Source organism: Malus domestica, chromosome 09 (genome assembly GCF_042453785.1).
Source record: "Malus domestica chromosome 09, GDT2T_hap1".
NCBI classification, from domain to species: Eukaryota; Viridiplantae; Streptophyta; class Magnoliopsida; order Rosales; family Rosaceae; genus Malus; species Malus domestica.
This window is the reverse complement of record NC_091669.1, coordinates 12,441,085-12,512,378: the sequence shown is the minus strand read 5'-3', so window position 1 is coordinate 12,512,378 and position 71,294 is coordinate 12,441,085. Positions and strand designations below refer to the sequence as shown.

Sequence of the window (71,294 nt, the reverse complement as noted above, 5' to 3'; positions counted from 1 at the left end):
CTATTTTGTCTCTCTGCCAAAAAAAACAAAAAAAACAAAAAAAACATAAAAAACAAAAAAAACAACAAAAATAGAAATTGTATTATGAAGTTTGATTTTTCCTATCAGCATAAGAATATAATTTGTAATTGAATTATAGTTTTGTTCTTACCACTTGAACAACATGATCAAAGTATAGGTCTGTATTCCCATGTACCCTCGGTAGTTTGGAATTGTAGTGTGCATTTTTCCATTTTTAATGTCCCAAACTACCAAGCTGAAGTGAAAGTAATGCTTGATGAATATGAAGACCTTTCCTACTTTATCCACATTATCTTGTAAGACTGTCTTCAATGTTTTGTCAATGTGCTCCTGATCACTCTTGCTTTTATCAATCTCCATATCATTCTGAACCAAGAATACACATGTATTTATTAATCTTAATTAATGAGCAACACTAATTCTTAAACTGAACCAAAAAATACACTTTTTTTTTTCAATCTCCATATCATTCTGAACCAAGAATACACATTTAAAGTTTTAAAGCGAATCCAAGGCCTTTTGGAGGAGGCAAGTATACAAAGCAAACTGAACTAATATCAAAGTGAACTATTTAGCAAAGTGAACTAGAAAACCACACTTTGTTACCAAAGCAAACTGAACTACATATGAAAGTGAACTATTTAGCAAAGTGAACTAGAAAACCACGCTTTGTTACCAAAGCAAACTGAACTACATATTAAAGTGAACTAGAAAACCACATTTTTTTGTAAACAAAACTGTTTGGCACTTACAAATATGAATGAAGGAAGATACATATTTTTTTGTTGCCTCATTTTTTATTCGTTTTCTGCCATTGTGTAGAACGAAGCATCAATTATGTTGGCGTCGATTGCTCCATCCACAAACAATGATGTCAGATCTGATTTTAGGACAACAAGGTCAGTCGCCATGGACCCTTATCTTGGTTGCATCCAGAAGTAGTCCCTATATCAGAAAATAAAACGTATTATATATCTATGTATATGTGTGTGTGTGTGTGTGTACACATGTATTAAGTTATGATTAATAATGTAAACTTACATTTTCTCTTGTCTGTAATATTCCTTGAATTTTTCTTTTGTCTCATCTTCAAGTAACTTGTACGCCCTTGTTGATGCAGGTAGATGATACCGTTTGTGAAGCTTTTGCTTTACAGGTTTCTTTGCAGCCTTCTTTGCAGGTTTGTTTGCTATTTCTTTAGCAATTGGATTCAAGGGTGATTCAACCTTGGGCTCCTCCTTTCCTTTCTCAATTATTGGTTCCAATGGTTGGCTTTCTGATTGAAAAATTGAAGGGCTTTCATTGTCACTCACAGCATATATGTATTTTGCCTTCTTTTGTTTTCTCTGGATGGGGATATAATCATAATGTGGATCGACATTTGGTTTACGATCATCCCTCTTTCGAATATTTTTTACCAGTGTTCTCGTCTTCTTTTTGGCAGTCTCTTTTCCTTGCTTTTCACCATCCTTGATAGTTGGAGTCTGCATTTGAACATCTTGTTGAACTCTGGAGGTTCCTTTTTCAGTGGCAGTGTCTTTTCCTTCATGTTCTTGATCCTTCTCAGCTTGATCCTCCTCATTTTCATCTGGATCATGATCAATTGCATGCCTTTGTTTTGGATCCTCCATAGCCACATCATTTTCAGTTGCATTCTCTTGAACTAGATCCTCAGTAGCAGTATCCTTATCATGTGTATGCTCTTCAACTTGATCATCATTATCTGGATCTTCTTTAGGTGGTTCATCCTCCTCTGGATCTTTCTTGGTTGAAGCATTTAGATCTGGTACTATTGCTTGATTTTCCAGTAGCTTCTTCTTCAAACTTCCAATTTCATCCAGAAGTTTATTTACTTTCATAGAAGCTGCTGTGTTATTTAATTGCAACTGTATCATTTCTGTGTTCATTGAACTAATCTTCTGCTTGTCCTCAAGTCGTTCTTGCAGAAGCTTTTCAATGTTTCTATTAAGGGCTCCAGTTGTTTGATTCATTACAATTGAATCTGTGTGTAGGTTGTCGAGTGCATATATCATCATGTGACTGAGGACTAGATACCTCTTTTGATCCATGCTCGCACGTCTTTTAAACTTTTCAAAATCTTCCACACCTAATGTGTTATCAATCCCGATGAAGTCCTTTTGATAACTTGCATCAAATTTCATGAATTCTTCTTGGTACAGTTGATCAAACTGTGACTGAGCTTCAGTGATGGTGATGCTTTGATCTTCTTCAGCTCCAACTTCAGTTCTCTTCCTTTTCCTTCCCGTTGTCTTCTTTTCCTTGTTCTTGGAAGACTCATTATTTTGTTGAGGATAAGGAATGACATTACATTCTTTTTTGTTGATGTTGGAATGCTCCTTTGTTGGTTCTTCAGAACAAGGAATACCTCCACCAATCTGCACAGTGACACATTAAATAGTTGTTAAATTACATAATAATGTCATTGTTTCGTAAACATTGTTTATTAAACTTTAAAAAACGCAAACTATTTACTGAATGTACAAATTATTAAAAGAGAATCACACTAGTTTGCATAATAGAGTAATATATGTTACTATTTATTGAAATACACTTTTCTTTTTGACACTATTTCTGTTTTATATAAATGACACTATTGCTGGATCTGTTTTATATAAATGACACTTCTGAAACTTTAAACTGTAAAGATCACTATGTTATGAAACTGTAAAGTGCAAAAATATACTGTTTATTGAAATACTTTTATTATTTGTCCTTACCTTAATTTCTTCAACTTGAATGTCTCTGATTGCTTTGTGGATTTTCGTTAGGTCTCATCTTCCAATGGCAGGAATCATGTTTTCTCGCCCACTTATTGTCTCCACCAGATTGGTGTGAAGACAAATCCAATACTGCATGAAATAAGAACTTTGAATTACTTTCTTGTGTAATTTATAAGACATAATTCATGTTTTTTAAATATAGTTCTTATTTCTTACCAAAATAAGGGCAGTGCATCCGCTTGTTGTTGCTGATTCTTCTCCATTTTTCTTTTTTTTTCTTCGATTTGTTAATCCTCTTGAACAAGTAGTCCCTCACTCCTTTTGCCCAGTTGTATTTGCTGATTTGGTCCAAAGCTCCACAAATTGTTATGAAGCTCCACGCTATGTAAGTTCCAGATGTTGCAAATAACAGTGATTGTAGCAGATGCACACATATAATTGAAGCAGTAGCTTTTGCCCCTTCAGGAGTTTTGTCTTGGACTGATTTTTGGTATGCTTCAACAATGTCCTTTTTTTTCACTATTTTTTGCTTTGCAAAGTATGCTTTGACAAGGCTGTCTTTCATGTTCTTTGTGGATTTGTCTGTGTTTGGTAGTTCAACCCCTTGGTTGTTCAATCCAAATATTTCAACGACGTCTTCACTTGTTATTGCTTTTGGCTCATGATCTCCGAATTTGAACTGTTGTTGCTTGGAGTCATGGCATTGTATGATCTTGATCAGATCCATATCAGACTTCTTTTTTATGTTCGTTGAAACAATTTCATCATCCATGTAGAACTTGATTAGACTCCAAAATGGTGTCTCGGCCAAATGATTGATGACATCTTGGCGTTGTTGAAGCATTGGTCTGTACAATTGCATTGCATTTGCAAACCCGAAAACGTTGCATCTATATTGAACATAAGAAGTTGCAGGTCTTTTATTCTCTTTCTTACATGGACTCTTTACAGCGAAAGTCTTTATTCTTAGTTTCTTTGTTCCGTCCATCTGTAAGAATAAACATAGTTTAATTATTACAACTATTTTTTACCAAAGCAAACTGAACTATTTAGCAAACTGAACTATATATCAAAATGAACTATTTATTAAACTGAAGTAAAAAACCACACTTTTTTACCAAAACAAACTTAACTATTTATCAAAGTGACCTAGAAAACCACACTTTTTTTACCGAAGCAAACTGAACTATTTATCAAACTGAACTATTTATCAAACTAAACCATTTAGGAAACTGAACTATTTATCAAACTGAACTATTTAGCAAACTGAACTATTTATCAAACTGAAGTAGAAAACGACACTTTTTAACCAAAACAAACTTAACTATTTATCAAAGTGAACTAAAAAACCACATTTTTTTTACTAAAATAAACTGAACTATTTATCAAGGTACACTAGAAAACCACACTTTTTTACCAGAGCAAACTGAACTATTTAGCAAACTGAACCATTTAGCAAACTGAACTATTTATCAAAAATGAAGTAAAAAACCACATTTTTTTACCAAAACAAACTGAACTATTTATCAAAGTGAACTAGAAAACCACACTATTTTACCAAAATAAACTGAACTATTTATCAAAGTGAATTAGAAAACCACACTTTTTTACAAAAGCAAACTGAATTATTTATCAAACTGAACTATTTTACCAAAACAAACTGACCTATTTATAAAAAATGAAGTAGAAAACCACACCTTTTTACCAAAACATACTGAACTATTTATCAAAGTGAACTAGAAAACCACACTTTTTTAACAAAGCAAACTGAACTATTTATCAAAGTGAACTAGAAAACCACATTTTTTTACCAAAGCAAACTGAACTAATTAGCAAACTGAACTACAAAACCACACTATTTTACCAAAATAAACTGAACTATTTATCAAACTGAACTAGAAAACCACACTTTTTTACCAAAGCAAAGTGAACTATTTATCAAACCGAACTATTTATCAAACTGAACTAGAAAACCACACTTTTTACCAAAGCAAACTGAACTATTTATCAAACTGAACTATTTAGCAAACTGAACTATTTATCAAAGTGAACTAGAAAACCACACTTTTTTACCAAAGCAAACTAAACTATTTATCAAACTGAATTATTTATCAAACTGAACCATTTAGCAAACTGAACTATTTATCAAACTGAACTATTTAGCAAACTGAACTATGTATCAAACTGAACCACTTAGCAAATAGAACTATTTATTAAACTGAAGTAGAAAACCGCACTTTTTTACCAAAACAAACTGAACTATTTATCAAAGTGAACTAAAAAACCACACTTTTTTACCAAAGCAAACTGAACTTTTATCAAACTGAACTATTTAGCAAACTGAACCATTTAGCAAACTGAATCATTTAGCAAACTGAACTATTTATCAAAATTAAAGTAGAAAACCACACTTTTTTACCAAAGCAAACTGAATTATTTATCAAAGTGAACTAGAAAACCACACTTTTTTACCAAAGCAAACTGAACTATTTATCAAACTGAACTATTTAGCAAACTGAACTATTTATCAAACTGAACCATTTAGCAAACTGAACTATTTAGCAAACTGAACTACAAAACCACACTATTTTACCAAAATAAACTGAACTATTTATCAAAGTGAACTAGAAAACCACATTTTTTTACCAAAGCAAAGTGAACTATTTATCAAACTGAACTATTTTACCAAAACAAACTGAACTATTTATCAAAGTGAACTAGAAAACCACACTTTTTTAGGAAAGCAAACTGAACTATTTATCAAACTGAACTAGAAAACCACACTTTTTTACCAAAGCAAACTGAACTATTTATGAAACTGAAGTAGAAACCACACTTTTTTACCAAAACAAACTGAACTATTTATCAAAGTTAACTAGAAAACCACACTTTTGTATGAAAACAAACTGAACTATTTATCAAACTGAACTAGAAAACCACACTTTTTTTACAAAACAAACTGAACTATTTATCAAACTGAACTATTTAGCAAACTCAACTATTTATCAAACTGAACCATTTAGCAAACTGAACTATTTATCAAACTGAACTAGAAAACCACACTCGTTCGTGAAAGCATCCCAAATTTTACTATTTCCTTACATTTCAATTCTATTTACAAATGAAGAAAATTGTAAACTATTTCGTAAACACTGTTTATTAAACTTAAAAATCGTGAACTGTTTTGTAAACACTATATATTAAACTAAAACACCACCGAAATAGAATGTTGATTATATTTAAGTTATTTAAGCAAAGAAAACAACATATGAGGGCAAGAAAATACTATTTAAAGGTTATAAGAAAACGAGCAGTTATCAAAGTGAAGTAAAAATATACCATTTTGCAGAAACATTGCTATTCGAAGCATGCAAACTTACATATTACTGTAAAATCACCAAAAATATCAGAAATTTTGTGGTACGTACCTCTGTTTCTTCTCTGTTGCTTTTATTTCCCAAATTTTTTATGTGTTTTCGTCTGGATGCAAATCAGAACTGTGAACTGGAAACATAATTCATTTTTTAGAATCTCAAACATGCAAATGCACATATTTAGTAAATTAAAGTAAGAAATCATCAAGAATATTAGAAATTATAGGTTCGTACCTGTGTTTGTCCGATTTCGACTATGCAAACATACAGTTCGAATTGGAGTAATGGAGTGTAGATTATTGCTTGAAAACTTGAATCGAACTTGAAAACGCTTTGAGATCTTGACGTTTGGAGTAATGGAGGTTTCGATTTTTTGGTACGGTGTGAAGGGGTTGGTGAACATTAATGGCGTTGGGAGGGATGATGAATTTTAGTAACTTCGGCTAACGGGCCTGGGTTAGGCTCCGTTAGGGGCAATTTTGGAATATTAATTGTTATGCGGTTTGGGCTTTTTGGTGAGCCCGTGTGTTTTAGTTTTGTAGGGCCTAAGATAAAAGTTTTGTGTCCTTATGATTAAAATTTAAGCCCTTTTCATTAAATAATAGTTTAGGATGGTTTTTCATTAAATAAAAGTTAATTCAATCCCTTTTCATTAAAGCTCCCTATAATTTATCTTATTTTTTACCATATTAAAGCTAAACCCCCCCCCCCTTTTTGTTATAATTGGCCTTATGTTTTAACTATAAAAACCATATAGTTGAGAGCAATGTCTTAGTTTAAGTTATAACCTTAAATTTAGTTTGCATTTAATGTGTTAATTTTTTATATTAAAACTCGTAAAGAAATTTTGTTCTTATGATGTAATCATTTCAATACTAAGGTTTTCTTACAAAATTAAGGCTCCACCATTCTTGTTTGATTAAAATTTTCCATGCCAACACAAAAACAAAGACTTTAATTTTCCTCTCATTAGTTGTATTGTAATTAATTTTTCTAATTTTTTTTTGTAGGGCTTTAAAGGCCCCTCCTAGTTTGATTTTCTGGTTCCGCCACTGGATAGAGTCGTGGTTGATGCCACTAGTGAAAAGAGTTCAGAAGAAGGATTGAGTGTCTTCCTTCATAGTTTATTTTTCATGTGCACAATTTTATTTCCAACTAATTGATTTTTTTACTATACCTTGCATAGATTTTGAGAAAGCAATGACGATTTACAAGATAAGGGTTACACCCGCAAACTTTGTTTTTAAGTTGTTTCATGCTTGAGACATCCTCAAGAATTGTCCAAGGTAGCGAACCAATGCGGATCAATAATGGGCAAAATTATTTGCTAACGAAAGCTTAAGCGTGAATGTTGATGATGATGTTGATGTTGACGAACTGGTGACACATCTTCATCTATAACAAGGCCGCTAGGAATAGATAAGCAAAATGAAGCAAAAAAAAGAAGGGAAGATGCAAGATCTGACTGGTGCCAAGCTTTGTTCCAGAGTTGAAAAATTATTGAAAGGTGTGAGGTAATGAACGCGGACCTCAAAAAATATACTCCAAGTTGGAAGAAGTTCTTTCATGATAAGCAAACCGAAATTATAAGACGCCATGCCATAAGAAATGTCTTCTTCGATTCATCTAACGATCCATCTAGTGTCTATTGCCCAAGTCCACCACCAAGTCAACCAAATCCCTACGAATATTAGTATTAGTAATTGTTGTAATTTTTATTTTCTAATGTCTATAGTATTAATTATCGTGTTTTAATTTTTAAGAAAGTGTTTTAATTATCGTTCGTATTTGTAACGACCCAAAATATTCGGAAGCAAATCATGTGATAGGCCAAAACAAAGGCAAATCACATGATAGGCCAAAACAAAGGTATGGTTAATCTCTACTCTATTAACCACAATAAAAATTATTTTGGTTACTTTATGGCTGCATCTAACCTTTTTGCTAGACTGTCTACATACCCTCAAACGGAATCAATCCATTCATAGTTCACCGTCATATTTAAGCCATTTACTAATAATATTCAAGTGGCAGATATGTTCAATGCTAGATTCAAACAACGGAATCACATCAAATGAATCAAATATGAATTCAGAATATTGAAATTAACTTTAAAAAAAAAAAAAAGTCGGCCCACTGGCCACGAGTGCTGTGGCGGCGGTTTCTGGCGAACGGAAACCCAATTTTTTGACTAAACTTAAAAAATTACCAAATTTCACAAGATTACAGAACACACCACGGGGAATAAGTTTCATACTTGGGCCAAAGTCCAATTTGGCCGGAAAATACCTGAAATTGTCCTTGATCCGTTGAAAACCCTAAAGTATGTGTTCTTCGATTCGTCGAATCCGCTGCTTCGCTGCCTCCATACTTGTTTGGGCTTTGTTCCTGGCCTCAAAATGAGGCTAAAGGTGGTGGTGGACGAAGGTAATACCTTTAGAAATGGCGGATCGCCGCCATGGAACCCTCAAAGCCACAAATTTCGTTCTTCATAAAATAGGATCAATTTAACTCGAGTTTTTGATGTAAATGGAAGAGAAGAGGTCGGGGATGAGTTTTCATGGCTGTTATCGGGTCAGGTCGCTCAGGGAAACGGGTCGAGGGTGGATCTGGTCCCTTCCTTCTCTCTTCCCTCATTTCCCTTCATTCATCATCTTCCTATTGGGTAGCCTAGTCCCTCATTTCCTTCTTTTCTCTTCTCCTCTCTCCATCACATCCACACACGTGGTACCCCAAATGGTTGTTCCAGTAAAGCTGGAGCCTTCTAGATTAATGGTTAAATGACCATTTTGCCCTTATATTTGCTCGTTTATATCTCATTCGTTATAACTCTGTTTGGCGAACGGTTTTCGCCTATGCGCTCGTAGGATCAACCTCTATCCCAATATGTCAAGAAATATGGCAAAACGTATAAGGATAAAATACATCCTCATATAATTCTGTTTAGCAAACTAGGGGTGTTTGATCCCACATTGCCCAGGGAAGTGGATCTTCTATGCCTTATATGTACATACCCACCTCCAATTAGCACGAGGCATTTCTGGGAACTCACACGAGCAGAACTTCCAAGTGGGTCATCCATCATGGGAATGCTCTGGCCCATTTCTCGCTTAACTTTGGATTGGAGTTCCTACGGAACCCGTAGCCAGTGAGCTCCCAAAAGGCCTCGTGCTTATTGGAGGTAGGTATGTACATATAAGGCATAGAGGATCCACTCCCCTGGGCGATGTGGGATCTAATAATTCACCCCTCTTAGGGATCCGACGTCTTTGTCGGCACACTTCCGGCCAGGAATTGACTCTGATACCAAATTATCACATCCCAACCTAGGGTCCACCACATCCCGGGCTTCGCCTCCGCCGTAACACGATATTGTCCGCTTTGGCCCCGACCATGCCCTCACGATTTTGTTTATAGAAACTCACACGAGAACTTCCCAGTGGGTCACCCATCTTGGGATTGCTCTGGCCTCTTTCTCGCTTAACTTCAGAGTTCCTACGGAACCCGAAGCCAGTGAGCTTCCAAAAGGCCTTGTGCTAGGAAGAGGTGGGCATGTACATATAAGGCTTAGAGAATTCACTCCCCTGGATGATGTGGGATGTAACAAGGGGCATTCTCATCTTTTTAACTTATCGAAAAATTTAAACGCCGTAAATATAAATACATCGTAACTCTGAATACGAAACATAATACTTAATAAAATTCGAGAACAGGATTTCACATTTCCCTTCACTTAGATTTCATAATCATCAAGTAATTTGAATTTCATAACTAAATCACATATTTAAAAATAAGTTGGGTATTACAGTATTAGTAATTGTTGTAAGCTTGAATTATGAAATTGTGTTTAAGAATGGGTAGGTCGTGTGATTTTTTTTATTATTTATCGGAATTTAAATATTATTATGTTAAAATATTCATAAAAATAAATTAGGATAATCAACATAATTTATTTTAGGCTAAATAGCCAAAATGCACTACTATAAAATGGACTTATTGTGTCACTAGGTGATGTCGCTTTAATATAATATAGTGGTGGACAAGACATTTGCGACACCTACTGAACATGACGTTGGATTTACTGTCGATTGTAAGTGTCATAAACTGTCTATGTTGCTTTTAACTGATGTGAACATTTAATGTCGCTTATAACCGACATACATTTTAATAATTTTTAAATAATTGTGCCACTTAAAAAAAATAGTGTCGCTTTTAAGTGACACCTATTATTGTTTTTAAATATTTTAAAACCTGCATCGATTCTGAGCGACATAGATTTTATTTTTTTAATATTTTGAAACCCGGTGTCGGTTGTAAGTGACAGATTGATGGTCTTTATACAATATCCCTCGTGTTTTCTTCTTCCTCTATTGCATCTTTCTTAAGGATGAGTTTATGAGATGGCCTGCCACTAGGCCTGACAAACGGGTCGTGTTTATCATTTTCGTGTAACACCTATTATCTTAATAGGTCGTGTCATGTCTCACCCATTAAAACTAGTTTTGTAGAATGCGTATCCCATTAAAACAATAGATTCACTAACACTTAGAGTTTATTTATACTTTCATTAAGTATAACATAGCATTTTGTGGTATCCACTAGTGTAAATATTTTAAATTGAAGATCAAATTCATTCATTGTATTCATATCAGGGTTAATGAGTGTCTCTGGAAAAAATCATCAAAGCGGAGTTAAAATAACTATTAAATCGTGATTTTTCATTTATAACCGTTGAAAAGTTTTGTCTCATTACTTGATCTCTGAATGTTTGTTTTTTGCAATTTTTGGCATATGCGATCTCGAAGCATATATAAACAAGTTTGACGGTTAGATTGTTGAAATTAGATTCGTAGGATGCGTATCCCATCAAAACGATAGATTCACTAACACTTAGAGTTTATTTATACTTTTATTAAGTATAACATAAGATTTTGTGGTATCCACTAGAGTAAATATTTTAAATTGAAGATTGAATTCATTCACTATATTCATATAGGGTCAAGGAGTGTAGCTGTAAAAAATCATCAAAATCGGAGTTAAAATAACCGTTGAATCATAATTTTTCATTTATAACAGTCGAAAAGTTTTGTCTCGTTACTTGATATCTAAATGTTTATTTTTTGCGATTTTTGGCGTATGCGATCTCCAAGCATATATAAACAAGTTTGGCATATCCAACCATCAAACTTGATTATTTTAACTCCGATTTTCATTATTTTTTATAGCTACACTCCTTGACCCTATATGAATACAATGAATGAATTTGATCTTCAATTTAAAATATTTACACTAGTGGATACCACAAAATCTTATGTTATACTTAATGAAAGTATAAATAAACTCTAAGTATTAGTCAATCTATCGTTTTGATGGGATATGCATTCTACGAAACTAATTTCAACGATCCAATCGTCAAAATTGTTTGTATATGCTTTGCGACCGCATATGCCAAAAATCGCAAAAAACAAACATTCAGAGATCACGTAACGGGAAAAAACTTTTCGACGGTTATAAACTAAAAATCATGATTTAACGGTTATTTTAACTCTGATTTTGATGATTTTTTACAGCTACACTCCTTCACCCTATATGAATACAATGAATGAATTCGATCTTCAATTTAAAATATTTACACTAGTGAATCTTATGTTATACTTAATGAAAGTATAAATAAACTCTAAGTGTTAGTGAATCTTGTTTGTATCATACTTAGGGTCTCTGTATTTAGATCTCGTATAAATACTTGGGGGACTCAAATGTAATTATGTAACAAAGGAAGGGGCAAATATGTAATAAGTGAGGAGCCCTTATTCTATAAAATGACTCACCACTCTCCTCATTGAGGAAGGCCAATTCTTAGGCCTGAGATCCCCGAAGCCTCTCACCTTCTCAAAGCCTCTGATATTCATTACAGAGGCTCCCTCCCTCACAATCCTCTTAGAGAAATACTATATCAGTGTGGACGTAGCCCAAACATTGAGATGAACCACGATACATCTTGTGTTATTTACTTTCTTGCAGATTCACGGTTGGATTTACGTTGTTCCAAGACCTTTCCAGTTTTGTGCATCAACATTTGGCGCCATCTGTGGGAATTGACATAAAAAACTATGTCGGTTCTCTTTCATTTTTTTCATCAAATCTCACACCATCCACCGTGAATATGCAAAATCATAAAAAACCAGAAACAAAAAAGAAACCTCCACCGTGTCAATCCAACAGCATCACAGTCTGACTGAAGCACAAAAGAATAAACCTGATATAGCTCTGACACCTACAGCCACAGGCTTTGCTAATCTCACCGCCCCAAACCCTTTCCTCCATCGTACCATCGCCTCCTCACCACCCACAAACCTTCTCAAACTCCTCCACCTTAACATTGAAAAAGCTTTACAATGAGGAGTAGGATAAGCCAACCACAACTTCACTAAGCAACAGGACTCCAATGCTCATCATTTTCACTGTCCTCCCCTCACCTATTTGCAGAAGAAGCACATTCCCTATCTATCGCCCTAAAAAATCTGACCCAGCGACACAGCCTCTCATTAAATTCCAACGCAGACCCAACTCCCTCGCTTCCCTCATTCTCCCTTTCTCCGTTGGCATTTACAATCCCCAAATTTTCTGGCGAGTTCGCTGCGTAAGGACTTCGTATTGGGAGGGTCTTGCAGATTAGCGGCGAGAGGAGCATGAAGCATGAGGATAAAAACGACAAGTGGCACAAGGTGGAGAAGAGCAGCGACAAGTTCATAAAGAGGTTTAGGCTGCCGGAGAACGCGAAGATTGATTAGGTGAAAGCAGCGATGGAGAATGGGGTGCTGACTGTGACTGTGCCGAAAAAGGAGGAGAAGAAGCCCGAGGTCAAGGCCATTGAAATCTCCAGCTAAACTAAGTTCGCATAAGTTAAACCTCGTCTACTTTTGGGCTTAATGTAGTGATTAAGTTAAATAATCATGGTTTGTTTTTTGTTGTGGTGTTAGTTACTAGCTGAGAATGATCCTCTACAGTCAAGATGATCCAGGGACAATCTGATTATTAATCACGCTCTGATCACACGGTCCTGATTTATCAACCAGGTTTGAGATTAACGGGAATAGTTGTCTTGGTCATAAAAATTGTGGATCTTGCCTTCAATTTCGTTACCAGGCATTAAATTCCCAGGCACCAAATTTCTCAGCTAATTGTTTATGTGAAAAAGAGCTACGACTGTTTCTGTGAAAAAGAGCTACAGACAGCCCTTGGAGGTTGCTAGTTTTTTTTTTAATTTTGGGGGTTTTCTCAACCATGGCGTCCGAGGGACAGAGTCTCTAGCCCCAGCCCCGGTTGTCCTCAACGGCAGTAACCAGACAAACCCAACTCGGAGGGGGTGGGCATCATCATCATCATTATCAAGGTGAAAGCGGGCCAACATTGGAGCGAGTTGTGACCTACCAAAAGATTCGTTTGGGTTCATCACCACCAAGTTGCAGATCCAAGTGTGGGAGCTGCTCGCCGTGTAAAGCAGAAAAGAAAAAAAAAAGCAAAGCAGAAAACGAAAGCAAAAGCAAAAGAAAAAAAAAGGGGACTCCCATTATTCCCTTGTCTGTCATCTGCCAAAAGAAAGAAAAATAAAGAGAAAGGAAAAACATACAATAGGCGCCATACGCACATGGAAAAAGATCTGCAACAACCCAGTATGCAGTAAGTGTAGTACGCACCAACGATCTACAACTGTCGAAGCTTTTGTGTCCAAACCTTTATTTTTTGAATGATGTAATTTATTTTTCTTATCTTTCGGAGACATCTGTATAAACCCCATCAGAGGGTAAAAAAAAAAAAAGGGGGCAAGCCCAAAATAATGGGCTGGAATGTTATGTGGAGGGCCAAGACCCATATGCCTAAAAGAGCCAGACCCTCTATTATCACGAACCAGGTGATCAAAAGTATGCCCAGTACTCCTAAAATTATTTGGCAACCTGCCGCTATTATCACCAACCAGGTGATCAAAAGTACGTCCAGTACTACAAAATATTATTTGGCAGCCTGCCGCTATTACCACCAACCAGGTGATCAAAAGTATGCCCAGTACTCCAAAAATTATTCGGCAGTCTGCTGGTATTATCACCAACCAGGTGATCAAAAGTACGCCCAGTACTTCAAAAATTATTCGGCAGTCTGTCGCTATTATCACCAACCAGGTGATCAAAAGTACGCCCAGTACTCCCAAAATTATTCGGCAACCTGCCGCTATTATTACCAACCAGGTGATCAAAAGTACGCCTAGTACTCCAAAATTATTCGGCAACCTGCCGCTATTATCACTCACTAGGTGATCAAAAGTACGTCCAGTACTCCAAAATTATACATGAGCATCACTCATGTCATTCATACATAAACATTCATGAGCATCACTCATGACAATCATACATAAACATTCATGACCATCATTCATGTCAACATTCATGAGCATCACTCATGTCAACATTCATGAGCATCACTCATGTTAACATCCATGAGCATCACTCATGTCAATCAACATAAACATTCATGAGTATCACTCATGTCAATCTAGCTTCAAAAGCTTCATTTACAGAGCTCTAGCTTCAAAAGCTTCATTTATAGAGCTCTAGCTTCAAAGCTTCACTTGCAAAGGTTCACCTACAAAGCTTCAGTGCAGGGTATACAAATACCACCTTCGAACAACGGCCACTTCGGCCCATACATGGATTCAATTTGAAGTCTCCAGCTAACAGACTTTATTGACCGAAGACTTGGGGGACTACATTATGTACCATATATTAGGCATCAACTGGGCCTCATGAAAAATACTTGGGGGGACTTAGCCCATCACTTATGTATTGAGGAGCGAGCCCTTATGTTATAAAAGGGACTCCTTCACTTTTATTAGAGAGCATCGCTGTCTGCTGAGCAACTGCCTCGTCGAGAGCACCAACTCTAGCCCATTATTTATCTATTGAGGAGCGAGCCTTTATTCTATAAAAGGGACTCCCTTACCATCATTAGAGAGCATCGCCGTCTGCTGAGCAACCGCCTCGCCGCGAGCACCAACTCTAGCCCATCATTTATGTATTGGGGAGCAAGCCCTTATTATATAAAAGGGACTCCCTCACCATCATTAGAGAACATCGTCGTCTGCTGACAACAGCCTCGCCGCGAGCATCAACTCTAGCCCACCATTTATGTATTGAGGAGTGAGCCCTTATTCTATAAAAGGGACTCCCTCACCTTCAACGTCACAAGCCGAGCCAACCAAGGCAACATAAGCCACAAGTAGAGTAGCCTTGCAAAATGTGCTACTTCTAGTTGAGCATCATTTCACATTGAGCACCGCCTTATATCGAGTATTCAGTTTTAGACGACATCTAGTTACTTCGGCCCACACATGGACTGAATTTCAAGTCTCCAGCAAAAAAATTCTCTTGACTAAAGACTTGGGGGACTACTGTTTGTACCATACTTAGGGCCTCCGTATTTAGATCTCATATAAATATTCGAGGGACTCAAATGTAATTATGTAACAAAGGAAGAGGCAAATATGTAATAAGTGAGGAGCCCTTATTCTATAAAATGACTCCTTACTCTCCTAATTAGGGGAGGCCAATTCTTAGGCATGAGATCCCCAAAGCCTTTCACCCTCTCAAAGCCTCTGATATTCATTAGATGCTCTCTCCTTCACAATCCTCTCAGAAAAATACTATATCAGTGTGGACGTAGTCTAAACATTGGGGTGAACCACAATACATCTTGTGTTATTTACTTTCTTGCAGATTCATGGTCAAATTTACGTTGTTCCAAGACCCCTCCGGTTTTGTGCATCAACAAATCTTATTGTTTTGATGATTTGGAATAAATATATTAATTATTTTATATATTTTAAGTGTTAATTAGACTATGTTTCAATTAGTATGTGATGATATTTTATAATAAAATTATATTTATGTTTTTTATTACGTATTTTATTCAAGTTAAATTTTATTTATTAAAATCTTAAAATGTTATAAGAGATAACACACAAAAAACAAGATGGTTATTTTTTTCTTTGGGTTAAATATTAGGCGGGAAATGGATGGATATCTTGAAATATTAGGCTCGAAATTTCCCAAACATTAGGCAGGAAATGGATGAAAACATTATGCGGGTTTAAATCAAAATTTCCCGCTTGTTTTTTAGGTTAAACTTAGTGTCGGTTTTAACCGACGCTATAATTCATTAAACCGACGTTATGTGAACTTCAAAAAGTGTGTCAGAAGTTGGTGTCGGTTAAGACCGACACCAACATTAATTTAAACTGACGTCGTATTTTCAATAAAGAGTGTCAGAAAGTGACGTGAATATCAGTAAAATGTGGTAGGTTGGCATCGGTTAAAACCGACGCTATGTACATTTAATTCGACACCATTGGCTTTTAATTTGACGTCAATAAATCCATGTTGGTTTAAATCGACGCTAACTAAGTACCCATATTTAAACCCCTCTCTTTCCCATTTCATCCGTGTTTTCATTTCTCCCCCAATTTCAGTCTTTCTTCTTCTCCTTCCCCATTTCATCCGTGCGTCCTCTTCTTCCTCCTTTTCAGTTTTTCCTCTTCTCCTTCCCGATTTGCTATGGATCACCATTTTGAAGATCAACATTCTGAGGAACTCCAATTCGAAGAGGAAGAGCTCGAAGGTGGTTTATTTTTAAATTATTATGATTATTAATTTTAGTTTCTGTTTTGTATTTTAACTAGTTTTATGCTTAAATTGAAAATTTATTTTTGTTTCTTGGTTTTTAATTGTTTTTTTCTGTATTTATAAGGATCAACGCAACGGAGGCGCGGGCCCTCATTTATGAATTGGAAAGAGGAACCTTGTTCATTTGATTCATCTAGAAGCCATTGGTGGTCCACATGTAGAGAACATATAGTCTTTTGAGTAAAAGCTTGTATAGTGATTGATGTCAATGAAGTCCAATCCATTCGCATCTCCATATCAGATTTCAAAAATGCTTGCAAATTAGCTCCTAGAATCTCACGCATTTCGCCAAGATATTTCCCTTGTAAAACTGGGTCTAAGAACCTGCATTTTAAAACATTGTAGTTGTAGTGTGACCAGAGAAATATGAGAACAGCCAACTGCATATGGTCTTACTTACCAGTTCATATAGAAAGATATAGCCCTCTCTGTTGCTAGTTTGTCTTCTAAGGAGCTGTTGATTGGTTCATATCATGCGGTATTCATAACAATTCCAATGCTACCTCCTTGTTTTTTCTAATCATAAAAAAACATGCTTTAGAACCACATCAAATTAATTGCTCTCGCGAATGAATTTGAAATCTTTGTTACTAACATGATATTTGGTTATGTATAGATGGACAGCAGCTGCATGGGATAAAATGATGTTATGAGTTGCAATGAAAGGCTCTTTCTCTGAATCCCTTCTAGTTTTTTTATTTGATTTTGCTTCTTGGTGGCGGATTAAGGGGGCTAAGCGACGTCAATACCCTTTTATGACGGTAGTATTGGTGTCAGTTTATTGCACGATTTAATGTCGGATTTTTACCAAAAATCCGACAGTAAGTGGTGTTTCTTGTCAGGTTTATATCGCCAGTGATATCCTATTTTGTAGTAGTGATGGTCCTTGAGATTTGCATAACTCATCACTTTAGTCCTTAACATTTCAAATCGATAAAAGTGGTCCTTGAGATTGTCCACCATCCATCATTTTGGTCATTCCGTTAAAAACTCTGTTAAGTGTCCTGGAGCTCTTGGTCGGAAGTTTGGGCAATTTTCAAAGCTTCGTAACTCAATCGTTTCTTAACCAAATTCGATCCATAATATATCAAAATGAAGATAGGAAAGTATAGAATAAGATTATACCTATTTTGAAGCCCAATGACTGCCGGAGATAGCCGGAAAATAGTCTCAAAGTTGACTGGTCCGAGGGAAAACTGGAAAACTCTCCAAAAACCGAATAAACTTTAAACATTCATAACTTCTTCAATAGTCAACGAAATTAAGTAATTCAAAACCAAAAATCATACTTCTCAATGAGACGAAGAGAATGGTACCTTTTTAGACGACTGGTTTGGCCGGAAAACGACTCGAAAGTGGCTAACTTTAGGCCAAGATGGCCACTTTTAAGCCATTTTCCAGCTAAATCATGGCGAGTTAGCCATTGAAAAATGTACCATTCTTTTTTTCTCATCGAGAAGTATGATTTTAGTTTTTGAATCACTTGATTTTGTTGAGTATTGAAGAAGTTATGAACGTTTAAAGTTTACCCAATTTCCGGCGAGTTTTCCAGTTTTCCCTCAGACCAGTCAACTTTGAGGCTATTTTCCGGCCATCTCCGGCAGCCATTGGGCTTCCAAATAGATATAATCGTATTCTACACTTTCCTATCTTCATTTTGATATATTATAGGTTAAATTTGGTTAAGAAACGATTAAGTTACGAAGCTTTGAAAATTGCCCAAACTTCCGGCCAAGACTCCGGGACACTTAACGAAGTTTTTTAACGAAATGACCAAAATGATGGATGGTGGACAATTTCAGGGACCACTTTTATCGATTTGAAATGTTAGGGACCAAAGTGATGAGTTATGCAAATCTCAGAGACCATTTTGGTTATTTAGCCTTTTTTTTAAGTTACCGAAACAAATTAGGCTAAATTTTTTATTTAATAACTCATACTAAAATTTTAAGCCATAATCATTGGAGGAGACAGTTTCTGGGTTATGACTTAAAATTTTTTGACTTAAATTTTTAAGCTTTATCCCTAACTATTAGAGTTGGTCGCAGAGACGAGTCTTGCTAGCAATTATCTTAGGGTGCGTTTGTTTAGCCTCGTTAAGTTTCACTGGATTAGACTGGCCTACTAGTCCGATTTTTGGTATGAGAATGGACTGATTTTAATGGGACTAAGTCGAACTCATGTTCACTAAATCCTTCGCTAGGTGTTTTTAGCGAGACCCCCTAGGAAGGAGCGGATTACTAATCTCGTCTCCAACACGTGCTTTGCTTCACATTAGACTCGTCCAAACTGTTTCGCATTGCTCTTGTAGTTGACGGTCTCCGTCGAAACCCAAATCCCAGCTGATGGTCTTCGTCTCCAAACCTGTGTCTTTTCAGGTCTGCGTAGGGTGGTCTGCAAGAAGACGAAGCCTCTGCAAATAAAAAAAAAAAAAGAAGAGAAATGCAAGTAGAGAGATAGAAGAGAGCGTCAAATGAAATAAGTTTAAATTAATAATATAAAATATTAATTTAATGAATTAGATAAGTACAAAAAATTATTTGAATATAAAAATAATTTAATCCATAATAGTCCAACACTGCATCATACCCTTTATTACCCTCACACTATATTTAGTCTATGTTAAATCATTTTAGCTTAATCATTAAAGCTGATTTACTCTAAAATAATCTGGTACGATAAACGAATCTTTAATGAGTAATTGCAAACATATTGTTAAACACAGATTTAAATATCGATATTATCGGCGATATTTCGCCGATAATATCGATTTTTCGGGACATGGATATTTAAACTGGTTTCCGTGGGGTTTTCGGCCAAATATCGCGATATTATCGATATTATCGATAATATCGCGATATTTTGGAAATATCGAGAAATGTCGGCAAACGCGGCAATCGGACTCCGATATCGGACGCCGGAGAAGAACGCCGGAGATGTGTGCCTGTTCCCGAGCCCATTTCGTCCCAAAAACCTTGCAAAAACACGAATTTTAACTTAAATTTCACATATAAGCCTCAAATTTCACGCATGCATCAACGATTCAACACATCTAAGTTAGGGTTTCAATGGAATCTTACCTGAGACGACTGAGCCATGTTCCACTTCGCCAGACCCACGATCAACGGCAGCGAAGGATCGAGAGAGTGGGAGAAGGGGGAGATCTGTGTGTGTGTGGGTCGAATGAAGAAGGGGGAGAAGAGAGGTCAGGCCTCAGAGAATAAGAGAGAAGGATCGAGGGCAGAGAAGAAGAGAGAAGGATCGAGAAGGGGGAGATCTGTGTGTGTGTGTGGGTCGAAAGGCGAAGGGGGAGAAGAGAGGTCATGCGCCTCAGAGAAGAAGAGAGAAGGATGGAGATATGTGTGTGGGTGTGTGTGGGTCGAATGGAGAAGGGGGAGAAGAGAGGTCCGGCGCGACTCAGAGAAGATGAGAGAAGGATCGAGAATGAGAGAGAGAGAGAGAGTGCGGTATGCGTGTGTGATATGTGTGCGTGTGTTGTGTGCGTGTGTGATGGCACGTCTGTGTGCGTGTGTGCCTCTGTGATTGAGTGACCCATCTGACTCACCTCATGAATTATTCAATCACTTTTTACATTTGTAAACAATGGACAACGAATAATAGCATGTCTGTGTGTGTGCCTCTGTGGTTGATTGACCCCATCTGACTCACCTCACTAATTTTTCAATCACTTTTTACAATTGCAGACAATGGACAACGAATATTAGAACTTTAATAATGAAACCGTGTATCACTGTGAGTCTGTGATATGCTTTCACAGGCAAAACCATGTTCCACTCTCTGTTATATACTTATATTCCCTCAGAGGATGTGCAAAACCTTATGAGAGTTGGAGTATCAGAGGCATTCCCTCAGAGCAATTTCGTTTATTCTTCTTCCCTTACCATTTTCAAAGTCATTCCAGATCCATTCCAAAGCTTGAACACAAAGGGTTCCATATTTAAGGTAAGTTTACAAATTTATATTTATATTATTGTAATGTATACAACAAAAAATAAATTTGTATGGACTCGTATGTTAATTTTTTTAACTAATTAATACTTGCATGTTAATTTTTGTAGGTAATTAAGTAATGTTAACAATTACATGTTAATTTTTTTTAAGTAATTAAGTAATGTTGTATAATTATTCCCTAGGATTATTTTAATATGTTTAATGTTATTTATTATTTTATTTCCCTTACCATTTTCAAAGCCATTCCAGATCTATTCCAAAGCTTGAACACAAAGGGTTCCATATTTAAGGTAAGTTTACAAACTTATATTTATATTATTGTAATTTATACAATAACAAATAAATTGGATTATTGTTAAATTGGATTATTAATCATTAAATTGGATTATTCATTAAATTGGCTTATTATCAAATTGGACTATTCATTAAATTGGATTATTATTAAATTGGATTATTATCAAATTGGATTATTATTCATCACTATGTTTTATATTAGGATTAATTTTTTTTCAATTTGGATTATTATTCATTAATATTAGGTTTTTTATTATTCATTAATATTAAGTTAAGACCAAAAAAAAAAAAAAAGTAAAATAGAACATGGGGATCTCAGTTGCATGTTTGTGAATTTAATATGAAATATATTAGTTAGCCTGGTCGGAGGTTAGATTAGAAAGCATGTGTACAACTTTTTATTAAGCCCTTCCTAACTTATATTTATATTATTGTTATTCTCAAATTGGATTATTCATTAAATTGGATTATTATTCATCACTATGTTTTATATTAGGATTATTTTTTTTATCAATTTGGATTATTATTCATTAATATTAGGTTTTTTATTATTCTCAAATTGGATTATTCATTAAATTGGATTATTATCAAATTGGATTATTCATTAAATTAGATTATTATTCATCACTATGTTTTATATTAGGATTATTTTTTTTATCAAATTGGATTATTATTCATTAATATTAGGTTTTTTATTATTATCAAATTGGATTATTATTCATCACTATGTTTTATATTAGGATTATTTTTTTATCAATTTGGATTATTATTCATTAATATTAGGTTTTTTTATTATTATCAAATTGGATTATTCATTAAATTGGATTATTATCAAATTGGATTATTCATTAAATTGGATTATTATCAAATTGGATTATTATTCATCAGTGATTATTTTTTTATCAAATTGGATTATTATTCATTAATATTAGGTTTTATCAAATTAAATGTAGGTACGTTTAAGATGTCTAGTGGAGCTAGTAAACGTGATCCAGCTTGGGAACATAGCGACCCAATAGACGGAAACAAACATGGCACAATTTGCAAATATTGTGGTCGGGTAATGAAGAGTGGTGGAGTGACACGACTTAAGTACCATCTTAGTGGATTAGATCCAGCAAAAAATGTCCAACGATGCGATAATGTCCCCCCAGAAGTGAAGGCATTCATCAGCACATTATTAAAAAATAAAAAACAGCAGAAGGAAAAGATGACACAAGGAATGGAAAATATTCGAGCTGGGCTACGGGGAGAAGTCTATGGCCAAGCGGTTGACAGTGATGATGATGACGATGAGGACGAATGTGATGATGACATGGGACCTGAAGAACGACGCAGTTTGAAACAAGCATTACGTGCCTCCAAACAGTCAGCATGGGAAAGAGAACACCTTCATAAAATTCCTAATAGGGGACAAGGTTCCGGGACAAGTGGTGGTGCACAAATGAGACGGGGAGGCAGTCTTAGAGAATCACAACCAACACCACCAATAGCCCCAAGTTTATATAAGTCATCCAACGCACGTCAAAAGAGTGTTTGGAGTTATTTCAAGGGAGGTAATGTGAAGGAGGGAATGGGGCGTCTAATTAGCAAGTTCTTTATCTATGAAAATGTCCCTGCTGCGAAGGCTTCATCACATCATTTCAAAAATATGGTAGTGGGATGTCAACATGCCGGTGTTGGAGTACAACCTCTCACTCCCTATGAGATAAGAAACAAATATTTGGATATGGAGTATAAAGACATTGGCGAGTATGTTAACAAGTTGAGGTCAAAGTGGGAAACTAATGGTTGCACAATCATGTGTGACGGATGGACCGGCCCGACCAGATTATCTATCATCAACTTCATGGTATATTCCAAGGGCAAGACAATTTTTTTGAAGTCTGTTGATGCTTCAGACCATATAAAGAATTACAAGTATATTTACAAATTATTGAGGGATGTAATCATGGAGGTGGGAGAGCATAATGTTGTCCAAGTCGTGACCGACAACGGTTCTGCATTTGTCAAAGCTGGAAAAAAGTTAATGAAGCATCATAATGTGTTTTGGACATCATGTGCAGCACATTGTATTGATCTTATGTTTGAGCAATGGGGAAGAGAGAGAATGTTGCTACTGTGGTCAAAAGAGCTAGAACGATCACTAATTATATTTACAATCACGGTTGGTTGTTGGCAAAGATGCGTGAATTTTGCAGAGGAGAAATTATTCGTCCAGCTACCACTCGATTCGCCACCAACTATATTGCATTAAACAGCCTACTCAAGAAGAAAGCAGGGTTGAAGCAACTATTCACTAGTGACGATTGGGCCAACCACAATTTCAGCCGCTCAAATACAGGTCGTATGGTGGAAAGTATAGTGCTTGATCATGCTTTTTGGAGTCAAACAGAACATGTGTGTCAAGTGTTTGAACCTCTTTACAAAGTTTTACGGATCGTTGACACAGAAGTGTATCCTACTATGGGGGCTGTATATGAGTTGATGCGTGTAGTGAAGGATGAATTGGAAAGAAAACATGGTGCAAGGTGGGTCGTAAAAATAATTGAAGACCGATGGTATAAAACATTATACCACGATTTGCATGCAGTAGGTATAAATTATGTCATAATTTGCAATTCATTTCTTTAGTTGCATAAGTATTATTTATCTTATTAGAGTATGTGTTTCTTTGAACATCATATTATTTGAATCCCCGATACCAATACAGACCCGGTGTTGGAGATGATGATAACCTTATACGTGCTGTACATAATGTATACTCTAAATTAGACCCTGCATCACCAGCAGTTGGCCAATTTGGAAATGAGGTACACAATTACTTAAATTATAATAATTACTTTGTTGGATTAAACTAACACAATTTATTGTATTCAGCTAACATGGTTTAAAGATGCAAGAAGAACATTTGGAGAACCAACATCAGTTGCTGCTCGAACAAATATGTCTCCTAGTGAGTATAAACATATTTCACTATAAGTTTATAATAGAATTTGTTGGAGTTATTAGGCTTATCAACATTATTTTTCATTGTAGCTGAATGGTGGATCATGTATGGGACCGATGCACCAACTGTGAGAAAGTTAGCAATAAAAGTATTATCACAAACAGCTTCCTCATCTGCTTGTGAAAGAAATTGGAGCACATTTGCACTCATCCACACAAAGCAAAGAAATAAGTTGGCTCATAGTAGCTTGGAAAAATTAGTTTATTGCTACTACAACATGAAGCTTCAAATTCGAGATAAGGAAGCAGAAATCGATCATGTCGACCGTGGTGACCCACTAGATGTGTTTGATATTGTTGGTGAAGATGATGATACGGAGGGTAACCAACTTTTTCAATGGATTAGACCTCTTCATTTAGATGATGATGAAGGCAACCCAGCTCCCAGAGTTGCTGAAGAAGCACGTAATGAAGGGATAAATGTAGAAAGAGTATTAGAGGAGGAGGTGGGATCTAGCAGCGCTGACTCTTTCGAAGAACTTTTGCACCCAAGACCAAGCAACACTGGAATTCCACCTTTTTCCAATCCTACACAACCACAACATCGTGCTGATACTAATGATAGCTCTAGTACAAGATCAGGAGACTCACCTACCACCGGAGGTGGGAATGATGAAGGACATAGTGGAGCTGGAGGTAGTGGAGCTGGAGGTAGTGGTGGTGGATATGGAAACTATTATGGACCACCACCTCCCGGATATATGAGCCCCTTCACTGGTGAGGCAAACTTCACGCATGCAACCCAGGATGATGACCATGGCAGTAGGCGGGCAGGACCAGGAATTGGTGCCATAGGGAAGGACTATACTCGCAGAGAAAGAGGCAAAGGGATTTTGTCAAGTCAAGAAGATGACTCGTTATCTAGAACTTCAGACTCTGTTGGATTGGGAAGTACTAACTATGGTTTTACTCATAACCAACCATTTCCCTACCCTTCATATCCCATTCCTGTTGGGATGGAATCGAGCGACTCATGGAATCAATCACAGCCTCAATCTTCAAATGATTTTTCTTATGGACAACCTCAACCAATCTCGGATCCATATGGGTGGCATATTAACAATTACATGCAAAACTATTTTGGGGATTTATCATTTGATAACTACTCTTCACAATACACTCATTCTACACATAGAGATGATGAAGATAGTGACAAATTTGAACCTCATAGGAACTCTATGTGGTTCTAAAGTGTAAAATATTGTACTAATTCATTATATATAAATGATTATGGTGTGTTTAGACTTCTTTCATTAATTACTACATATTTTCTACACTCATAATGTTTGTCAGATCGCTATATAATCAACTTGATAATGTTAAATCCATCATGCAATGCATTTCCTTCCAATTTTTTGTGATAAACTAATAGATAATTGACTAAATAAACATCCTACAAAGTTTCAATAAAAATTTCCAAGTTTTTCTTACAATTTCCGTGGTTTCCATGTAATTTTTATCGATATCGATATTTTACCGATATTTCCATCGATATTTTCGTGTTTTCGGACTACCGATATTTCCGATATCACCGATATTTTCTTCCTTGTTGTTAAATACATAAAGGTATCTGTCGTTGCACGCTAAAAAAAAGAATTATTGTTTTCTCACTAAACATATGGTAGTGGATTTTTGAACTGCACAATACACACACACACACACAGGGGGGTAAAAAGCAGCAAGTCCCTCCCTTCCTGTCGTGTTCATGCACTTCAGCACGAATCTTCCTCGAACTTTCCATACCAGTAATGATGCATCTCATCTCACAAAAAATTTAAAAAATTAAAAAAAATCAGAAATCTCTCCTCCTCCTCCTCCGGTTCTGGTTATCCTCCAGCTTACAATGCGACGAGCGAGTCGTGTACATGTAAGCTCTCGTTTCCGGTTGTAGCCGACGGTCTCCGTCGAAACCCAAATCCCAGCCGATGGTCTTCGTCTCCAAACCTGCGTCTTTTCACGCCTGCGTAGCGTCGTCCGCAACAACTCCCAACCAGAGTGGGCGACGACCGACAATGCCTCTGCACAACTTCAGAGGAGGTCCGTCAAATCCTCTGCACAACCAGCGATCCGACGAAGCCTCCACACAATCCGACTAAGCCTCTGCAAATAGAGAAAAAAACAAGGGATTTCTGGGTTTGATATGAAAAGAAAGAGAGATAATGGGTTTGATATGAAGAGAAAGCAAACGAAAATAAGAGAAATTACGGGTTTGATTTTTACTGGGAGCAATTGTGGACGGTGCAAAGAAGCGAGTAAGGAAACGTAGAGACACTTCAGTATCTGACCGGAATACTAATACAAGTGTTATATCAAGTGTTTTTATTTAAGTGGTGAACAATTTTATTTTATAAATTATTAAAATTTTAATTCACATATCTTACCATTTATATGATAGCACCTGGTGCACCATTCCGATGTTCAGTCATACTAAAAAGTATCTCTTAGAGAGTCAAATAAAATAAGTTTAGATTAGTAATAGGAAAAATTAGGTTCTCATCCTTCCTTTTACTACTCTATTGATTAAAATCCTATTCATTTTTAATTTTTGATCAAGGTCCTTGGTATTATTAAATCATTAATTATTTCAATAATTAAATATTTTTTATTTCTAAATATATTCGTTTAATGTTAAAAATGTTACAATTAGTATATTTATATTTATGACTAAATTTTTTATCATATATTTTTAGTTTTAGTTTGTATCCATTTTTAATATGTAATTTTTTTTAATTTGTACCAATTTTCTTTTCAATTTTAATTTGTACCCATATATTAATTTCTTTTTGTGCCCATATTTTTTAAAGTTTATTTGTATTTGTACCCATATTTTTTTATTTGTACTTTTTATTTTGCTAAATGTACCCATGCTAATTATATGTACCCATTCATGTAAAACTTTTTAATCTTAAAATGTACTCATTCTTAAATATACAAAATTGTTATATGTAAAATGTACCATTTTTTTAATATAAAATCTATTCAATTTTTTTCTAATCCATTTTTAAACTTATATGGGTACATTCTTTTTTCTTTGATTTTAAAATGTATCTATGTCAAGTTTAACCGAAGAAATTTACTAATGTTATTAAGCTTAATATCTTTTTTTTTTTTTTTGTGATTTTGAAGAATATACCCATGTTTTGATTTTTTTGGTTAATTTTGATGAATGTACCCATGTTTACACACACACACACACAATAGTAGATTATATTTTAATATTTTTAATCCCACAAATTATGGTTTTTTTATTTAAAATCTCATTTATATAAACAACTAAAATTTCTAATTTTTAATTTAAAAAAAAAGTAACGTACATAAAAATAAATTATCACATTAATTTCAGGGATCTCAATCAAAAATTAAAAACTAACAAGGTTTCAATCAAAGAATGACTAAGGACCGCATCCAAAGTCTCCCTTAATAATAATACCATGTTAATGAAATGAATGAGAAAATGACAAAAAATAATTTCAACCTAAAAAAATTTAATTTAGTCGTCCATACATCACTAAACCCTTCATTATTCTCATGCTACTAAGTTCATGTCTAGAAAATTCAGTTTTATCTCTAAAATTAATCGAGTATGAGATAATTTAGTGCAACAAACGTATCCTAAACACAAACATCATTGTTAAATAAATAATGGTGTTCTTCATTGCACGCCAAAAAAGAATTATTGTTGTAATGGATTGTTTTTGAACCGCCCAATATATATATATAAATAAGCAATAAGTCCTTCTCTTCCTGTCGTGCTCATGCACATCACATGCATTAACAGCACGAAGCTTCCTCGAACTTTCCCTTCATACTCATCTCATCTCACAAAAACAAAAAATAAAAAAAATCAGAATTTCTCGTCCTTTCTCTGGTTATCGTTATCCTCCAGCCTACGATGCGAAGAGCGAGTCGTGTACAGGTAAGCTCTCGTTTCCGGTTTATCCTCCTGAATTCGCGGTAAAATTTATATAGCTGTTCGCCGGAAAAATAGAGACAGTAGCATCGCCAGTATGGTAAAAAAACGAAACAGAAAAGAAACGTTGATTCTTTTGGTGTGTGGTTGTTTTTGGCGTGTTGTTAATCAGCTTTAGCTTCTGTGTTTTTTTTTTATTTGGCAATTTTATTTTATTTGTTTGTTTTTGTTTGGTGTTTTTTTTAATTTTGGGAGACTAGCTAGGTAGGTGGGCACCAGAACAGGTTCGGAGCGCTCGAGTTAAAAAGGACGGAGGAGGGGGAGGAGGAGCAAACTCTTTTTTCGTAGCGTACGACGATTGAGAGATGGCTGCGTCACGTGGTTCCTCGTCTTCCACGAACGGGTTGTTGCCAACGTCGTTGTCGGAGCAGAACCAACACGACATGGAGGCAGGGGGAGGAGGGGCGAGGGTGGGACTGGAGACCGAGTTCGACTACGACGCTGCCGCGGCGAACGACATGCCGACGGATCCCTTCGACATTGCCCACACCAAGAATGCGCCTCACGAGACGCTCAGGAGATGGAGGGTACGTGTTATACGCATTCCATTTCATTCACATTACACTGATTGCATTGCAAAAAGCAATGTCATTTTTGTGGATTCAAATCAGTCACGTATTAGTTAATGCCATTGATATTTTATGTATAATATGATATGCAATGTCGTGCTTGCTAGCATTGTTTTTGGTTCGTTGGAAGTGGAAACGAATCGGCATCGAATCGAATCAAATTTTGTTTCAATCCTAGAAAATATTGCCGATGCTATTGATGCAATGTAATGGGGTATATTACACTCGTTACGCATATTTTCATACGCAAAGTTATGTGTTACCAATGTACAAGATTTGGAAGCTCTTCGGGTTAGCTCAAGCAGTAGGATAGGTTCAAGTTCGATTCCTTTCAATGTAACAAATTTTTTTTTACACGGTTACGGAATGGTATAATCTTTTTTTGGTGGTGATTATTATTATTTTTTTGTATCATCGTTCTAATTACATTTGCTTATCACTTTCTTGGCAGCAAGCGGCATTAGTGCTAAATGCTTCCAGACGGTTCAGGTACACTATGGACTTGAAAGCGGAAGAAGAAAAAGAAAAAAGGAGGCGGATGATTAGATCCCATGCACAAGTCATACGAGTAATGTTTCAAACAATAATTAACTATTCAGTAATTGGAACTATTTTTGTCTGTTCGACTGATGATTGCTTGTCATATTTAGGCAGCATTGCTTTTCAAATTGGCAGGAGAACGGGAACTTGGTATGTTCACTCTAGCTTCCAGTTATTTATAATTACAGTGCTATTTTTATGAAGGTTACGTATTTCATCCACAGGTTTTACAGTATTTAGTTTGTCAACGTTTGCTGTGTTAGACTCATGGACATTTTTGGGCTTATTTCATTGAAACTAAAGCTTTTGCATTTTATGGTCAGTCAATACAGTACTCAAACTCGTTGTATACTGGTCCGCTGTCTAAATGATGTTGATCACTTACCTTATTTCTGTACTCTCTTTAGTTTTGCCCGTGCTAGACTCACATTCGGTTTAGGTTCTAAGGTAGGGCTACCGTGAAGGGGAAGCATTATTGCATGTTGTGTTCTGTCAGGCTCGATATTCTTTGGATCCATAACTTTAGTGTTTTATTGTTGGACGGTTCAGATTTTCTTTTCAACATAATTAATTCTAGCTTTACTTTCACTCTTGTCGGAAGATTCCATTCAAGTTGCTTATTTGCATGATTTGCTTTTGTCCCGGATGATATAGGGATAGGCACAACAGTTGCGCCCCCAACTCCCAGTGGTGATTACGGAATTGCACTAGACCAACTTGTTACATTGACCAGGGAGAACAATATTACTGCTTTACAGCAATATGGAGGGGTAAGTTAACTGCAACTGTATTTTTCCTTGTTTTCGTAATGTTCTGTTTGCTCTACTTACATAATGCAATCATCATTTCACTAGATTAAAGGCATATCAGCGTTGCTAAAATCGAACGTGGAGAAGGGAATTCGTGGAGATGAAACAGATGTAGTAAAACGAAAGGAAGTGTTTGGATCAAATACATATCCTCGGAAAAAAGGGCGGAGTTTCTGGGTATATTATCTAATTACAAGGTGTTACATTTTGTTATTTTCTGGTTTTATTCAGGAACATGTTGCAATAACTGAAATTCATTCCTATGCTTTGTCCTGCAGAGGTTCCTTTGGGAAGCTTGGCAAGACTTGACTCTTATAATCTTGATCATCGCAGCAGTGGTGTCATTGGCACTCGGATTAAAAACTGAGGTATTCTCGACCATTTGCATCCTCTATTCTCGTATTTAACCTGTAACTGAATGGTGCTCGTTTGTCTAATTATCTGGGCGTGCTTTGTATTTCTATGTTTTTTTTGAACAGTTTTGTCTACCTTTTTTCTTTTGATATCCTCATAGGGTTTGGAGGAAGGATGGTATGACGGAGCAAGCATTTTCTTTGCTGTGTTTCTTGTTATAGTTGTCACAGGTATTGGAATTGATATTTGTAATTGTGATTTGATCTTGTTTCTGTTAGACTCATCTTGGAAGCACGAGACCAATTTTTTCCTGTTCCTTAAATTTGTTTGTTTGCCAGCTGTTAGTGATTATCGGCAATCTCTTCAGTTCCAAAATCTAAACGCGGAAAAACAAAATATACAATTGGAGGTGTGCACTCTGCCATCTTTGGAATATTAACATTTACTCTTTGGATGCTGAATTGACTATATATTTGAAAATTTCTATAGGTCATGAGAGGCGGTAGATCAGTAACGATTTCAATATTTGATATTGTGGTTGGTGATGTTGTACCTCTCAGAATAGGTGATCAAGTGAGTGTACTTAATGTTTTATTTGTTCTAATTGGAAATTAATTTTACAATTCGTAACCAAATTATTTTGTTCTTACTTGATTGTTGTTCTTGTTGTACTTAGGTCCCTGCTGATGGAATCGTAATCACTGGTCATTCACTTGCTATTGATGAATCTAGCATGACTGGTGAAAGCAAGATTGTGAGTGCTTATACGGTACCCTGCACCAATTCAATTATGATCGTTACCGATATGATTCTTAAGCGCCATCTCTTTCAGGTTCACAAGGATCAGAAAGCACCTTTCTTAATGTCAGGTTGCAAAGTGGCTGATGGAGTGGGTACTATGCTGGTAAAGTAACTTCAATTAGTTTATTGTGCTGCACTTATCATAACTTGACTGAAACAACCAAACGTTTCATGTCTATTTGTTTTGATGCTGGAATTATCCCTATAATGCTTTGTTCCTAGTCTCCTTTTTTCTTCTTAAAGTAATACGTGACTGTCAGTACCAGTACCACCAGGCGGCTTCACCTTTTCGGCTATCTGTAGGTAACTGGTGTTGGAATCAATACTGAATGGGGATTATTGATGGCGAGCATCTCAGAGGATACTGGTGAAGAAACTCCTTTGCAGGTTTTTGCATTTTTCCACAAGTATAGTTGTTTGATCTATGGGAAATCCATTTTTTTTTATTATTTACAGCTCAAGATATATTATCTTCCGGTGATCTGTGATAGGTGCGGTTGAATGGAGTTGCAACTTTTATAGGCATAGTTGGGCTTTCAGTGGCTGCTTTGGTGCTAGCCGTCCTTTGGGGCAGGTAACATTGTGATCATTGAATAATTATACTATATATTACATAAATTGTTTATCATCTTATCAGCCTCACTTTTATTTAATGTTTTAGATACTTTACCGGAAATACAAAAGATCTAGAGGGAAACGTACAGTTTAAAGCTGGTCAGACTAGCATTAGCAAAACCTTTGATGGAGCAGTGAAAATTTTCACCATTGCTGTAAGTGAAGCTTCTGGATGCATTTCGGTTTAAGGATTATATGTTGGCCTTTCTTTGACAAACTATAGAACCATGCAGGTCACCATTGTGGTTGTTGCAGTGCCTGAAGGGCTACCTTTGGCTGTTACCTTGACGTAAGTAGCATCCACCACTTTTGCTTCAGGTTGCAATTACAATGGATCTAAGTCTAGTATTACCAATATAGTTCTCATTTGTGTTATCAACTTTGCATCTGGTCTTCAATTCTGTGACAGGCTAGCATACTCAATGAAGAAAATGATGGCAGATAAGGCATTGGTAAGTGTCTTTGCTCTTTTTAATTAAAAGTTTTTCGGTTTCTTAAATGTAAATGCTTTCACTGGTCGAACATCATTCTGTTTTCATTTTTTGTGATAGTTTTGCGTCTACTAGGAAATGGATTTTTAAAAATCTTGTGAAACTAGTTTCTTACGGTAAAGATGTGCAGGTGCGTAGACTGTCAGCGTGTGAAACTATGGGCTCAGCAACAACAATTTGCAGTGATAAAACTGGGACATTGACTTTAAATCAGGTGTGTTCTATGCTCAAACTGAATTTATTTCCATCAATTTGTGGACGCACGGTACTGGTCAACATGTGAAACCTCAGTATCATGTAGTTGTTTCGATATGAAAAATATATTGGTAACATAGAAATACTGACAAAAATATATGATGATGCAGATGACTGTGGTTGAGGCATATGTTGGGAGAAAAAAGATAAATCCGCCAGATGATACCTCACAGTTGCATCCGCTGGTTTCCACTCTCCTAAGTGAGGGCGTTGCGCACAATACCACTGGCAACGTATTTGAGCCAACGGTAATATTTCTCTTTAGTTGTCACAGCATCATTAAGGGAGGAATGACATTGTTTTCCTGAGCTGTTGAGCTTTGATGGTATTCTCAATTTTAAATGTTAGTATTTAAACACAAAACATCAATTTATTTAGCAGGGTGGTAAAGTCGAGATTTCTGGATCTCCTACGGAAAAGGCTATACTTTCATGGGCATTCAAGGTTCATTTAAATGTGCTTTAGCATACTCTGGTACTCTTGTTTTCCAATATTTGAAGATTTTCTAAGTTATCATATTCTGCATCGCAGTTGGGGATGAAGTTTGATGTTATCAGATTGGAGTCTACAGTCCTTCATGTTTTCCCTTTCAACTCGGAGAAAAAGCGAGGTGGTGTTGCACTAAAACAGGTACTTGATTAGATAAAGGTGTAAATTTTCAATTTCGGAATCACAAGATTAAGACCCTGTGGGATCTGCATAGTAAGATGCCTTTATTCCATCTAGAAAGCCTCACGTGGTGCATAACTTTATATATGAGCTTGAAGTAAATCGACTATATCCAGTGGAAGGTGATAACCCGCTGCATTTTTCATCTGGAAATTATTACTGCATTTTTGAATGCAAGATTAATATACTTACATAGTGAGACATACATGATAATACCTCCATAGAGCTACTTCAATCTTTTCTGTGCTCAGCTTCTCTTTCGTTGCCTGATTAATCGCGTGATAATGTTATTTCTTCACTTTCTTTCTTTTCATGACAGGCTGACTCTAAAGTTCATATACATTGGAAAGGAGCAGCGGAGATAGTTCTAGCCTCGTGCACAGAATATCTTGACTCAGATGGTTGCTCGCAGAATATTGAAGATGACAAGGTTGGGAACACGAGCCATAAAAACATAATCAGAAAATCTTAACATATATAAAAAACACATATTCTGAAAGATTTTGAGAAAATAAAATCTAGGAACAAGCAGAATTTTACTTAATTTAAATGAACATACTCCAGGAAGTTATGTATGAGAGTAAGGGCTATATCTGGCACTTCTGCTCTTGGTAACGATGAGAATTGATACGTACAAAACTCTTAGGGTCCATTTGGATGGAAGATCCGGAATAAGGGTATTGGATTGCATGTAAATTGCTTAGTTGTGCTTTGAAAAATGTTGCTCGTATGTTCAGAAAATCCACATGTGGGTTTTCACGAAAAAGAAGAGTGGGCAATCGTTATTTCATATATCCTCGTTTTCTTGAAGGGAGCTGTTATTGGCACTCCAAAAAGATCATCATGCACTCCAAATTTACAAAAACACAAGGAAAAAAATTGTACAGTGAGGATTGCGGGATAGCATTATGCCAATAACTACACCTTTTCTCTTAGAAAAATGAGAAATATTTGTCTCTTGAAATTATCCTGTGAAATTTGGTTATGATATCTTGTTATATCCTTTGCAGGAGTTTTTCAAGACGGCTATTGATGACATGGCAGAACGCAGTTTGCGGTGTGTTGCCATTGCATACAGACCATATGAACAGGACAAAGTTCCTACTGATGAAGAGCAATTAAGTCAATGGGCTTTACCAGAAGATAACCTTGTCCTGCTTGCTATTGTTGGTATAAAGGTGCGTCCAAGAACAAGTCTCATGATACTGAATTATTTTTCTTGCCATTTAATTTCTCATCCGCACACACATGGACAAAATAAATTCCCAACTATTCCAGTTATTTATTTAGAGCAACCGTTGCGTATCTGTTTGATGGCCTACGGCATCGACAGTACCATTTTCTTAGGCCTTGCTTTTAATATAAAGTATTTTCTTCCTAGCTAATATGTATGTTGGTGATTAGGATCCTTGTCGTCCTGGTGTCAAAGATGCAGTGCAACTATGCACTGAAGCTGGTGTTAAGGTAACTTTCCTCATTGATATTATAACATCTTGATTTATGCTACACTTCTGCAAACATAATGATGTATACTTATCTACATGATAAAACATTTTATATTATGGTTCTCAAGTCTGGAAAATGACCTGATGAATCTCGTTTTTGTGAACCTGTAGGTACGCATGGTCACTGGAGACAATCTTCAAACAGCAAAAGCCATCGCGTTAGAGTGTGGAATACTACTTTCACTCGAAGATGCAACTGAGCCTACTATCATCGAAGGAAAAACATTCCGTGAATTGTCTGAAAAGGAAAGGGAACAAACCGCCAAGAAAATAACAGTATGGTTCCTACATTATGGAAAATTTTATAACTTTAAATCTTCAGTCTGTTTCTCTTGCTAATTCTGTTATTTCTAGATTGCATGTCTCTGATTGTACCTAATGGTAATGAACCTTTTTATTACGGTGTTGCATAGGTAATGGGCAGATCTTCCCCTAATGACAAGTTGTTGCTTGTGCAAGCATTACGTAAGGGGGGTGAAGTTGTTGCAGTAACAGGAGATGGCACTAATGATGCTCCAGCACTTCATGAGGTTTGTCATCTTTGTGAATTTAATAAGTTCATGTGGTTGGCGATTTCATGTCTTTTTAGTTTTAAACTTCCCGATAACCAGTCTTTTTAGCAAAATTCCTTGTTATAGTTGATCAGATCTTACCATTTTTGTATTTTAGGCAGATATTGGTCTTTCTATGGGCATTCAAGGAACTGAAGTTGCAAAAGAAAGTTCGGATATCGTTATCTTGGATGACAATTTTGCCTCTGTTGTAAAGGTCAGTAAGTCTACTTAATGTAAAGCAATGATGAGGTTAGGGTGGTGATTTTTGTCTATTCTGAATGTCTCTCTGTACATTATGTAGGTTGTTCGCTGGGGACGTTCTGTGTATGCAAATATTCAGAAATTTATCCAATTTCAACTTACTGTTAATGTTGCCGCTCTTGTAATTAATGTTGTGGCTGCAATCTCTTCTGGTAGTGTTCCGTTAAATGCAGTACAGGTCTCTCTCTCTCTCTCTCTCTCTCTCTCTCTCTCTCTCTCTCCCCCACAATCTGGAATATGAAGCCAGAACAAAAATGAGTGAAAGAGTTTTACAGCACATTTCTTTTCTGTCATCTTCCTTCGTACATTGTGGTTGTAATAATTTATTTCATGTTCTTCGTACAGCTTCTGTGGGTTAACTTGATCATGGATACTCTAGGAGCACTTGCATTGGCTACCGAACCACCTACAGACAACCTTATGCAGAGAACACCAGTTGGCCGGAGGTATAAGATAGTGCCAGCAATTACATACTCTTAACAATCTGAATTTGATACTATTCAAAGTTAAATTTTGTTGTATTCTAGATTCCGTCTGAGTGAAGTAATAATCTGATATTTGTTTCTTAGGGCACCTCTTATAACGAACATCATGTGGAGGAACCTACTCGTTCAGGTACCTCCTCTCTTTTGGATTATCGTTTTGCACTTTTACAAACATCGCAGTTGAAGCATCATATATTAACATTGTATGAATCTGTTCTCTAATTTCATCGCTTTTACTTGGCACAGGCTATGTATCAAGTTACCGTCCTCCTTGTCCTCAACTTTAAGGGAAATCGCATTCTTGGTCTGCAGAAGGATGTCCAAAAGCATGCCATTGGTGTGAAGAATACTCTCATATTCAATGCATTCGTCTTTTGCCAAGTAAGTATGGGACTTAAAAATAGTTATGTGGTATTACGATTAGGAGTTGCGTTTCAATTGTTTAGTTAAGCTGGATTTATTATTTGTTCTAACACCTATCTTGACTTTTGACAGATTTTCAATGAGTTCAATGCTCGAAAACCTGAAGAAATAAATGTGTTCATCGGAGTGACCAAAAACTACCTCTTCATGGGAATAATAGGAATCACATTGGTACTTCAGGTGAGAGGCCACTGCATTTATATTCTGGTTTCGGGTTCTTCCTGTATACAATTACCGAGTTTAACTCCAATTTCAGATAATCATCGTTATGTTCCTCGGAAAATTTACAAAAACAGTGAGACTATCATGGCAGCAATGGCTCATATGCTTGGGAATTGCCATTGTCAGGTAAGTTAACTTGAACAATGCTTATGTTTTTCTAACTGGCTAAAGTTTGGCTAACGTTTAATAAAACATGCCAGTTATTTTTGTTTCGAAATCTTAGTAACTTAACTGCCTTTATTTTCCGATAGTTGGCCTCTTGCTGTTATTGGAAAACTAATTCCGGTCCCAAAGACTCCGTTTTCCCAGTACTTCAGTCGGCCTATTCAGCGGTACAGAAATTCTCGTAATCGTAATACCTAATGCGCATCTCCCTAGTTATGTTCTGTACATGTACATGCTATCAAACCTTCAATTTTCAGAACATCTTTGGAAGATCACGCTAGTCATCCGAGTTTCTTCTTACTATGAGAAATAAATAAGGAAATTGAGGATTCTCGTTCTCAAAACTCAGCTCTATTGATCTGTCAAACTAGGAGGATATGCATTTGGCCAAAGACGGATTAAATCCTTCTCCGTGGGTATGCCCTTTTCGGTTTTTCCCCCTCCTCGTTTCTCAGGGCACACGAGAATAGCGATCTATCATTCTTTTTTCGCCTGAAAATATTCCGGCATAAAAGGATGGTTATAGTATGGCATCTCCTTCCTTACCACTATTTTCTATAGCTTTTGTGTAAGAGTTTGCTCGTCACAGATTTGTATATCCAATTAGTAAATTGCTGTGTAATTTATTAGCAAAGTGTAAATAGAAAGCTGTTACTGTTTTGGAGTAATTTTTTTTCGAATTTTCACTTCAAAATCTTGCTCTTTGGAAATTGCTTTTGCACTCAGAAGAAACAAATTTTATCAATCATTGGACTAAACAAAATAAGCTCATCTGTTTGTTCTAACAAAAACGATATTCTATGCTATTCTAATCTCTAGGGAGAAGAATTTGAACTTGAATGCATGTAGTCGGCACACTGCCCTCGCTAACTGGCATAGCTCATGTCTGCAAAGATTTGCACATCTTTATGTGTGAAAGTAAGAGTCATTTGCTAAAGTTTGCACGTCCCAGCCAACCCCCGAATATTCACTGATCTGCATGTCTTGCTGGTAACTTGCACCATGAACGACATTTTGCTGCTGCTGGTGCAGTTGCTGTTGTGCAATGTAGGATGCTATTTGACCGTTTGTCTTGAGTATCTCGGATTGAGCCTCCAATATATGGTGTTGCAATTGAGAAATAATTCTAACACATCCATAAACTGGATCTTCAACGCGTAACGATGCCTCGTAAAACATGGAGTCTGCTGCTGCTTCTCTTAAATGGACTGGAAGTTGCTGCATTTACAATACAATTAGACGATTATTTATGATTATAGACAAATTCGGTACACTCGCATATCCGAAAAATAAGAACAAGGATTTCAATTATTTCTATATTTTCGACAAAACTTTGGAGTTAAGGTAGTGAGGAAAATACATGTATATGTTTCTCGTATACATGTTTAGAAAGGTCTCAAGTTCGAATTTCCCTTATTCCACCAATAAAAAAAACGGTTTTATGCAACTGGCAATAAGAAAGTCTTCCTCCGTGTGATGAACATGCATGAGTGTAGCGGCATTGGCTAGAGTAGATGTTCTCTCCTCATGCATCCGAGTTCAAATCCCAACCTCGCCGCAGTTTAGGACAAATGCTACTTAATTAATGATGAGCAATATCTTAATTAATTGTTTACCTCTAACATTTTGGTAATGTTGCCGGCACCAAAGATCTTATGAACACAAGCAAATCTCTCTGGATTGGAGGAGGGAAAATAGGGGGCCAAAACACAATCTTGAGGGCATCTTCTTCTCAAAAATCTGCAAGCTGCACATCTCGTTGGATTATTGGAAATCATATTTAGATATTACCACAGATTCTTTACAATCTAACCAAAAGATTTTGCTTCTCAAAATTTCGAGGAAATCACATATTTCTGAGTGATTTTGTTTCCAATATATATTAGGTGTTCATAGATCCGTTTGAATATTTCGAATTCAATCACGAATGCTTAGGGTGGTAAATTTGTCTAATATTGGAAAAAATATAACGGCTACTTTCTTTTGTCAAACTTTCAAAAATTTAAGGATGGATTTGATTGAAGGCAAGGGAAGGAGAAATTTTTAATTGTGACGGGAACACTGGTACACCACGTGTTTTAATAAAAGTGGTGAAACATTTTATTTTTTAAGTTATTAACTTTTTAGCACACATATCTCACCATTTGTATAGTGATATATGGTGTACTATTTAATATACCGGTCACACTGAAAAATCTCTCCAAGGGAAGGCATAATATTCATTATTTTTTAAGATTTCCATATGAATTGTTAGACCATCTCCAAACCTGGGCTAAAAACCAAATTACCCTCCAAATTACCCCCCAAACACTCTCTAACCCATGTTAAAATTTTAGGCTAAATGCCAAATGTTATTTCTGGGCCAAATACCCCCCAGCTTTCCCCCCGGGCTAAATGTCAAATGTTTATCGGAATTTAAATTTTTTTTAGATTAAAATGTTCATAAAATTAATTTACAATAATCTACATATTTATTTTTTTTAAATTGATTTAAGAAAAAAAATTAGCCTAAGTTCATTCTTTAATAATTCGGGGCTAAAATTTTAGGGCAGAAGGGTTGGAGCAGAAAAAATGTTTCTGGGCTAAAAGCCAAATTTTTCGGGCTAAAAAATTTGGCTTTTAGCCCAAGGGTTGGAGATGGTCTTAGGGTGTTAGGGTTTTACCATTTATTTTTCACTCAAAGTCTACATTATTTCAATTATTTCTGTTAACTTTAATATCTGTTTTAAAAGAAAATCTCAAAGCTTTTATGTTGTGGCATCGACTCCTATAAAAAGTCCCACAAACCTAAGCTATTGTGCGTTTTTATACAAGTGATTTTGGAGAAGGAGAATCAACACAATAATTCAAATGCAGGGTTAAACAAACTTAACTATTAGAATTACAACTCCACTGTGTATTCGATTATCCTCTTCTTGAGCTTTTAGCAAATTAAGATGCAAACCCAATGCCCATACAATAGAGAGAAACTTGGGTAGGGAGCCTGACGAGCTAAATAGTCAGGTAGAACAGGTCTCACTCATATAATCTCTCAATATACAAAGTATCATTGCAAATGAGAGTGGCGTAACCGCCCTATCAAATTTTACCTTTAACTATTCCTGATTATTCATAGTTTTTGCAAGTAAAGAATTTAATAACGAAACAAAATTCCAATCAATTTGAAAATTAATTTTGTAATGAATAAAATGTAAAACGACAACCTTAATGATGATTATCCTAGAAGATTATTCTTGTACTAAACTAATTTTTGGCACAACGTTTTATAATATTGACATGAGAATTAACATTAAACTCAGCAGAGAGCTCATGAAAAGTCTTTTTTGTTTTATTTTATTTTTATTTAACAAACATATTATCTACACTTGGAAGGAGGGAGTTGCTTAGTCTCACAATGGACTAGCAATAATATGGTTCAAATTCGCCTTCGACGAGGAATCGAACCTAAGACCTCTCACTTACAAGTGAAAAAGAATATCACTAAACCGTAGTACAAAGTAGCTGAATTATCTCATTTTAAAATAATCCCTTAGCATTGCGCTCTTCAATGAATGTAAACAAAAGTAAGGCATGACCATATGGTATGATTTTGAGATGACGGTTGGTGATATGAGTGTGTTAGGGTTACAATTGAGAATTTAATGAACTTCATGAGGGTATTAATCGGAAAGGCAAAAGTTCTGGGCGTGTGAGGGAGAACAGAGAGGCCCTTCCCTCCCTTGTCTAACTATCGCGCAATTTCCACACCTGCCCTTCCCTACTCTTAACGGTCGCTCACCCTCTATCCCCTCTCTCTCTTTCTTAGCTTCCATTTTTCAGTCTCAGCCTCCACCGCCACCTCAGTTTGATACCCTTCGTTGTTCTCCGTAACTGTTCAGTGTATTTTCTACTCCTTCTCTGCTTGCAGCCGCCAGCTGATCCGACTCAAGTTTCTCCTCCATTTTCTCATCTATTGCCAAACAGGTATTTCTTTAGCCTGCGATTGAGATTTGAGCAAAAGAATCTGCTTTTGAGCTTAAAAGAGTCATCTTTTGATTGTGATATTTGGGGTTTTTTTTTTTAATATGAAAAGGAGGGGACGTGATTGTGAATTTGTGATTATAGGGGATTTTGGTGAAATTAGGGATTGGGTTTTTAGTAATGTTGAAATTCATGCTGGGGCTTATTATTTTTTCATACATGTAGACATATTCAGGCGAATGGTTTGAGCTGTTGGGTTGCTTCTCAGCTTTGGGTGCGGATAATAGGTTGGATTGGATTGCAAAATTAACAAACTAGCCAGCTTGCTCTGGATTTAGTTTTGCCCAAATTTAAATATTTTTCGGCCCATCAACACCAGTAGTTTGATTCTTGCTCAGTCTGTGTGCATTTGATCCTTTGCTTAATTTGATCTGTGGATTTACTGTGGATGGACAGAAGAAGATTAGGAGATGACAGACCGTTTGACCCGTATAGCTATAGTGAGCTCGGACAGATGCAAACCCAAGAAGTGCCGCCAGGAATGCAAGAGGAGCTGTCCTGTTGTCATCACAGGTATGTTACAGTAACCCCTTCTTACTTATATAATTTCCATTAGTGTTATGTAACAATATGTGTATACGTGTCTGTCGCTCTTCATAAAAGAAATAAATATCAGGACTAATTAGATTACTCAGATAATGGTTTGTTTTGTTTTGTTGAAAACAAAAGTGAATTGTGATCTTGCTATTATATTTCTATATGGTTTCTGTGATGCACGGTTCTTGATAACTTGGATTTGTCAGCTGTTTTTTTTATCATGCGAATTGGTATTTATCTTGAAACATATTATTTGTGTTCAAATGGTCGTGGAAGCTACTTGTGACGGGAGAATGACTCGATGATTATGTTAAGTAAATAAAAGGAGATAAAGGTAATGGAATGCCTCCTGCAAGGAGAAACACTTAGAAATTTAATTATGCTCAAAGCTTGCCATAGAAAGAGATTATTGGTTTATAAAATCAAGGAAAGCTTCTATTGAAGGTTACTAAAAATACAGGCATGAGCTCTTGCATATAATGAGGTGGCTTCAAATGGATTTAATGTTTCTGTTGGCGAGTTCCTGTTATGCATTATCATAGCAACTGTGTTTGCTTTTTTGTGAATGAGCTGCTTTTTTATTATCTTTGTCTTTATGTGGTCTTAATATATTTATGTTGTTTTCCTATAGTGCTACAAACATACACACTACTAATCAGTCTATATGCAGGTAAACTATGTGTCGAGGTTACCCCTGCATCCAAGATTGCTTTCATCTCAGAAGAATTGTGCATTGGATGTGGTATTTGTGTTAAGGTATGTAAGAAGTGCTGTTACTGTCATTTGCCTGTTTATCTTGTGTTTTAAAGGCATTAATTGGACTCTATACCGTCTGATGATGCAGAAATGCCCATTTGAAGCAATCCAAATCATTAACTTGCCAAAGGATTTAGACAAAGATACAACCCATCGCTATGGGCCTAACACTTTCAAGCTACACAGGTTAGCTCCTCACGACATTACCGGGAAGTGATCGCTTTTGCATTTATGTGGTTTGGGATAACATAAATTTTTCAATTTCAGGTTACCAGTCCCAAGGCCAGGTCAAGTTCTTGGTTTGGTTGGAACGAACGGCATTGGGAAGTCAACTGCCCTCAAAGTTTTGGGTGGAAAGTTGAAACCAAATTTAGGTCGTTTCAAAGTAAAACTCCTTACAGAAATTCCCCTTCTTCGACAAGTTTATTATGTTTCAAATATGTTTGGTGCATTCTTCGATTATCTTATCTTGATGGTTTTTTATTTTTTATTTTTGCAGAATCCTCCAGATTGGCAGGAAATCTTGACCTACTTTCGAGGATCCGAGTTGCAGAATTTTTTTACCCGTATCCTGGAAGATAATTTGAAGGTACCATTTGATTTTGATGCCCATAATCTTTCGTACTAAAAGTTTAGCATTTAAATGAATATAATTTTGTGTGTTCTATCGTGGGTATATTTTGGCCATCTTTTGTTGTCTCTAATCATTATATTGTCTTATGTTATATTTGTTCTTGCTTATTTGCATAATATTCTTTTTACTTAACAGGCCATTATAAAGCCTCAATATGTTGATCACATTCCAAAAGCAGTTCAAGGGAATGTTGGGGAGGTGCTCAGTCAGAAAGATGAGAGGGATATGAAGGAAAAATTATGTGCTGACCTTGAGCTGAACCAGGTTATAGAGCGTAAGGTAGGGGATTTATCCGGTGGGGAGCTTCAAAGATTCGCTATTGCTGTCGTTGCCATACAGCATGCAGAGATATATATGTTTGACGAACCTTCAAGTTATCTTGACGTCAAACAAAGGCTTAAAGCTGCGCAAGTTGTCCGATCTTTACTCAGGCCTAATAGGTTTAATTTTATATTTTCTCTTATTTTCTCAAAATTGAATTGCATGGTTTGTTTGGATTCCATTTCTTGATTGTCTTACTGCATATTTAGCTAATAGTCATATTTTCTTATATTTTCCAGCTATGTAATTGTTGTGGAGCATGATCTTAGTGTCTTGGATTACTTATCAGACTTCATTTGCTGTTTATACGGGAAACCGGGTGCATATGGAGTTGTAACTCTTCCTTTCTCAGTTAGAGAAGGAATCAACATCTTCTTGGCTGGATTTGTTCCTACAGAAAATCTTAGGTTCCGGGATGAATCTCTGACCTTCAAGGCAAGATTATAAATTTTATCCATGAAATGCTCTTTTGACTTGTAACTGGGAAAAAAGAAAGACTCCCTTGACTTATTATTGCTTTGTGATTTACTTTGTTGTCTTTACCAGGTTGCTGAGACTCCACAGGAAAGTGCTGAGGAAATTGAGACATATGCACGATATAAATACCCATCAATGACTAAAACTCAGGGGAACTTCAGGCTTCGTGCGGTTGAAGGTGAATTTACTGATTCTCAGATTATTGTAATGCTGGGAGAGAATGGAACAGGGAAGACAACATTCATCCGTATGCTGGTATTCTTTATTTTCATCTTCTTTTTCTTCAGTCATAGTTGCTTTGCAGCTTCAGATGTTGAGTTAGCATATTGCCCAATTTTCAGGCTGGTCTATTGAAACCTGATTCTGTAGAAGATTCCGATGTGGAGATACCTGAATTCAATGTTTCTTACAAGCCCCAGAAAATCAGTCCAAAGTTTCCATCCACTGTCAGAGCCTTGTTACATTCAAAAATTCGTGATTCATATACTCATCCCCAATTCATGTCAGATGTGATGAAGCCTCTTCTTATTGAACAATTAATGGATCAAGAAGTTCTGAATCTCTCTGGTGGAGAGTTGCAAAGGGTTGCATTATGCCTATGCCTCGGGAAGGTAAATTATTGTTATTCTTGACATAAATCAAATTAGTAAAAGTAATGTTGTTGTTCTGCTGGGTTGCTTATATGACGTTGATGCGGAAAGCTCTTTTATATGTCTTGGTTATGAATTTGAGAAGCCTGAATATTCTCTGTAAGCATTGATTGTTTTCATAGATTCTTGTTTTTCAACAGATGGTTTGGTAGTTTAGTTGAAATACTTGGTGAAAGGTCACAAGGTTCAACTGGCTATATATTTCTTTTCATTTCCTGCTTCTGAAAATTAGAAGTTGTGTTTACTTTTTCCTTATTATCAGTCTTGTGAGTATAGAGTAAGAAGGGAGAGATAGGGTTCCCATGTGATTAATAAAATGGGCCTTTGTGTTGTCCTAATGAATCCTTTTCAACACTTTATGTTTCCCTTCTATTTGTTGCCTTGGATGCATCTGAGCAGGCGGGAATTGTCTATCTGAGTTTGGAAGTTGGGATGAGGGTAAAAAAACAAATGATATTATGATGTCTAACCTACGGGGAGGTGGGAGTGCCAGGGGCCTTGCAAATTTTTGGAAAAAAGGAAGGGATACAGGAATCAGGATTGTGTTGTAGTCTGTTAAGTGTGGTCCCTGCCATTTTGTTTTAGATTTTCCGTCCTTGAACAAGTTTGGCATATATCATGACCATCTGTCATTCCTATGCTTGTGCTCTAAAACCTTGAAATAATTTTTTTGTTCTCTTGCCAAATATTTGTTTATCCTTTGCCTTCAATTTGACATTGTAAATCTAGTGATTAGTTCACAATAACAGATTCACTCTTTTTTTTATTGTTTCACTGGGAAGGCTGAGTTATAGTTTTTTGTTGTTCTAACTGGTGAAAATGCTTGCGAATCAGCTATCACGGACACATTCTAATCTACGTCTCTATTTACTTAATGCAGCCTGCAGATATATATCTTATAGATGAACCGAGTGCGTATCTTGATTCTGAGCAGCGTATTGTTGCATCCAAAGTCATAAAGAGGTTCATCCTACATGCTAAGAAAACGGCATTCATCGTTGAACATGACTTTATCATGGCTACCTACTTGGCAGATAGAGTTATTGTCTATGAGGGGCAGGCATCAATTGATTGTACTGCAAATGCTCCGCAGTCATTGTTGACGGGGATGAATCTCTTCTTATCTGTAAGTGTTGCAACTTCTTCGTTTCACTCTATTGTTTTGGCCTCCAACTATATTAGTGTGTGATGATAAGAATTTAATTTTGCTCTTCATCGATTTTTTCAAAATGATGCATGCGTGCAGCATCTTGATATCACATTTAGGCGTGACCCGACTAACTATCGCCCAAGAATCAACAAATTGGAGTCGACGAAGGATAGGGAACAAAAAGCTGCTGGGTCCTATTATTACCTGGATGATTGATTAACCCATATGATGGTATGTTACTCTGCTTCGTTCTCTTTTATTTGGGGTACAAATATTACTATGCTTCATTCATTACTCTGTTGATTTCATGTTTCTTCGCCATCTTGATAATTTCGCTGGTGTTTCAGATCGACTTTGCGTTTTTGGCCGAATATGGAGAGGGTGTTAGTATGATTTTATTATGGAATCTCGGCGAAGTCACAGCGTGCTGACATTTGATCGGAGGTCCATTGTCTGTTGAAGAGGGTGATGTTTGTTTCCAGGCCTTTAGATATTGTTGCTACTCGAGTCAAATATGCACATATAATGTGCTTGCAGTTATTCAGTTTTTGGTCTCAGAGTATCAAAAAATCAAATGGATGTTCTTTTTTGGGATGCTTAATATCAGTTTAATACGTTTTAATTTTCACCAAATGACATTGTAGTTCGACATGGCTCTTACTTCAAGTGCTTTTGGAGGATTAACTTGCATTTTTATTGAGGCTTGGTAAACGTTTTTTCTAAAGTGCTTTTAGTCATTTGAAAGCACTTCTCAAACGAGCCTTATGTTTAATTTTGGTTATATATAATCAGGGCCTTTATCCAAAGGGTTCTCATTTTTTGGATCCGGATTCTCTTCCTTCCAATTGTCTCTTTGACGTATCCTATTTGAATACTTGCAATTAAGCAATGTCAACATCTCGTGTTGACATTTTTATAGAGAGAAAAAGAGAAAGGAGAGAGAGGAGGGGGACTAGAGGGGAGAGAATTTTATCCGACATTCACCTCTCCCAGACCCTGCGTAAAGTGGGAGCCTTGTGCATTGGGTACGACCTTTATTCTTTTTTTTTTTTTTGGTAAAAATAGGGATTAGTTGTGGGTCCTAGTATGTAACGAACTACAACGATTCCAAACTATTTATTGTGATGAAATTTCAATGTTTCTTAAAATATAATATAATGTTTTTCAGTACTAACGGAAATGACCTAGTAACGAGAGGTCTTTTTTGACGACAACTAAAGCTAAATTATATTTCAACCCTAATATCAAATTCAGGGTGGGGCATTGCTAACCATATTGTTGCATGAGAATAAGACCAAAATGCAACTTAGGCTATTATCTAAAGACATTGCTACAATTCAGCTTATTAATTTATCCACAAATGCTCTCTTGGTCACTTAGTAGTAAAAGAATGCATGGTCACCCACCATTGATTCAACATTTGATATTAAATCTAACCGTGAATGATTATGTATTCTTGGTCACCAGATGACAATAGACACGAGATTCTTAACTTACGTATTTTGTGCTAGTATTTAATTTATCGAAATTTACTAACCCAATAAATCTCAATTAGAAGTTTTTAACCCCTTATAGAGAAACTGAAGTCTAAATTCAGGTTGAATAAGGAGAAGATTGTCCAAAACTTGAACGCCAAGATATTGACCAAATAAATACTTAGTCTAGTCCTTCTCCTCTCTCATTCTGTCATCCCTGAGCTCAACATCCTTGGTTGAACTGCGCCATTGGAGCTCGATCAGCCACCGAAGCAACTCTCAAACTTCGTCCGGTAAACTCCTCTTCAAGCTCTCTCTCAAAGAATTGTGCTTAACCGACTTAATATTCCATCTCTTTCTGTATATTTGTATGTTTTGGAATTCCGGTTGCGATTGTTGTTAATTTTTCAAGCGTTTCTAGGAGTTTCTTATTGTTTATAAGTTCTTAGTAGTGTTTAGGGGTTGTTTGGTATTCAATTTGAAACAGTTTATAGTATTCAAAATTGACAAATGTAGCTAAATTACTTAGTAATCAATAGTTTCAAAAACAAAAAAGCGGATCCAAGAAGGATGCCAAACAGTCCCTTAATGAGTAGTTTAGGAGTTTGACGAGTCTGTTACTGTCGGTATCATTTGATTTATACCTATCTGGCCAGTCATAAACAATTTGTTCGAATTTTAGATGGCAAACCGGTCTACCCGCATAGCAATACTGAACACTGACAAATGCAAGCCCAACAAATGCAACCAACAATTGTCCACCCGTACATATTGCTACTGTAACTTCTTCTTCTTTTTCCTTTATCTGAATCACATGTAGTGACCGTCTGAATACTATTTACCCGAGCCGCTTTACATTTTTCGTGTACCTCAAATTTGCAGGCAAAAAGTGTATTGAGGTTACACCGACGTCCAAGAGCGCTTCAATCTCCGAAGAATTGTGCACTGGTTGTGGTATCTGTGTTCACGTATGTAATGATAGTATTCGGTTTGGTTGTAGTTTCCTCTTTTTTGTTTATCTTCACTGATTGTGTTGAAGAGGCATTCTTTTGACTCTGGCTCATCATGTGATCATGTAGAAATGCCCGTTTAAAGCAATTCAGATCATCAACCTGCCAAAGGCATTGGACAAAGAAACAACCCACCGTTATGGGCCTTACCATTTTAAGTTACACAGGTCAGTCTCAATCAGTTGGTTCCTTATAACCAAGGTATAAAATATCGATGATATTGGAAATATCGGTAGTCCAAAAACACGGAAATTTCGATAGAAATATTGGGATATTATCTATATCCATAAAAATTGAATAAAAACCACGGAAATTGTAATAAAAACTTGGAAATTTTTATTAAAACTTTGCATGATGTTTATTTAGTCAATTATCTATTAGTTTATCACAAAACAATTGGAAGAAAATGTATTGCATGATGGATTTAACTGATTTAAGTTGATTATATAGCGAGCTGGCAAACATTGTGAGTGTAGAAAATATGTAGTAATTAATGAAAGAAGTTTAAACACACCATAATCATTTATATATAATGAATTAGTACAATATTTTACACTTCATACATTGCATGGTAAGATATATGAGTGACTTAGTACCACATAGAGTTCCTGTCAAGGTCTAAAATATCGATGATATCATAAATATCGGTAATCCAAAAACACGGAAATTTCGATGGAAATATCGGTATAATATCGATATTTTAGACCTTGCTTATAACTTTGTCGGGAACTTCGATCAGTTTCATGTTTTAGTGTTTTAAGATGGTAGAAAGAATCTAACACAATTTCAACTTACAGGTTACCGGTCCCTAGGCCAGGGGAAGTTCTTGGTTTGGTCGGAACTAATGGCATTGGGAAGTCAACTGCCCTAAAAAATTTGTCAGGCAGTTCGAATCCAAATTTGGGCCGTTTCAATGTAATACTCTTTACATATCGTTTTATTTTATGCTAAGTATATGATAACTTTTCATAAGTTTAGTTGATGTGTTAGTTTTTTTTAAAGACTATATATCTTTGATCCTTTTGCAGAATCCTCCAGATTGGCAAGAAATCTTGACTTACTTTCCAGGATCGGAGCTGCAAAGTTATTTTATTCGTCTCTTGCCAGATAAGTTGAAGGTGACTTATGATTTTCATGCTCGTGTGATGTCCTCTCTTTTATGCTCGTGTGTGCAATAATAAGGTTTCTTCAAAAATTATAAATCTTGTCTTTTCTTAAACAGGCCGTTATAAAGCCCCAATACACAGACCACATTCCAAAAGTAATTGAAGGCAGTGTAGGGGAGATTCTAAAACAGAAAGACAAGAGGAGGATGATGGAAGAACTCTGCCTTGATCTTGAGTTATACATGGTTCTGGATCGCAATGTTGGCGAATTGTCTGGTGGGGAGCTTCAGAGGTTCGATTGCTGTTTCTGCCATGCAGAGTGCAGATGTATATATGTTTGATGAACCTTCAAGTTATCTTGACGTGAAGCAAAGGCTCAAAGCAGCGAGAGTTATCCGTTCTTTGATCAGGCCTGATAGGTTTGTTTTCTTATCCATCTTATTGCCTCAAATTTTCATTGATTATATATTTACAGGATCTTTTTCCATTTATATTTAACCGTGCATGTTTAAGTAATAGGCATTTTCCTCACATATTTCAGCTACGTAATTGTTGTGGAACACGATTTGAGCATCCTTGATTACTTATCTGATCACAGATGCTGTTTATATGGGAAACCGGGCGCATATGGAGTTGTAACTCCACCTTTCTCGGTTAGAGAAGGAATCAACATCTTCTTCTCTGGATTTGTTCCTACAGAAAATCTACGTTTCCGGGATGAATCTTTGACTTTTAAGGTAAGGTTATAAGTTATGTTAATGTAAATGCTGTTTTTTTTACTTATCAGTATCTTGTGATTAAGTTGTTATCTTTTCTAGGTTTCTGAGACTCCACGCGAAATTTATGAGGAAACTGAGACATGTGAGCTGTACAGATACCCCTCAATGACGAAAAATTTGGGAGAGTTCAAGCTTCACGTGATTGAGGGTGAATTTACCGATTCTCAGATTATTGTGATGCTCGGTGAGAATGGAACAGGGAAGACCACATTTATCCGTATGCTGGTATGCTTTTTTTCATTTCTTGCTGTTGGATCAGATTTTCAGTTTCATTTTGATATATTAGAGTCATTGTACTCGTTAACTCCGCCTATGTATCTTACATTGCCGGTCCCAAGCCCGGATAAAGGAGGAGGGGGAGGGCGTCAGGTAGTCGACAGCCGGCACTCCATGATCACGTCGAATCCTTATGAAAATGAATCCAGAACAAAATCGCGCTAAAGCTAGGGCGTCACCCGTAAGTGGCGCGCTGTGTGGCCCGAGCACAGTGATAAATGAGCAAGGGTCGCTGTATCTCCATCGGCACCCGGATGCAGTGTTAAATGAGCAAGGGGGCCATAGAAACTTCTTTTCGAACGACTCCACTCAAAGTTGTTTGGGAGCATATGCTCCTATCAACTTTACACGGGACACACAAAAGAAGTACTTTGATCCTATTAGACGGGGGAGGGTGAAGAAGCTAGGACAGAAGGGTAGAGTTCAAGAGAGCAAAATGCGTTTAGGAACGTGGAATATAGGAACCTTAACGGGAAAATCTATGGAAGTAGTGGAAGTTATGGTGAGGAGAAGGATAAATATTATGTGCCTACAAGAAACTAAGTGGGTTGGTAGTAAGGCAAAGGATCTAGAAAACTCAGGGTTTAAACTTTGGTATTCGGGCACAAATAGAACAAGAAACGGTGTTGGCATCATCGTGGACAAGACCTTGACACAAGATGTTGTAGATGTCAAGAGGGTAGGAGATAGAATCATGGCAATCAAGATTGTAATAGGACAAGAACTTATCAATGTGATTAGTGCGTACGCACCTCAAGTAGGGTTGGATACGAGTTCGAAGGATAAATTTTGGGAAGACCTTGGAGACTTGGTGCAAGGAATTGCTCAGACGGAGAAGTTATTTATAGGAGGAGATTTAAATGGACACGTGGGCAGGGAGACAGGCAACTATGGAGGTTTCCATGGTGGCCATGGTTTTGGGGAGAGAAACGAGGATGGGGAAGCTATCTTGGATTTTGCAATGGCATATGATCTTTTCTTAGCCAACACCTTCTTTAAGAAGAGAGAAGAACATGTGATCACCTACAAGAGTGGGTCGTCAAAAACACAAATAGATTTTCTCCTAATGAGGAAAGGGGATCGTATAACTTGTAAGGATTGCAAAGTTATACCAGGAGAGAGCGTGGCTAATCAACATCGCTTGTTGGTGATGGATGTACATATCAAAAGAGTGAGACAAAAGAACAAGACTTGGAAGTGCCCAAGGACTAGATGGTGGAATCTAAAAGAAGAAAAACAAGCCATTTTCAAAGAGAAAGTAATCACCCAGTGTGTGTGGGATAGAGAGAGGGAAGCTAGCCAAATGTGGGATTCCATGGCTAGTTGTATTCGAAAAGTAGCAAAAGAGGTATTAGGAGAGTCCAAAGGTTTTGCCCCACACCAAAAGGAATCTTGGTGGTGGAATGAGGAGGTACAAACAAAGGTGAAGGCTAAGAAGGAATGTTGTAAAGCCTTATACAAGGATAGGACCGATGAAAATGGTGAAAGGTATAGAAAAGCGAAGCAAGAAGCGAAGAAAGCTGTGAGAGAAGCTAAGTTAGCGGCTTATGACGATATGTATAAGCGACTAGATACCAAAGAAGGAGAGTTGGATATCTATAAATTAGCTAGAGCAAGGGAAAAGAAGACAAAGGACCTAAACCAAGTGAGGTGCATCAAGGATGCGGATGGAAAGGTTCTTGCTACAGAGAACGCGGTTAAAGACAGATGGAAAGGTTATTTTCATAATCTTTTCAATGAAGGACATGAAAGGAGTGCTTCTTTAGGGGAGTTGAGTAACTCAGAAGAGTGTAGAAACTACTCTTTTTATCGTAGAATCCGGAAGGAAGAAGTGGTTGTAGCTTTGAAGAAGATGAAGCATAGAAAAGCAGTAGGCCCAAACGATATACCAATCGAAGTGTGGAAAGTTTTGGGAGAGACAGGTATAACATGGCTCACTGACCTTTTCAATAGGATTTTGAAAACGAAGAAGATGCCAAATGAGTGGCGAACGAGCACTTTGGTGCCTATCTACAAGAATAAGGGCGACGTACAAAATTGCATGAACTATAGAGGTATTAAGCTAATGAGTCATACAATGAAGCTCTGGGAGAGAGTCATTGAGCATAGATTGAGGCAAGAGACACGGGTTTCGGACAACCAATTCGGGTTCATGCCAGGGCGCTTAACCATGGAGGCAATCTATCTCTTACGAAGATTGATGGAAAGATATAGAGATGGGAAAAAGGATTTACACATGGTCTTTATAGATTTGGAAAAAGCGTATGATAGGGTCCCAAGAGACATTCTTTGGAGGATTTTAGAGAAGAAAGGAGTACGAGTAGCATATATCCAAGCTATAAAGGATATGTATGAAGGAGCAAAGACTGCCGTAAGAACTCATGAAGGACAAACCGAAAGCTTTCCCATAACTGTAGGATTACATCAAGGCTCATCCTTAAGTCCTTACCTTTTTGCGTTGGTAATGGATGAGTTAACAGGACATATTCAAGATGATATTCCTTGGTGTATGCTTTTCGCAGACGATATAGTGTTGATAGATGAAACTCAGGAAGGGGTAAATGCAAAGCTTAACCTTTGGAGAGAAGTGTTGGAATCTAAAGGTCTTCGCCTAAGCCGATCAAAGACAGAATATATGGAGTGCAAGTTCAGTGCAAATGGAGGCCAAAACGAGTTAGGGGTGAGGATCGGAGATCAAGAAATACCAAAGAGCGACCGTTTTCGTTACCTAGGATCTATCTTGCAAAAGAACGGAGAATTAGATGGAGATCTCAACCATAGAATACAAGCTGGATGGATGAAGTGGAAAAGTGCATCCGGCGTGTTGTGTGACCGCCGTATGCCACTGAAGCTCAAGGGAAAATTTTATAGGACGGCAATAAGGCCAGCGATGCTGTATGGCACAGAATGTTGGGCGGTGAAGCATCAACACATACACAAAATGGGTGTAGCGGAGATGAGGATGCTTCGTTGGATGTGTGGGCACACGAGAAAGGATAAGATTAAGAATGAGGATATCCGGGGTAAAGTAGGAGTAGCCGAAATTGAAGGCAAGATGAGAGAAAATCGGTTACGGTGGTTTGGACATGTGCAACGAAGGCCTACTGACGCTCCGATTAGAAGATGCGACTATGGGACAGAGGTTCAAGGCCGAAGGGGTAGAGGAAGACCTAGGAAAACTTTGGAAGAGACTCTAAGAAAAGACTTAGAGTACTTGGATCTAACGAAGGACATGACACAGGACCGAGCACAATGGCGTTCTAAGATTCATATAGCCGATCCCACTCAGTGACTTGGATTTTCCAAGTCTCCAACCGAGAAGTTTTCCTCACTCGGGAAATTAAGGGAACACTACCCCAACCTACATGCTTCACTCAGAAAGCTTCAACATACAAGCTTCAACAAAAGAAAATTCAAAGAACTTAGCGAAGAAGGTTTTGGTGTATTTAACACAATACGTTGAAATGAAGGAAAACTTATTTATTGATATCCCCGACAAGCTACAAATATGTACATATACATGAGTCAAAATAAACAAACAAGAGGGAGCCTTCACAAGGGTTGCTTAGGAGAAGTCTCAGCAGTCGGTAGAGCTCCAGAAAGAGAAGACACCGGAGGGAGATCATTCGGAGCCTCAGTACTGGACAGAACCCTAGAAGGAGGAGGCATCAGAGGTTGATCATTTGGAGCTTCATTACGCGGTACAGCCCCAGAAGACGAAGGCAATAAATGCCTTTGGAACAAACCCACAAATCTCTGATGATCAAGTAAAACCTGACCATCAGTTTCCTTCATCTGGTCAAGCTTCCTCTTCATGTTTGTAGCATAGTCATGTGCGAGCCGGTGCAACTGTTTATTCTCATGCTTGAGCCCTCTAATCTCCTGTTTGAGACTCATCACCTCAGCCGCCAATGATTCAACTTGGCGGGTTCGAGCAAATAGGCGTTGGGCCATATTAGACACAGAACCTGCACACTGAACACTGAGAGCCAGCGAATCCTTAACAGCTAACTCATCAGACCATTTGGAAAGTAGTCTGTTATCTTTGGGAGTGAGAAGGTTCCTGGCCACCACCGCAGCAGTCATATCATTCTTCATCACGGAATCCCCAACGGTAAGAGGACCAGTAGGGGAGACGAAGGATGGGCGCCATATGTTGTCTGGAGAAGGCGGGGCTGCCTCTTCAACAAGGTTCAAGTCAAAACGACGGTCGGAGGGGCCAGACATTTTCAAAGGTGTTGAAGAGAGAAGAGGTTGGACAAATCAAGATCTTAGAAGTGCAAGAATGGAGCTTCTACTGGTGGAGATTCAAGTGTGCTTTGGAACTTAATGCCAGCCCCTATAAAAATCTGCACTCGACGGAGCTTCAGAAATCGAAGAGGCGCCTGCTCAGAAATCGAAGAGGCGTTTGCTTTCTCAAAAGCTGGGCTGCTTAGAGACCACGAGGGTTGATCTCAGAAATCGAAGAGGCGTTTGCTTTCTCAAAAGTTAGGCTGCTCAAAGACCACGAAGGCCGATCCCAGAAATCGAAGAGGCGCTCGCTTTCTCAAAAGCTGGGCTCCTCAGAGACCACGAGGGCCGATCTCAGAAATCAAAGAGGCACCTACTTTTCCAGCCTTGTCAGCACCTGTCACACGCACACTCAGCTTTGCGGAAATTATGGGCATTCTGTCGAAAACTTCTGAGGAAGTAGAAAACACATGAATCTTACTGTTCAATCACCCACTTCCCACACGCAACAATAGCTCATGGGTACCACAGATAACTTTGCCAAAGTTCTCTGCCAAAATTGAGCACGTAAAGCTTGCAGCTCCCACTATATCGCTCTGACCAAGAAAGGTAAAAGAATAGCAAAGAAACAGCACTAACAAAGTTTAGACCCATAAATTTTGAAGGTCTAGCTACCATATTATTACCCACAAGGGTAAAGGAACAGTACCACTGCTGGATAATTGGAAAGTCCCTGTGTGTCAACCTCTGTGCTTCGTGGCAAGGTAGACTAGCAAACATGCCCAACCTTTACTCACACTCGAGAAAACACTACCAATAAGATTGCTTGCTCCAAAATCGAAGAGGCACCGTCCTCCGAATCTCGAGAGCCAGACTCCCAACATGACTACTTTCTCAAAAATCGAAGAGAGGGTAAAGGAACAGTACCATTGCTGGATAATTGGAAAATCCCTGTGTGTCAACCTCTGTGCTTCGTGGCAAGGTAGACTAGCAAACATGTCCAACCTTTACTCACTTTCGAGAAAACACTCCCAACAAGATTGCTTGCTCCAAAATCGAAGAGGCACCGCCCTCCGAATCTCCAGAGCCAGACTCCCAACATGATTACTTTCTCAAAAATCGAAGTGACACTGCTCCCCGAATCTCGAGAGCCAGACCCCCAGCATGATTGCTTTCTTAAAAATCGAAGATGCATCGTTCTCCGAATCAATCGAAGAGACGCTCGCTTTCTCAAAAGCTGGGCTGCTCAGAGACCACGAGGGCCGATCTCAGAAATCGAAGAGGCACCTACTTTTCTAGCCTTGTCAGCACCTGTCATACGCACACTCAGCTTTGCGGAAATTATGGGCATTCTGTCGAAGACTTCTCGAGAGCCAGATACCACAGACCACTTTTTCAAAGTGCTCTGACATAGTTAAAACATGTGAAGTTGGCAGCTCCCACTACCGTGCTATGACCAAGCAGGGTAAAGGAATAGCATTACTACTTGTTGTTAGGGAGACTCCTATATATGTCGACCTCCATCCCCAACGGACAGGCAGACCTGCAAAAATGCTCAACCCTTTCTCATATCTGAGAGGGCACTCCCAACGAAGCCTTTCGAAATATTCAGCTTTCTTTCCCCCCGATAATACCTCTGCAAACAAGCTATACTAGAGCAAGAATATCTCATATCATCAGGGTTAAAAGCAAGAGTATCCCATATCATGCTTTTTCCCTGTCTTTTCCTTTGGCCTTGTTTTTACCTGCAAGACAAGGAGAAAGAGAGCAATCAGTCAGCACTTGGAATCAAGCTTCCAACCAGGAACTGACTGCCTGGAACCCCTTACCTGATTACTTACCTGGCATTGCTCTCGAGTACTCATCTTCAACATCTTATGTTTCCAGGGAAGATACCGCATCTGCTTGAGGAACAGATAGGGCAAGTGCGAATGATACAAGGAAGCATGTGGAGACAAGCGTAACAGCACACGTGCCGATACATCCATTACTCTGTCAAAAGCAAAAGTATCCCATATCAGCAGGGTCGAACGTACTCTAGATTTGATGGACTTGTTTTGACCCTCAAATTCTTCAGTCGGCTCTGGAGGAAACCAGAAAACCCTCCAGCTCAGTTCAAGAATAAGCCTGTGGAAAGTTACTTCTTCAAAAGCAAAAGTATCCCATATCATCTCTTCTCATTTTTCTTCTCTTTATCCTTCATGCTGCTGCAAGATGGGGAGAAGGTGAACAATCAGCCGGAGCTCTGATTGCTTACCTTGTCTGTCACCTCTTTCAGCAGATCCCCTAGCTCGGCGACTTGGGGGACTCCTACTACATGGTTTGTATCGCGCTTGACCAAGCCTGAAACTACAAGTAAGCTTCAAGTGAAATTGATACATTACCTTGTGCATCTCCACCAGTTAAAGATACCACCCCTGGATGGAGGAAGAGTACTTCCAGAGAAGATGCCACATCTACCTATGAGACAGATAAGGCAAGTCAAGACGATACCACACTCCGATACTTAGAAGTTTCGTGATTACGAGATCATTCTCTCACAATATTTCCTAATGTCATTTGTACTAAATCATTCACTTGTACTCACTAAAGGAGAGCTTGAACCTATGTACTTGTGTAAACCCTTCACAATTAATGAGAACTCTTCTATTCCGTGGACGTAGCCAATCTGGGTGAACCACGTACATCTTGTGTTTGCTTTCCTATCTCTATTTATTTATATACTTATCCACACTAATGACCGGAGCAATCTAGCGAAGATCACAAAAAGCGACCGTTTTTGCTGCCTAGGATCTATCTTGCAAGAGAACGGAGAATTAGATGGAGATCTCAACCATAGAATACGAGCTGGATGGATGAAGTGTAAGAGTGCATCCGGCGTGTTATGTGACCGTCGTAGGCCACTGAAGCTTAAGGGAAAATTTTATAGGACGACAATGAGGCCAACGATGTTGTATGGCACAGAATGTTGGACGGTGAAGCATCAACACGTACACAAAATGGGTGTAGCGGAGATGAGGATGCTTCATGGGATGTGTGGGCACACGAGAAAGGATAAGATTGGGCATGAGGATATCCGAGGTAAAGTAGGAGTAGCCGAAATTGAAGGAAAGATAAGAGAAAATCTGTTCCGGTGATTTGGACATGGGCAAAGAAGGCCGACTGACGCTCCGGTTCGAAGATGTGACTACGGGACAGAGGTTCAGGGCCGAAGGGGTAGAGGAAGACCTAGGAAAACTTTGGAAGAGACTCTAAGAAAAGACTTCGAGTACTTGGATCTAACGGAGGACATGACACAAAACCGAGCGCAATGGCGTTCTAGGATTCATATAGCCGACCCCACTTAGTGGGAAAAGGCTTTGTTGTTGTTGTTGTTGTGTAGAGTCATTGTACTCGTTCAAATTGTAGGCTGGTATACTGAAACCCGATGCTGATTTGGAGATGCCAAATCTTCAAGTTTCTTACAAGCCTCAGAAAATTAGTCCAAAGTCCAAACTAACTGTCAAGGACTGGCTTCCAAACAATATTCGCTCATCAGCAGTTTGTGACAGACGTGATGAAGCCTCTCCAAATCGAAATTTATTGGATCAAAAAGTTGAGAAACTCTCCGGTGGAGAGATGCAAAGGGTTGCTTTATGTCTATGCCTTGGACAGGTAACCAGTTTTAATTTATGATCAAGTTTATGATGCGTCATCTGCTTTTACTTATGGAATCTTATAACGTATGTCTTTATTTTTCGCTTCATATTACAGCCTGCAGATATCTATCTGATTGACGAACCAAGCGCGTACCTTGACTCTGAGCAGCGCATCGTCGCTGCAAAAGTCATAAAGAGGTTTATCCTCCATGCGAAGAAAAGTGCGTTTGTGGTTGAGCACGATTTCATTATGGCTACGTACCTGGCAGATAGAGTGATCGTCTATGACGGGAAGCCAGCAGTTGATTGTACTGCCATTTCTCCTCGATCATTGTTAACCGGGATGAACCTTTTCTTATCTGTAAGTCTTGCAACCTTTTCGTCTTTAACGTTTTTTTACATAAACAAGAATAAATCCGAGTAAGTTTTGTAATGTGGCAAATGCAGCAACTGGATATCACATTCAGACGTGATCCTACTAATTATCGCCCGAGAATCAACAAGTTGAACTCAACCAAAGATAGGGAACAAAAAGCTGCGGGGACGTATTATTACTTGGACGATTTTAACAAGTCCCCTCCGCCCGTCCCCAAGGGCGGGACTCCATGGGACAAGACTCGACTAAGCCTCAGACCCCAAACGGGTCAGGTACGGTTTACTCATTCCAACACTAATGCCCGATTTTCCTCTGTTTATGCTGTATATTCATGGCATCTTGATACATAGTGCAGTTATTGTGTTTTGCATTTTGGCAGAAACTTAGAGGGCAAGGCATCGATAATACTGACTCAAGTGAAAACAGTGATGGAGACAAGGCTGCGCTGCTGACGTGCACTGACAGTTGACGATGGGAGGAGGTCCAATGCCTGGTGAAGAAGAGATTCCAGAGGAGGAATAACAAAGTGTGTTCGAAGCAGTGTTACTCAGTACCAAGTGTGTTTTGATTTGATGCCATATGAGCTAAGTGTGTTTTGATTTCAATTATGTGAAAATAAATTGGAGATGAAAACACCGAAATTGAACTAACTAGAAATTACGTCCGCACGTTGCTGCGGAACCAGCTGTTTCAGGCATAATCGAATGAATAAAACACATTTAAGTTGAATAAATTCAACACAATTATGAATACATTAAGATGAATATAGATTCTTAACATGTTTAAGTAGCAAAAAGATTACAACACTTTGGATGTGTTAACAATCCATAAGCTGATGACTCCCTCTCTGGTTTATCGTATCATTCTTATTGTATTCAACAATGCAGCAGCAATTAAAAGTCCTTGAAAAATGCCTAGCTACTAAAGACATGACGAAAACTATATCTCACCTTACCCCCTTGTTGGCATAGATAGCATATCCGTCCTTGTTCGGGGCGAATCATAATCCTGAACTCCATTATCATCATCGTCGAGAATGTCAAACTGTAAATCAACCATGCATTAAACAAAACTTAGAAATTAAACAATTATCAAAGCTTGGGAAGAATGCTAAATCCAATTAATCCGAAACATAAAGCAACCTGAAAGAGCCCGAAAGAGAGAAAACTTATAAATTCTATATAAATTATAATCCTTAAGAAAATGATGGAACAAAACAGGTTCATTCTTAAGAACATATGTAATTTTACACATTGCATATATGTAGATTAAGGACGGCCTGGGCTAAAATAAAGAGGATGAACTCTAGAAAGTAGAAAATGTTGTTGTTCAACCAAACTCAAAAGTAAAGAAACCATACTATTAACATATAAATAAGTTTTATATATCAATGTTTACATGTAAGTTGTTTGAGAAGGTAAATTAGCAACATACACAGTGATCAAAAGATTAACAGCAATAAACCTCTCATTATTCGAAATATGCATGAAAGTTGTCATTCACATGATCCAAATGGTAGTTAATGCAGAGGACAAAATAGAAGGAAACAAATATTTAGTGGCATAAGTTGAATAATTGCAGCAAGCAAACAAATAAAAGACTCAAAAACTGGAAATGAAAACAGGTAACATTGAGTTTTAATAACCAAAAAGGGACCTTGTTTAAGCAGCTCCACAACATCATTTATACTTGGACGATGAGTGGCAAAAACAGAAAAGAAAACACAAATTAAACAAAAAATATATAGAATTTAACACTAATCCAAGGATTAAACGTCAAGTATAAAGTCAATAGGATTGGGACCTTTGCATTGAGGAATATCTACTACATTATGAGTTCCCTCCTTATAAAGCCCAATCAGGGAGTTTTCCGGTGAGCCACGAACGGTTAACTTTGCACGACACCGCCATCCCCACTAACACCAAACCCAGATAATATCAAGAACAAAACTAACCAATACCAGAAAGATATTTCTTTTTATTTAAATTTTAAGAAAAGGCCTAAACTTTATGAAATTAAGAGGAAAAAAAAGGTTAAGTAAAGCACCAATTTGCAACTGTCAAAGTGAAATCTGAGACTCCAACTGTGTTGAAGAACTCTGTCGCCTCATCGACCATGACCGGATGGTGGAGATTGAATTGGTGCGTAGACCCGGAGCACCTGATTATACACCGAACATAAAACAAAATTTAAATCAAGTCGAACAATAATTATGAGAAAAAAAAAACAAAAGGATTTGAGCTGAGAGTTATGATTCGAAGTGCGGGCAGTGGAGGGTGCAGGATAATGGCGGCGGATGAGGGGTTGAGCTAGGGCTCAGTGAGAGAGAAGTTAGTGCTAAAAGCATTATTTGTCAACCAATCATATAAAAGCCACACCACTTTTCTATATATGACAAAAATTAAAAGTTCTCCAAACTCAAGCATGAAATTAGATTCACCAGAGAACTGGAAATCGCACATGAACAAAATAATATACATCATGCCGTGATTTTGAAAGAAAAAAAGAATACCTTCTTCATGTCCGCTTTAGGAGGTGGAGGCTCTTGATAGAAGATTGGCATTGGAGTTGTTTTAAGTCAGTTTCTTCCTGAACATCCTAATGTCAGCTTCTAGAGTTTCCAGTAAAAGAACAGACAACATTCATAATAAGAATGTACTTGCACACACAGGTTTCAGTTGACCACCATTGATTGAATACCACCTCATGCTTGGCTTGCAAATTATTCTTCTCCATCTCCTTTGCATGTATCTTTTCCTCCAGTTTAGTATAAAACTGCCCAAGGTAATTGTAAACGTTACTCTGATAATAGATTAGCACACAGCAAAGGAAAAATCAGAAAGATGCAAATGCAGAAACAAACCACCCAAAAATTCAATATCCATTTTCCCCTCTGATGCTATTTTTAAGAAAACTATCATCTCCCTCAACAGATTATTCATGAGATAATTTAAAAAATAAAATAACTTTCACCATTAACTGTGAATATCCTCATAGGGTAATGATTCTCAGAATTAATCCCTACCTACCTCTATCCAGAATTAAACTTAGTTTTCCAAAAGCAAATTATACTGATTGATAAGGATTTAGGAGCAGTATGTGCATATGCAATAACACTCATAATTTGTGAGTTTTATGTAAATGATCCATTAATTTTCTATATTCAGGAGACAGTTTCTGATATTAAATTACGCCGGAGGGTACGCGAAAGTTGGATTGTGGTTTATTTGGTTATACTTCTGAATTTCCTCTTCATTAAATTGTTTACTTACCTGCTTCTAGTCTCTACTTATGAATCTATTTTTTTAGAATGAAGTTAGAAGATGTTCTAGCACCAGAGACTATTAGAAGTTGGAAAGATATGCCGATTCAGCGGTTGGAGAACAGTTTGGGAAACTTTGGGTAGAAAATATGCTTGCAAGGAAAACTGACAATGGGTGAGTATCACTCTCAAAGCTGGTTTATGTTTAAATTAGTGAAATACCATAATCTTTGCTGGTTGGTTTTCACTCTTGGCCTATTTTAGTGTGTAAATGTTGAATGTATTCCTCTTTTTGCTTGATCTTGGGCAACTTTTACACCCTTACTACATTGTCACCTTTCTGATTTTTGAAGAACGAAGACTTAACTTTGTCCTAAACTTTTCCTAAATCAACCTAACCGTGTCTTAAAGATTTAGACCCGACGACGTAGTAGTGTTTTGGCAATTCTATTTCTCTTCCACCTTAATTACAGAAGTAGCACAATTTATGGGGAAGAGAAGTTTTCATGTTGATGAAAGATATACACTCAACATCTTTCAGATTCGGGGATTGTACGTTTTAAATTGAATTGGATAAAGCTGAATATATTATTTGAAAGACCCAGTCTTCAGAAGTTCTAATCATATCCTATTCATTCTTAGTGTGGTTGTGAAAATCTCCTAATGCATAGTTTAAGGAGCTGTAGGAATCCGTTTTGTTCTGTGTGGTACACTTAGGCAACGGTGTAATAACAGGCAAGATTGGAAGTGCAAAGAAAAAGACTAATAGGATCATCTGCTAGAGTCTAAAGTTGAGAGAAGTGCAAGAAAACTACAGGTATGTGAGAAATTTTATTTTGCTAATCGAAATTCTGGTTTATAGATGCATGATAAAATAATTGAAAAGCCATAGTTTATCACATGGTTTTTTATCCTAGCCATAATTAGACTAATGTGGTTTTTCACATGCTTTTTTCTCTCAAAATTTATAGGAATATGAAAATGATCATCACAAATTTAAAATCTTGCATTAACCGAAATTAAAACAATTATTCAAATTTCTAAATTAAAACAGCATTTAGAAGCACTATAAACTCAAATTACAAAAAACATCAACAACATGGTGAGAATGAAGATTTATTTTATAGAAAATGATAAATCTTTCTCAACCAATATGCTAAAAATGTTCACCACCAGTATATAATAAAATACCGAATGCTAAATTCATCACATAGCACCAACTTTAAACAGATCTCCTTCCGAAATTAAATTAAGAATTCACATGCCACTCATTAAGAAACTGATACTAACTGAAGTTGTATATTGTAAAATGCAACTGCATTTAGAATTCCTAAGTCATATCAGTTAGCAAGAAACCCATACGCAAATACGAAAAGACCAAGCTTCTGCTGCAAAAAAGCTTTTACAAAATCATAAAACTCTTTAACCGTTTGAACCCTACCATAAAGTTTATATGAGTTGAAGAACAGTTGTACCTAGTTGCAGCAAGATCATAACCTCTTACAGCTTCTCCTTCGCATCAGAACCACCTGCAGTCCAAATTAAGAAAGATTCAATGCCAGATCAAGAACAAATCAGTAATAATTTAAACTAAAATCCCTAACTATTGTTGCAGAGAGAATTCATATCAAGATTAACTACATTATTTAATTCGAATGGAATCCAAAAGCAACATAAATATAAAGGGTAAAAAATTAATAGCAAAAGTCACATTTCAGCAGCAATTAATAGCAGAAATCAGAGTTTAGTGGCAGGGACCAAAACAATTTCAGTAAAAAAAGACCAGAAACTGCAATGACTAACATATTTACATAAATGTGAAAATCTATTTACAACCACATTTACAATGTCTAAAATATTTACAATAACTTACATATATATAGGTGTCCAAGTGTCCATATCAAGGTCACTGGATTCTGGTGCAGAGTTCATAGATTTCTATGGGTTTGAGTTAAAGAATTCAGTGAACTCGCTCTAAACTCCAATAACTTACAGGGCCGTTATCTATCGGCAACTCATTATCCAGCTCAGTACACACAAATTCTTCGTATCCACAAAAGCACAAATTCTTGTACTTCCAAAAGCATCCGCAACCCAATATAAAACTAGGCAAAAACTTTAATAATACATGAACCATAAACACAAAATTAATTCCCTGACCAAAAACCTCTCAAAATCCAAGCTTGCAAGCATAAACACAAAGTCTTCAATCTTTCTGGGCTAAATTAATAACATAATCAATTCAACCCCATTTCCACAATTAAAATTTTAAAACCATCAAATTTGTACATTGAAAGTCATGATATCAACTGCACATATGCTCTTAAACACATTGAAAGTCACGATATCAAAGCAGTGATGAAACTGCTTCACATGATATCATTTTTAACCATTCCAAAGAATATGAATTCTACGTGATTTTGTCAAGGGTAACAACTGATGCAAAAATTAAGATAGAAAACAACGCTATTTCTATAGGTTTGAGTTAAAGAGTTCAATGAACTCGCTCTAAACTCCGACAAACTACACAGGGTTGTTATCTATCGGCAACTCATTATCAAGTTCAGTACGCACAAATTCTTCGTATCCACAAAAGCACAAATTCTTGTACTTCCAAAGCATCTGCAACCCAATATAAAACTATACAAAAACTTTAATAATACATGAACCATAAACACAAAATTAATTCCCTGACCAAAAACCTCTCAAAAACCAAGCTTGCAAGCATAAACACAAAGTCTTCAATCTTTCTAGGCTAAATTAATAACATAATCAATTCAACCCATTTCCACAATTAAAATTTTAAAACCATCAAACTTGTACATTGAAAGTCATGATATCAACTGCAGTGCACAGAGAAAAATGCAACTGCACATAAGCTCTTAAGCACATTGAAAGTCACGATATCAAAGCAGTGATGAAACTTCTTCACATGATATCATTTTGAATCATTCCAAAGAATATGAATTCTACGTGATTTTGTCAAGGGTTAAGAATTAAGATAGAAAACAATGCTGGAATGATGAATTATGAAAGCATAAGGCAGGGATTGTGATTAAAAGTACCTAAACCCTATTTTCTATAGGTACTACTGTCTTTCAAATGGATCCTCAATTTCTGAAATCACGGAAAAGAACCAGCTGAAAATATTATGAAAAAAAAAAAAGTTCAACTGTGTACAGGTACCAAAGAAAATGCTTTTTTTCTAGATTTATTGATTTATGCTTGAGAACATGTGAACAATCAGCAAGAGCCACAACTGATTTAGGCATCACCCAAACACTGAATCAGATAACACATCAGTAGCCAATCCAACACCTCACCACTTCCTTAATTAAAGGTGGAAACATAGGGTACAAAAACATGATTTTCAATTAAAAAAATAAAGAACACATTAAGGGCTTGAATTGTAGGTGCACTCTCTCAGTTAGTAGCAAATAATATAGTCATGCTGCTTATAGTTATACTAAACAACCATCACCTAAAAGGCCACACCTTTATGCTTCATTCAAAATAGCTACCATAAACAATTTGCAGTACAAAGCTCCAATAATTCAAAGCTCATAAGAAAACTGAAAGTAACTAATTAACCACCATCACCTAGAAGGCCACACCTTTACGCTTCATTCAAAATAGCTACCATAACCAATTTGCAGTCCAGAGCTCGAATAATTCAAAGCTCATAAAAAAACTGAAAGTAACTAATTAATCTTAAAATAAAGCAATTTGTTCCAGAAAATATTATGAAAATACAACGGCAGCCTCATTACATTACAGGTTTTTGTTTAATCCCATGTGGGATCAAGGAAAGATCAGACCGCACTAATTTAAAATTAAAACCGAAAACATAATGCAAGTAGTCGTGAGCACCAACCTAACTGAATGCAAGTACCACGTACCAAATGACCAAACTAAGGAGTTAACTTTACCTACGATCTCCAGCATGCCAACAACAGTCTCGGAATTAGCAGTATCTACAGATCCATGAGTAATTTGAAGTCCACCGAAATTCTCATATGTTCTCGAATTTAGCCTCGTAGGGTCTAACATATACAAGCACACTGACAATAAGTTAATAAGAACATAATGCGGTCTTGAGTCCTCCAAAGCATGCCGGAACAATCTTCCCATAAAACTGCGTAAAATGTGCACAAAATGAACTCACTGCAGAATCTTAGAGAAGAAATGCACGCAGCATCAATTTATCATAAATGTAAGAAGAAATAATACTACCTTGTATTGAGAGACCTAAACCAGTCACAATTTAGTTACAACAGTAAATAGTTAGTTGTGGTATTTGTGTAATTAGTTGTAGAAGATAAGGTCACTTATGTAAAGAGTCTTTGTGACTATATATATCTCTGTGTACTGTCAATTAAGAAATGAATGAGAAATATCTTCTTCAACAGTTTCTACATGGTTTCATCGCCAAAAGCCTTCCGGCATTCGATCCTCCATTTCTTCCGCTCTACTTCTCTGATTTCTGTTCACATTGATCATATTTCTTCGTTGATTTGGTATTCTGATCACTGTTCTTGATCTGTCATGGTGTTTTTTGTCTACAATTTCTTTCAATTTTGAGTCGGTGATACATCTGAGTTTTCTTACCATTTCGTTGATTTGGTGATTTTTTGATCAATTTCTCTCTTTCTCGATCGATTTCGTGATCGATCTTGTGTTTTCTGTCTTTGATTCTTCCTTCTCTCTCGCATCTTGCGCTTGTATATCATGGCCTCCCCCTCTGACTCTTCGTCTCCGTCGCCAAACCCTAATTTCTCTGCAAATCCTCAGAACTCGTATATGTCTCTTACGATCCAGAATATTGGTAGCATGGTGCCAATCAAGCTCAAACACACTAATTACCTTCCATGGCGTGCGTTATTTTCTCCGATCTTGCGCCGATACAAACTTCTTGGCCTCGTCGACGGTACTGAGCCATGTCCGGCTCCCCTTCTCCCTGATCGCTCCCTGAATCCAGCATTTGAGCAGTGGTTTGAAAAAGATCAAAACCTCTTGATTTGGCTCAACTCGACTTTATCCGAAGATCTCATTCCCTTCACGGTAGGGGTGTCCACATCTCGAGAACTTTGGCAGAAGCTTGAACAACGCTTTGGTGGCGTCTCTGAAGCTCACATTCACCAGCTTCGTTCTCGTCTTCAATCGATTCAAAAAGGCTCTCAATCGATCTCGGCATATCTATAGCAAATCAAGGAAATTTTGGATTCTCTCAATGCTGCTGGCGCCACTGTATCTGATCGTGATCTCATTGCTGCAACGCTTCACGGTATTCCTGATGAATTCGAGTCCTTCATTGACTCCATCATGCTGCGATTGTCTTCTACTTCTCTTGATGAATTGCATGGTCTGTTGCTGACCAAAGAGCTTTCTATGGCTCGTCGAAAGCACACTCTGTCCACCACTGCTACGGAGCCCTTTCAAGCATTCTCTGTTCAGTCTCAATCACCTTTGCTCCCAACGCCTTCTTCACAGGCATTTGCTGCATATAGTCAGCCTCTTCAATCTTCTTCTCGGTACAATTCTAATAGAGGCCGGAACAATCGCAATTTTTTCAGAGGCAATCGAACTGTCAGTAATTCACGTGGCAACTCCACTGGTACTTATCGTCCAAGTCAGCCTCGTGCCTTTCATCAAGGCTCCCGATCTCACAACCAAGGTTCTTCATCAAATCACAAGACCACCTGTCAAATATGTGGTTCCACCAGCCACGAAGCAATTGATTGCTTTGACAGGATGAACCCTGAGATCTTTGGACGGGTGCCACCAGCCAAACTTGCAGCTCTTTGTGCTCACTACTCATCCAAACCATCCCCATCTTGGCTATTGGATTCTGGAGCCACCTCACATATCACGAATGACATTGCAAATCTCTCTGTTATCTCTCCTTACACTGGTGAAGACAAGGTCTATATAGGAGATGGTAAAGGTCTGCCTATTCACAATATTGGTATCTCTTCTTTAGATACATCTCATACTTCCTTTAAGTTGCGTAATGTCTTACATGTACCTGCTATGAAACACAACTTATTATCTGCCTATCAATTTTTAAAAGATAATAATTGTGCCTTGACTCTTGACCCTGATGGATCCACTGTAAAGGATCGAGTTTCGGGGAAGACGCTTTTGCGGGGACGAGTTGAAGATGGCTTCTATCCTCTTCAAGGCTCTAGTCCTCCCACCTCCTCATCACCCTCGGCTTTAGTAAGTGTCAAAGCTCCTGTACAGATTTGGCACCGAAGATTGGGTCATCCATCTTCTTCTATTTTTCGCAAGGTTCTTTCAGGAAATAAGCTTGTCGTGCAAGGCAAACCTGCTGGTGATCTTTTCTGCTCAGATTGTGCTTTAGCTAAAAGTCACAAGCTTCCTTTTGGTTCTGCCAATTCTACAAGTACTCACAGTCTTCAACTACTACACTGTGATGTTTGGGGTCCTGCCTCCATCACTTCTCCTAGTGGCTTTAAGTACTACTTGTTGCTTGTAGATGATTACAGTAGATATAGTTGGTTATTTCCATTAAAGGCCAAATCTGATGCCTATTCTACTTTGTTGTATTCAAACAATATGTAGAAAATCTACTTGGAAATAAAATCAAAGTTGTGCAGTCCGATTCAGGGGGTGAATTCATTGGTGCTAAGTTTGAGTCTTTTCTTCACACTCATGGTATTCTTCATCGATTAACATGTCCTCACACTCCTGAACAAAATGGCTGTGCTGAAAGAAAACACCGCCATATTGTGGAAACTGCCCGTACATTACTTGTTGCTTCTAATGTTCCACATCTTTATTGGGTGGAAGCTTTTTCCACGGCTGTGTATCTTATTAACAGGTTGCCAATCTCTGGCCTTTCTACATCTCCTTGGGAATTAATCTTCTTCAAGCCCCCAGATTACTCCAGACTCAAAGTCTTTGGCTGTCGATGTTTCCTGTGGCTCAAACCTTACACTCATTCCAAGCTGGATGCTAAGAGCAAAAGCTGTGTGTTTCTCGGGTACAGTTTACAGCACAAAGGATATAGATGCCTTGATCCAGTCTCTAATCGTCTCTATATTTCCAGACATGTGCAGTTTGATGAAGCAACATATCCTTTTCAGTCTTCTCCTACCATCCATGTTCTGTCTTCAGACTCTGTTATCGCTCCCATGGATCTGCAGTTTTCCGTTCCTCAGCATACTGGTGTTCCTCCTGGACACGTTGGCCATACTCAAGAGTCCATTCCTCCTACTGCTGCTCCAAGTACAGATTCTCTGACTAATGCATCCGTATCTTCCCCTGCAACAACTATGTCACTGCCCCCTTCCAATACTCACCCTATGATCACTCGCTCCAAAGCTGGTATCTTCAAGCCCAAAGTTTATCCAGCTACCAAACATCCTCTTCCATCTGATATTGACTTTATTCCAACTACATATCTGCAAGCCTCTAAACATGCTCATTGGAGATCTGCCATGCAAGATGAGTTTAATGCATTACAATCAACAGGCACCTGGACCCTTGTTCCTCCATCTTCCTCCTACAATGTGGTTGGCTGCAAGTGGGTGTTCCGAATCAAGAAGAAACCTGATGGTACTGTTGAGCACTTTAAAGCTCGTTTAGTTGCAAAGGGGTATCATCAGCAGGAAGGTATCGATTTTCAAGAGACCTTCAGTCCTGTGGCTAAACCAGTCACAATTAGAATCCTTTTGTCCCTTGTTGTGCAGTTCAATTGGTTTCTAAATCAGTTAGACATCAGTAATGCCTTTCTTCATGGTGATTTGAAGGAAGATGTGTACATGCAGCAGCCTCCCGGTTTCTCTGATCCTACTATGCCGCATCATGTCTGCAAATTAAGGAAATCCCTTTATGGTCTCAAACAAGCCCCTTGGGCTTGGTTTGACAAACTGTTTCAAGCTCTTCTTCAGCTTGGTTTTCAACAATCTTCCTCCGATGCTTCCTTATTTGTTCTCCCTGGTCCTACTCCTGTCATGGTGCTTGTGTATGTCGATGATATCTTAGTCACTGGACCTGACTCTTCCTTATGCAGTCTCTTCATTCAAAATCTCAGTGATATTTTTCCAGTCAAGGATTTAGGTCCACTGCACTACTTCCTGGGTTTAGAGATTCAAAGATCTTCCACAGGTCTCTTCCTCCATCAAACAAAGTATTTACTTGATCTTCTCCGGAAAACTAATATGGCTGGTGCGAAGCCTTGCTGCACTCCCCTTGGCTCTAACAAATTGGATCACAGTGGTCATCTTTTCTCTAATCCAACTGAGTATCGATCTATTGTTGGTGGTTTACAGTATTTGACATGGACACGTCCCGATATTTCGTTTGCTGTGAATCAAATCTGTCAGTTCATGCATGCTCCTCGAGACCAACACATGCAAGCTGCCAAACGAATTCTTCGTTATCTCAAGGGTACTGTCTCTGAAGGTCTATGGTTCAGAAAGGGTGCCACTAATCTCACAGCCTTCTCCGATGCAGCTGGGCTAGCTATCTATTTGATCGCCGTTCTACTAGTGGTTACAATGTCTTTCTCGGATCCAATCTTATCAGTTGGAGTGCCAAGAAACAGGCTACTGTGGCAAGGTCATCCACAGAGGCGGAATACAGATCTCTAGCCCACACTGCAGCTGAACTGACTTGGATCTGTAAAAATTTTCGTGACCTTGGTTTTCCTCTCTCTCAGGCTCCCACTCTCTGGTGTGATAACATTTCAGCCATCTCTCTTGCTTCTAATCCGGTCTTTCATGCCCGAACTAAACACGTGGAGATTGACTATCATTATATTCGCGAGTTGGTCTTAGCTAATCTCATCAAGGTTCACTTTGTTTGTAGTCAGGATCAGCTCGCTGACATACACACCAAGTCTCTGTCCAAAGGTCGATTTGCTGCTCTAAAATCCAAGCTTCCTCTTGGTTCTTCAATTGATCCCAAGCTCAGCTTGAGGGGGTGTATTGAGAGACCTAAACCAGTCACAATTTAGTTACAACAGTAAATAGTTAGTTGTGGTATTTGTGTAATTAGTTGTAGAAGATAAGGTCACTTATGTAAAGAGTCTTTGTGACTATATATATCTCTGTGTACTGTCAATTAAGAAATGAATGAGAAATATCTTCTTCAACAGTTTCTGCACCTTGGGCTAGATATTTTAGTAGAAAGTCCAGTTGGAGCGAACCTTGGTACAGCACAAAGTGTCTCTGCTGTATTAGCAAGCACTTCCGGAGAATCCTGTAGAAAACTTGCTCATTAACAGCAAACAAGCCATCCTGTATTGAGACTGGCAATGCTTTTAAACATAAAAGGGATACCAAAATGGAAATATTGATATTTCCAGCACACTAATCATGGTTTTAACCCTATAAGTTATACACGAGCTAGCTATCAGTGAAAAAATGTTTAGCGCATAGCGCGCACTTACAGGGAAAAAACTAAGAAGCCTATTCGGTTGCATTAATATAGCTTAAATGTAAAATTAATTAATTACTTACCCAAGAGCTGAACTTTTCTGCTATTTTCTCCAGCACATCTGTATCCTGTATCATCTCCAGCACATCTCTAAAATGTCCCTGATGCAGTGCCTCAGAAAACTTTTTATGTGTGTGTTCACAGCAAATCAATTGGGTTTTCACGAATTCCTGTTGACAACAACCAATTCGAAGCATGTCAATATCTAAAATCTCAAGAAGTTGCCTCTTATATAAGAAGTAACAATCAAAAGCTCTAGATCCTATTCACTGTTGTAAAATGTTAAAAAGTAGGAACTCC

At 37.4% G+C, this 71,294-nt stretch overlaps 4 protein-coding genes, 2 long non-coding RNA genes and 1 pseudogene across 16 annotated transcripts in view; 4 read left to right on the top strand and 3 right to left on the bottom strand.

Annotated features, from left to right (window-relative positions):
- LOC139187775 (nuclear polyadenylated RNA-binding protein 3-like) overlaps positions 1–2,556 on the bottom strand; it is a 2,648-nt gene extending 92 nt beyond the window's left edge. Inside the window, exons 1-5 of the mRNA XM_070804363.1 lie at positions 2,545–2,556; positions 1,063–2,417; positions 638–641; positions 253–387; positions 1–13 (exon numbers count right to left, since the gene is read on the bottom strand). The exon at positions 1–13 is cut by the window's left edge and continues 92 nt beyond it. Coding sequence (XP_070660464.1) covers positions 1–13; positions 253–387; positions 638–641; positions 1,063–2,417; positions 2,545–2,556 — 1,519 coding nt within the window. The remainder of the gene's footprint in view (positions 14–252; positions 388–637; positions 642–1,062; positions 2,418–2,544) is intronic.
- A 21,404-nt stretch (positions 2,557–23,960) lies between these two features.
- On the top strand, positions 23,961–25,401 carry LOC139198529 (uncharacterized). The gene is made up of 2 exons (XM_070827398.1): positions 23,961–24,091; positions 24,175–25,401. Exons 1-2 carry the CDS (start codon positions 24,082–24,084, stop codon positions 25,332–25,334), a joined length of 1,170 nt encoding a protein of 389 aa, XP_070683499.1. The 5' UTR covers positions 23,961–24,081; the 3' UTR covers positions 25,335–25,401.
- A 2,483-nt stretch (positions 25,402–27,884) lies between these two features.
- On the top strand, positions 27,885–37,500 carry LOC103443251 (calcium-transporting ATPase 9, plasma membrane-type-like). 8 transcript variants are annotated; one of them, XM_008382065.4, is made up of 34 exons: positions 27,885–28,060; positions 28,315–28,641; positions 29,135–29,251; positions 29,334–29,373; positions 29,878–29,993; positions 30,078–30,209; positions 30,311–30,400; positions 30,547–30,616; positions 30,725–30,795; positions 30,876–30,959; positions 31,063–31,140; positions 31,219–31,290; positions 31,491–31,574; positions 31,679–31,761; positions 31,849–31,957; positions 32,036–32,091; positions 32,212–32,254; positions 32,424–32,507; positions 32,659–32,796; positions 32,930–32,992; positions 33,080–33,178; positions 33,537–33,647; positions 34,228–34,395; positions 34,622–34,681; positions 34,834–34,998; positions 35,136–35,252; positions 35,392–35,490; positions 35,578–35,715; positions 35,883–35,983; positions 36,107–36,152; positions 36,269–36,403; positions 36,518–36,625; positions 36,702–36,793; positions 36,919–37,500. In XM_008382065.4, the coding sequence occupies exons 2-34, from the start codon at positions 28,420–28,422 to the stop codon at positions 37,028–37,030; spliced, it is 3,303 nt and encodes a 1,100-aa protein (XP_008380287.2). In that variant the 5' UTR covers positions 27,885–28,060; positions 28,315–28,419; the 3' UTR covers positions 37,031–37,500. The 8 variants fall into 8 exon arrangements, with proteins under 8 accessions (XP_008380287.2, XP_017190048.2, XP_070661461.1 ...); XM_017334559.3 differs by having other exon boundaries at positions 32,927–32,992; XM_070805360.1 differs by having other exon boundaries at positions 27,889–28,060; positions 28,319–28,641.
- A 46-nt stretch (positions 37,501–37,546) lies between these two features.
- LOC103443250 (uncharacterized) lies at positions 37,547–38,755 on the bottom strand. The gene is made up of 2 exons (XR_011571441.1): positions 38,449–38,755; positions 37,547–38,050 (listed from the first exon to the last, which is right to left on the bottom strand). It is a non-coding gene; the product is annotated as an uncharacterized lncRNA (long non-coding RNA).
- Positions 38,756–40,397: 1,642 nt separating this feature from the next.
- LOC103443249 (ABC transporter E family member 2-like) lies at positions 40,398–46,201 on the top strand. Of its 3 annotated transcripts, XM_070804613.1 has the most exons (14): positions 40,538–40,795; positions 41,018–41,079; positions 41,249–41,365; positions 42,060–42,145; positions 42,234–42,331; positions 42,413–42,530; positions 42,645–42,734; positions 42,915–43,219; positions 43,340–43,535; positions 43,647–43,832; positions 43,919–44,188; positions 45,108–45,353; positions 45,474–45,608; positions 45,725–46,201. In XM_070804613.1, the coding sequence occupies exons 3-13, from the start codon at positions 41,263–41,265 to the stop codon at positions 45,591–45,593; spliced, it is 1,818 nt and encodes a 605-aa protein (XP_070660714.1). In that variant the 5' UTR covers positions 40,538–40,795; positions 41,018–41,079; positions 41,249–41,262; the 3' UTR covers positions 45,594–45,608; positions 45,725–46,201. The 3 variants fall into 3 exon arrangements, with proteins under 3 accessions (XP_008380283.3, XP_070660715.1, XP_070660714.1); XM_008382061.4 differs by lacking the exon at positions 41,018–41,079 and having other exon boundaries at positions 40,398–40,795; XM_070804614.1 differs by lacking the exon at positions 41,018–41,079 and having other exon boundaries at positions 40,523–40,795; positions 41,252–41,365.
- Positions 46,202–47,534: 1,333 nt separating this feature from the next.
- LOC103429276 (ABC transporter E family member 2-like) lies at positions 47,535–58,902 on the top strand (annotated as a pseudogene).
- A 98-nt stretch (positions 58,903–59,000) lies between these two features.
- On the bottom strand, positions 59,001–61,019 carry LOC139188211 (uncharacterized). 2 transcript variants are annotated; one of them, XR_011571502.1, is made up of 4 exons: positions 60,780–61,019; positions 60,314–60,427; positions 60,071–60,182; positions 59,001–59,311 (listed from the first exon to the last, which is right to left on the bottom strand). It is a non-coding gene; the product is annotated as an uncharacterized lncRNA (long non-coding RNA). The 2 variants fall into 2 exon arrangements; XR_011571501.1 differs by having other exon boundaries at positions 59,001–60,182.
- Between the last annotated feature and the right edge of the window lie 10,275 nt (positions 61,020–71,294).

What these genes read in the sequence shown, in the direction of transcription:
- LOC103443251 (XM_017334559.3), top strand. Translation starts at nt 28,420, where the DNA reads ATGGCTGCGTCACGTGGTTCCTCGTCTTCCACGAACGGGTTGTTGCCA. An exon ending in CCCATGCACAAGTCATACGA is followed by an intron (nt 29,252 to 29,333) that starts GTAATGTTTCAA and finishes TGTCATATTTAG; the next exon opens with GCAGCATTGCTTTTCAAATT. An exon ending in GTGAAGAAACTCCTTTGCAG is followed by an intron (nt 31,575 to 31,678) that starts GTTTTTGCATTT and finishes GATCTGTGATAG; the next exon opens with GTGCGGTTGAATGGAGTTGC.
- LOC103443249 (XM_008382061.4), top strand. Translation starts at nt 41,263, where the DNA reads ATGACAGACCGTTTGACCCGTATAGCTATAGTGAGCTCGGACAGATGC. An exon ending in CAAATTTAGGTCGTTTCAAA is followed by an intron (nt 42,531 to 42,644) that starts GTAAAACTCCTT and finishes TTATTTTTGCAG; the next exon opens with AATCCTCCAGATTGGCAGGA. An exon ending in CAACATTCATCCGTATGCTG is followed by an intron (nt 43,833 to 43,918) that starts GTATTCTTTATT and finishes CCCAATTTTCAG; the next exon opens with GCTGGTCTATTGAAACCTGA.